We start from the raw sequence: 72,089 nt of genomic DNA on the forward strand, positions 1-72,089 counted from the left end.
GAAACTGAAAATGCCAGATACTTATTTTATCAACCTCCTTGGCAGCTAGGGAACAAGAGGATGTCTAATTCCCACACTCATACATACCAGCCCTACACTTTGAATAGAAATCAGTGATGCAAACCAGCAAAGAATACGTAGACTCGGTCCAGGTCTAGGACAGACAGGGGTGTCCTCTCTGTGTAAGTTCCAGGTGCAGTAACTGCAGAATTTCTGGTGGCGGGATCTAGTGTCCTGTGCTGAGATTTTGTTGGGGCAAGCAGCAGTGCCAATGCTCAGCAGAATTTTCATCATGTCATCACTGCAAGCTTGGTATAATTGTTAGCATTCTTCATGGCTAGACTTACCAAGTTACATGCATACATCACAGAAGTTATCTTAACTCTAGGTCAAGAATGCCAAAATATTCTAACATATTAAAATAATTGCATCTAAAAGTCTATACAAAGAAAACAAAATTTCTCTCTTTCTTCTTTCTCTCCCCCTCTTTGCTCTCAGTACACATTTCAAGTGTATTTTTGTTAAGGTTTAGAGGATAAATGTGAAATGGTCTATTATGCCTTCATTAATATCTCATTAAAGAAAGGGTTAAGAATCTAGTGTGAGTTATATCCACTGAATCTTAGAGTCAGAAAAAAACCTCAAAGTAAATTTAATTCTGTCTTAAATCTGACACTTGAGTCTCCTGTAATGCATCCGAGTCACAGTGGTCTGCCCTCTGCACAAACACATCAGTTGTTTTAATAACTATAATTCAAATTAAAATTTTAGATCAGAAAGTAACTCAAGAAGCTCTTCCAACACCATACTTTTATGGAAGAAGAAAACTAGAGCCAAGAGAGGATAAATGACCAGGATGTGGCTGCACATTCATTAGTGGCTGATCTCTGTCTCTGGGTTCAGTGGTTTCTTCTCTGTATCTCTGTGCTCACTCTTGGAGCATCCGTAGCTGACCCTGACTATTAGAACATTTTTCCTTATAATGAGCCCAAATCTATCTCTCTGAAACCTTCTTGGTCCATTGATCCCTAAAAATGTAAAGACATAAAGAATGAGGTTAATCTCTCTTTGGGAAGATCACTGTTATTAACTTTGCTCAGAGTTTCTGACAAGTTTTCTGCAGGATGAGAATTTTCCTAATTCCTACGACTTGGCCCTCATTTTTGTCACCCTCTGAGTCACCCTCATAGTTGTTGGCGGTCTCCTGGGCACACTCTAGTTGATTTTACTAAGGAGTAGCTAGACGTGTACATGACGCTCCGTTGTACTCTCACCAGCTTAGAATTTGTCACATTAATTTTCATAATAATGAAAACATCTGTGTCTGAGGTGACCATAGAGTCTTGGAAAGAATCTCAGTATGTTGGACGTAGTTTGGTAAATATAGCGTTTGGAGATCTGTCTCTGAAGGAAGATAGTGCGCGCAGTACTTATAAAGTACCAGCTGCCCGAGGCACCAGAAATCCTTTTCCAGCAACTCGCAGACTCTAGGGAAGTCATTTAAACCCTTTGGGCCCGTGTTTGAACATGTGTAAAATAAGCCATATGACTTAAGTGATCACTATGGAGTTAGCAAACTTGCTCTAGTGGAAAGAATGAGAGGGCTTTGATTCTGAGGATTCGATCCACCCACATGTTAGCTCTGTTACTCAGCAGCTGGGTGAATTTAGGCCAGTAACTCATAGAGCTAGCCTCAGTTTCTTCCTCTTTAAAATGGATATATGAATAGGGGAAGCTGATGAGAAGAAAGTTACTGGACTTCTATGGCGCTTTAGATTATAATAAACAGAAAACATCTCTTTTCAATAATGTTATTCCACAATCCACATCCCCTACTCTATGGCATTTTGAAAGTCAGAGCCTCCACCTCGTGTAGAATAACTGAGGTCCTGGTTTTATGAAAAGACATCCTATTTTTTTCCCCCTCACAGGTATTCTGCTCTTCCCTGGTTTAATTAGTCCTTGATCAGAACTGATGGAATTGTATATCATGAAGCATTTCAGCAAGCTGGGAAAGAGACTCCCTTGAGCTGCTGTCATAAGAAACCAGTGACCAAGACTTCTCAACAGGATCTCTTCCAGTAATGAGCTGTTTCTAATTTTATCCACATCGCAGGCACTCATCCCATTAGCTGATTTTGAAGAGCAGGTTGGGACACCAAAAACCACCACGTGTGATTATTGATTTTTCTAAAAGCTTCATCTGGGGATTATCAGCCCAGTAAGTAGCAAGCAGACAAAATGTGGGATGCCTTTCTTCAGTGCAACATCCAGCTTGTGGCAGATTCAGTCAGCTCAAAGATGGTGTTTCTGTATTTTTTTTTTTAACAACCCAAAGCAACCTCCTCCCAACCAAATTAGCTGCAGCCCAGGAGAATGGTCCATGAATTATTTACCAAAAAGTTCATGCTCCTCACCCATCTTTTTCTTCAGCTGTGACTTGTCATGCTCCTTCTAGAAGTCAGAGGATGAGCAAGTTTTAACAATTTTGTGTAATAATGTCCTCCAGGAATGTCTTTTTTTTTTCTTTTTTTTTCCCTGAGGAAATTGACCAGACAGCTAAAGCTTGGCCAAAATGTTGTCTTACTGACATGTAGTTGCAAGAAGATCTTTAATAAGGCAATAGTTTGATGGCTAGTGCAATGATGTATTTTGTGGGTGGTTTTTCTTTGAGATAAAAATAAAAATTAAAAAAGAAATTTATGATGAAGATTAAGGTCTGGTGCACATTACAAAGCAACGATTCTTCAGAAACCACAATCAACTGAAAATGTGAACTATGATTCATTCAGTGGGGACTATGTGCTGGCACCATGCTAGGTGCTAGGTGTGGTACGTGTTACTTACCCTATCTTCCCAACCGTGACCTCACAGCCAAGCACTTTCTATCTCTATTTTAAAGACCATGGAATTATATCAGGGAGCTTATCCAATATCTCAACAGGGCCTGGTAGTTTACAAGATACTTTAAAACAAATGATCAACCTCGATTCTTTTGCATAGTCTGTAATAAAGGCTTAAATGGCCTCATTTTATAAATGAGCAAAGAAACTGAAGGACGTTTGGCCTTGGATAGCAAGACTCTTTGTCTAGGCATCTCTGATGCAACAGTTTTAATGCCCATTTGATGAGAAACTGTCATTTATAACAAATTGCTCAAAGTCACTTACTCTGTTGATCTTTCAAGCAATCATGAAATGATGATATTATTTCCATTTTATACACAAGGAAACTGCGTCTTAGGGAGGTTAAATATTTTGCTCAAAGGTATCTCACTAACTTGTGGTGGAACCAGAATTCCAATTCAGGTTAGCAGGACTCAATGCCTATAACCCTTCTCTAAAAATCCTTTGTACCACAGTCTGGGTAATGATGCACTCCTTGGCTTCACCTGTGACTTATAATCCTCTTAAAGTTAATGACGCTCTCATTTTAGTGGTGTGCGACTTTCTCATTCTCTTTAAGTATAGAAGGGCGACAATATTAACGTCCACTGTTTAGGGCTATGGTGAGGGTTAAATGAATTCATATGCCTGAAACACATAACAGAGGCTGGCAGACACAGCTACAGAATGAAGGCTAGCTACCCTTTTAGCCATAACTATTCTTATTGTGTTTACTTCTTTCTAAGGCAACATGAGCTGTGATAAAAAGTCTCATGATCTAAAACTCTTTCTTGACTCTGGCGAGAACTGCTTTTGGTATGTGTGTATCATCTGTGGTGTCCAAGCCCATGACATCCCGTGGACAAAGGCTGGGATTGTGAACCACATCCTTCCGTGGGATTCCCCGGCAGCACAAAGCATAATACTTCTACAGGTGGCATCGCCTGCTGCTCTTCTTTTCCCCAGCTCTTCAAGAGTGTCCAGCTGTCATGGTGACACTGACAAACATTGGCAGGCTTGTGGGCTCGCCTGGGAGTCTCTGTAGCCGCACGAGCTCCACCGTTAATAATCATGGGGTGAGTGCTCGGTGCTGGCTCTCGTCTGCCAGTTACAAATCAGACAGGACCATGCCTCACCACCAGCCGTTCCCTGGAGTCTGCAAACTGACACACCAGCACAGAATACCTCTCTCTTGCACAGGATGATCAAGCCAAAGGCCCTAACTATCACATTTGGAATCTTCAGGCCTTCAGCGGCTGAACTTGTTTTTCCCTGCTCACTCCAGGGCCTTAACCCGCCTGTCACATGCATCTGCCTCTGATGTTTTCACTTCAGTGTCAGGAAGATGCTTCAGGGAGAGCTGAGTCAAGCTGCGGGGAAGGAGGATGAGGCTTCAGGATGGTAAGAGTCAAGATGGATTCTCATTTTCCCCTGGATGGAGCAGGTTTTGCTCTTAAAACCATGGAGAATCCTGTCTAAACGAGTTATTGTCGATTCATCTGGAACTTGATGCATGACGACCTAAGTAAGCATGAAGTGTCAAATCATGTAGGTCCAAATCGAAAGTCTAGTATCTCCACTAAAGATAGTTGGAAAAACTTCCCGTGACATTTTAATCCATGCTGTGCACTTACTCTTTCTACCTGCACACCACGTGGGAAGTGAGTGAGGTTGAGCGTAGACCAACCCGAATTTGAATCTCATTTCTACCACTCACAACACTGCAACCCTGGGTCATATATATTAATCCTTTAAGCCTCTTTCTGATTTCACTCTTCATGCAGTTCATAGAGACAATCACTGTCTGAAATTATCTTGTTTTACTAATGGGGTTGTTTAAGCTTGCTTATGCTTTTCCCCACTTGGGCATCTCTTTATGTTCCAGGTGTTCAGAGCAGCACATGGTACTGATGAGCAATAAATTAAAAAAAAACTGTGAATGGGCTATAGAGCTGCAGGTGTCTCTTACGGCTGTTGTAACAAATCTCCACAAAGCTGAGAGCTTAACGACAACCCAGATTCATTCTGTTCGAGTTCTGCAGGCCACGCTACCAAAGTCAGTATCACTGAGCCAAAATCAAGCTAGAGGCAGGGTCATGCTTAATCTGAGCCTTTAGGGGAAATTTATTCATTGTCTTTTTCAGCGTTTTGTGGCCCCTGGCTTTCCTTGGCTTGTCGCCACCTCATTCCCATCTCAACCTCCATGGTCACATTGCCTTCTCCTCGGCTGTCTGCACCAGATCTCCTTCCTATAAAGACACATGTGATTGCATGTAGGGCTCGCCTGGAGACTCCAACATAATCCCCTTGTCTCAAGATCTTTAACGTAGTCATTTCTGCAAAGCAATTATTAGCCAGGTGAGGCAGTGTTCACAGGTTCCAGGAATCGGGATGTAAATACCTTTGGGGGAGGGGCATGTTCAGTTTACTACAATGACTGTGTGTTTTTCATTCATTTTTAGCAACCCGTCCTTCTATCCTTTCAACCCTCCTCTTCTTCTGACTTTCGTGCTGTTTATCAGTATTTATCACCTCTCTTCTTTCCTATCCTCCTTTTTTCTTCCCTTTGTCCTTCCTTTCCTCTTCTTTTCTTTCTTCCTTCTTTCTTTCTTTTTTTCCCTACAGGAACCACTGAAATTTAAGTAATCGACTTAAGGCCATCTTTGTTCTCAGGACTTTCCCACATGCTGTGTAAAATGAAACCATGTGCAATATGTCCAAGACAGAGCCCTCACCAAATTTGGGGGCTGTTATGTGAACCTCCTTTTATTTCTTTTGACTTTAGGGCTATAATTACCATTTGATTTTGGCCTTTAACAGACCTCCTCCTAATAATGCTCAGTGAATCCATAAGAAATTATCAAGGACTATCTGTGTTTTGGTGAAGAGGGCCAAAATAATTATAACACTAATCTAGGATGCCAATTGCTAGGTAATTATTCAGCTACCACCTGATAATTAACCTGTATTACCTGTATGATCAACTGGCTAATGTTTTCAATTAGAACCTGATGTAGGATACTTAATGTCCTTGAAAGCTAAAACAAAATACCAAAAAACCCAGTTACTCCAAAGCATCTTTATTAATATATAATTGATGAATCATATTGGATTTCACTCATAGGACGCCTGGTCATTTGGATGACAGGTGTCATTTGGATTCAGTGAATTTGGTACTATTTTAATCTTGGGTAAACACACCACAGAAGCAGAATATAATCAGGTCAGCACTCTATGGTAAAGTCTGAACTATCTTTTACATTCAGAATGCTGAAGCATTTTCCTCTTACAGAATGGTGGCAAGGAACTCCTACAGAGAAATCTGGTCCCAATATGGGTGTTGACAACAAGTCTGCGGGTCCTCCGGCCAGAATTTCTGGGAAGGTGACATCATTTGATGGCATTTAATTAAGCCTGGAAAAGTCTCTGAAAGGCAGCTTAATGTCACTCAGCAAGATGACGCTGAGTTGGATTTGGCTGCCTAAACATGGGGCTTAAAATGAAAGTGCTAATCAAGCATCTTTCAGGTAAGTGCCTTCTTCTCCAGTTTGTTTTTGTCTGTGGGGAGATAGAACTGTAAAAAGGAATAAAAAACAAAACCAAAAAAAAAAAAAAACACTGAAGAACTCTTGTTCCTTGATGAGATATCAGGGGCCCTGAAGCTACTCTCTTAATTATCCAGTGGACTTATTTCCATTATAAGGGACTTACTTGGGAACAGTAAGCAGTGAGAACAAGCAGCATGAAAAATAAACTGTAGCCCAAGGCAGTTACACTGAACACAGAAGACATGGAAGCTTTGGGTTTGCTGGTATGGAACTCTGAGAAGGATGGGGCAGCCATCTTTTAGCTGTTCCCTGACTGAGCCTTTGATCAGAGGGACAAGAGGGAATGCATCATTAAGGTCACTGATGCTTCTAAGGAAAATGTGAGACTAAGGTCATTATCCAGGCACTTAAGGCCAATTTTCCTCTTGGATAATGTAAATTAAAGCTATTTAATTTTATTTTTATCTCTGACCATACATTTTAAATAATATCTAGCACGGCAAGTGAAAAATAATAGTATCTAGCATGGTGTGTGGAAAAACAAAACAAATGACATTAATGGCATAATTTATAAGGCTACCATTTAAACATGTCTGAATTCCAGACACAGAACTCTAGACCAAGAAATGTGATTCTGTGCATTTCGCACAACCTCTATGAGCCCCGGTTTCCCAGACATGGATTCTAGAGCTGGACCAGAAGTTCAAATCCCCAGCTCTGCCTCATACCGACTGTGTGATGAATTGTCCAACTGTGTAGTTTCCTGCCTTATATAATGTAGATGACAGTGGTTCCAATCTCACCAGTTACTGTAGGAAGTAAATCAGTTAACATGTAAGACGCTAATACGTGCGATCCAGTTAGAAAAAGTCTCCATAATTAAGTGCTTAATAAAGGTCAGCAGTTGCTGTCATTCTTGTTGTTATTATTATTATTATTTCCTCATCTGTCAAAGAGAGAAAAATTCCTGCCTCCCGGAAATGTGACATAGTGGAAACATTGATCTGAATATCACAGAGTAAGGGTTTGATTCAAGAGATAGACTGTACTTACCGACAAATGGGTACCTTGTCCCTCTCCTAGTATGCATAGTTCTCCTGACCCTGCTGTCAAAGTCAATATCCCGAGAAAGTATAACTCATTCTATGGCCAGTAGTATAGGTACTGCTTTTCTAGCTCTCTTTTCCTTTCCCAAAAGAGTTTTTGCATATAAGCTTTTCAGAAAAGTCAATTGAAACAGTGATTTAGAGTCACCTCAAAATGCCTAAAGCCCTAAGACTATTATTATGATTTGTATATCTACATTTTAAGTTGCAGTTGAGGAGAGAGAAGATTTGGACAAAGACTTCCAGTCCTCCTCCCAGGAGCTGTAACTCAAAGTCTACACCACAACTCCCATTCGCCCTTCAGAGTAGTCACTCAAGAACTGGAAAAGCAGATTGGAGAGCAGAGCTGCACAGAGATGATCTATCTCTCTTTGTTTGCAATAGTCCAAAAAACATGATGACTTCTCCAGTCCTCAGGACTGGTTCCAAAAGAGGCACCAAATAGCTGCAGAGATCCAGAACAGATTCCAACTAAGCTCAACCTGGATGAATCAGAGAAGACACGATGTTTGATCTAGTCTTGACTACATTCAAGTTCAGAAACGAGGGAGGAAGTCAACATTGAGTATGAGAACAACCTATTTAAAGTGCAAAGAGTACAACGATGCTTGTCTTTATTCTGCTTTGTTCTTGGAGAACTCACTGTCATTATATTTTTAAATGAAGTGGGAAGGAAAGACACAGGCAGATGTTCCAGGAAGGAAGTCCTGCTAGATTGTACAGATGTCATTGAATTATATGGATGCCTTGGGAAATGATTTTACACAGCCCCACTCTCAAGGCACTTACCGTCTAACACTGAATATAGACAAAGAAGTAACGACAATTATGAGTGCTGGGTGTTAAAAGAAAGAAAAAATACAGCATAACAAGAGAGCCAAACTGAGCCTATAAATCAGGCAAAGCTTTTCTGAAATAATCCATTTAAATGGAGCCTTGACTAGAGAGAAAAGTTAAAGAAAACCTTGGCTCCTATTTATCAGCGAGGATGACATTTCGATAAACTTAGTCACAACTTAGGCATTATGTATGTGCTATGAACGTCATGTAGGTGTACATACACCCACTTTTTTTAAATTTGAAAAGTGAATCCCACTTGATAAATCTAATTTTGGTGAGGAAAGCTCTAAAAATGAGAGCTTTTAGCATCCATGGAGAGCTAAAAATTTAAAGTGAACCTTACTGATGTGCTGATTATAAATTTCTGGAATAAGCCTCTAAAATTTCTTCCAACACTAAAAATTTACTCCTTATTTAGTCCACAAAAAGCAATAACCATTTATGTGCATTTATATATCATTTTATAGTCGATGCCTCTATTTCTTTTGCTCGATTACTTCTTAAAATGCTCTCACTGTTAGTATACATACAAATCCCTGTTCAGTTTTAAGAAATGGCCCACGATTGTACATTTCAACAAATGGAGACAACATAGCAGAATAATTCAGCTATAAATCACTCTAGAGTCAGACTGCGTAGGTTTGAATCCAGGCTCAGACACATTGTCACAAAGTCTTTTAAGCCCTAGTTTCCTCATCTATATAAGGGACCAAACATATAGTGAACAGCGGAAGAATCCATGTAGAGCTCTTCATTTATTGCCTGGCAGATAGTTAGCAGTTATTATTCAATCCCCATACCAACTCTGAGCTTCATATATCTCTTTCCTCTACAGAGGAGGAAATTGAAAGCCATAACTTGTTCAAGTTCAGAAAACTTTCCAAGGTCACAGAGTACAGGAAGAAAGATGCAAAATTAGGTCTTCTGAGTTCATGTATCAGTCCTTTCTTAGAAGAACAGCCCTGCCTCTCATAGCATTCTGATGGTGTCTGATAAGACCAGGCAACAGGAATGTCCCTAGCGTGGTTCTAGCTGCATGTTCCTCATTCCTCAGAGCTTTATCAAATGGGATGGCAAGATGAAGAATCTGTTTTTGTATCCTGAAATATAAAAACCTCAATGTTTTTAGCCACAACATGATACAGTAGTATTCCTGGATGTACTATAAGGTGTGTCCAAATAATGTGTTACTGACCATAGAGTAGGAAAGTTTGTGAATATCACACAGTTTTTGAAGGAAGCAGATTCAGGGTCATCCACATAACCTCTCTTTCCCTCATTTGCATTCAGGTATACTTTCTTGAGTGGTTGCAAATGGGGTGGTGTTTGAGCTAACTTGGGAATTGCAAATGAGTGCCACAGGTACAGATGTCAGCTGTCAGGTGTGTCTGATAAAGAAAAAAAAAATTAAACACAGCTTCTTTCAAAGGTGGTTAAGAGTGGCGCCAACCTCTTAGCAGCTCAGCCTACCTCCCAGGAAGTACTTTTCAGCACTTTTATTCGCTCTTTGGGACTAGTGCCCCCTTTTCATCTTGGCTGGGTTAATGGGAACCCTCAGAGAAGCCACAGCCCGGGGCTGCTTACTCTGATCAAGCTGCTACTTCAGTCTCCAAGAACGATGTCCTTGTCAAAGCTCGGCTAGCTGGGCCCTCCCGGAGGACTCATAAGCCTGGCACCCCTCGGCTCCTTGCAAGCCTGACCCGCAATGGCAGAAGCCTCTGGAAAAACAGCAGGGCTGGAAGGGGAGGGAAACAGAGTGTCATACAATATGCATCAACTCAACTCCTTGAAATCCTGCTCACAGGTTTCTAGAACGAGATTGAAGTGACAACGAGGAGGCTGCGTTGACATGTATCCAGGAGGTGCCTTGATGGTGACTGACAACTTGTTTTGCGGAGACTTAATTGAACCCGATGGCCTCATAAATGAAAGGCAAATGCTCCAAGCCAAAGCGAAAGGAAGTGGCTGTTGGGCTTACCGTCTTCATTTCTCCAACAGTGGCCGACAAATTGCCGTTTTACAGGGGCACCTCCTGCCAACCAGTTTCCTGGGTTTTGCAGTTCCTATAATTAATCCCTGATCCTCGAACCTCTGGCATTTACTCTCCAAGGTTCTCTGCAAGAGGTAGATGATGTTAAATAAGGCAATAAGGCCAGGAGTGTGGACTGCAGCTGCTTAGAGAGCCTATGTGCACCGAATGACCCAGATCCTTAAGGCATTCTACCTTCCTGAACTAGAGCCTTCCTGCAGAGGAACTCTTGTAAATGAGAAGCCTGCAGGAAAATCTGGGAGTAATCCTTTTCTCTCCAAGAATAGCTACCCAATGTTTATTAAATAATTTCTGGAATTGTGTCATAAGTGCTTTAAATAAATGATCTTTACTCTCCATCACAAAACTGGAACATGATCATTCTTGTTCCCATTTTACAGATGAGGATACTCAGACATAGTTTAGATACCCAAGGATATTTACCCAAGGAGAGTGAACAATGGAATGGGGACTTGAATCCATATCTGTCTGAGTTCTAAAACTGTGAAATTTTTTCTATAGTAAACTGACAACATTAATGAAGTATTTGTTCTGGGCTGAGGATTCTGAGAACGAGTGTGAAAAGGGACTCAGAGATCCAGAGGTGATGTCAACATTATAATAGCTGTAAGGATGATGGTGAGGATGAGGATGAGGATAAGGACCATGACAGCAGCATGCTATTTTGAGACAGCAACCCACCTTTGTTTGTTTGACTCTTCCTGAGTTTCTCTTTCCTTTTCCAGTGCTACAGCAGAGAGTAACTCCTTGCTTTGTCTTCAGTCAAAGAAGGCTGCAGTGCTAAACCTAAAAGCAGGTTTGACTTTTAAAAACCAAGGACCAGAAAGGTGAAAGGATTTAAGATAAGAGATAAAATGTCTTTAGATAGAAATGGGGAAGGAGCAATGACACCCACTGACATAAGGAAGGGAGAGAAGAGAGAAAGCGGCCACTGCTTCAGGATGGCATGATAGTGAGGGTGGTGGGGTGGTGGAGGTGCAGCAGGGAGACCCCAGAAAGAAAATGACCACTTGGGAAACTTAGGTGGTTGGAAAATAGGCAGCCTTGAAAAGAGTTCCATATACTGGAGAGTGACATGAACATTGTAGAGAGTAAAGAGTCATACAAATGGAAGAGAGCATGTCTCAGTGACAAACGAGTCATCCGTGACCTGGCACTGGATGAGAGACCTCCCTGACCTGCCCAACTCCTTGACAGCCATTGAGGTTTGAAGCCACGGCACAACCCTGAAGGAAGGTCATGGACAGTCAGCCTCAGCTCTGCGGGTGAGGTCTAGAAAATAAAAGGCTATTGTATTATGCCTTTGGGTTGAAAAAAAAAAAAAAGAAAAGAAAAGAAAAATGGAATTTTGTGCATCTTGTGCATCTGAGTGTGTAGACGAAGACTCATACTTGCTTAAAAAATAGTAATAATCGTAAAATAACATTGTTGATCTTTTATAAATGCAGAACTGCCTCTGCACCCTGTATTAAGTACTCTAAGGGCATTCCTTCATTTAATTCCCACGAGTCTATAGAATAGATGCTTTTATTAACCCTGTCTTATGAAGGGGGAATCTAAGCCTTAATAACTTACCTGAAGTTATACTGATGCTGCAAGCTTTAATGGTGACATTTACCACTCGCCCTGGCCTAGTGATTTTCTTTCTTGGCTAAGTCCTTAAATACAGGACAGTAGCATCTTAACTATACCATCAGGTTTGTCCTGATTTTGCCCGCTAAATAAATGAGAAGCGGTTTATCATGTGAACTGGAGGAATATTCAGTAAGGTAGAGGTAAGTGTCCTAAAAAATTCAAAGTGGCATGCTAGAGGGAGCAGAGGCATGATTAAACTTCTAGAGAAGTCCAGCAATAGATTTAATGATGATAAAAGAAAGATTCGAACTCATTTCTTACTTAATTTTCAGCCTAATCATTGAACGAAAGGAATAAATATTCCATAAATATGATGACATGGCTAGGGTAAATCTAACAATCTTTAGTCAGTAAGCAATTTCTCTCTCTCTCATCCTCTCTCCCTGTTTCCCATCTTTATGACAGGAGTACACTTCCCTGTCCCATTGATCCATTGACTGTGGCTTGCCCATGGGACTTGATTTGGCCAGTGGACTATGAGCAGGCATGCCATGAGCTCACGACGTTATGTATATTATGTCAGGGCACCAGTGATCCTTTATGAGAAGAAATTCACCTCCTCTCCCCCATAGGGTAGCCACTACTCCTTTAGCCTGGGCTCAGAAGGAACAAAAGCAGGGCAAGCCAGTCTTTAGCCCTAATCCAAGCCTGGAATAAACCCTTGGCCTAAAAACAGTGCCACCCAACATGACCCATAGACATATAAACAAAAAATGAAGACTTATTCTTCTATATTATTGAAATTTTGTGCTTCTTTGTTACCAAAGAAAAGCTAGTTGATAACAATCAAGATAAATTTCTCAGTTTACCATCTCTTCACTTTTTTTAAATTGAAGTATAGCCAATTTACAATGTTGTGTTAGTTTCTGGCATACAGCATAGAGATTCAGTTATACATATATATATATATATATTCTTTTTATTGTAAATTATTATAAGCTATTGGATATAGTTCCCTGTGCTATACAGTGGAACCTTGTTGATTATCTATTTTATATATAGCAGTTTGTATCTGCTAATTCCAAACTCCTAATTTATTCTTCCCCTATCCCCTACTTTTCCCTTTGGTAACCATAAATTTGTTTTCTACGTCAGTGAGCCTGTTTCTGTCTTGTAAATAAGTTCACTTATGTCACTTTTTTTTAGATTCCACATGTTAAGTGATATCATATGATATTTGTCTTTCTGTGTCTGACTTACTTTACTTAGTATGATAATCTCTAGATCCATCCATGTTGCTGCAAATAGCATTATTTCATTCTTTTTTATGGCTGAGTAGTATTCCATTGTATATAAATACCACATCTTTGTCCAGTCATCTGTCAATGGACATTTAGGTTGCTTTTATGTCTTAGCTACTATAAATAGTGCTGCTATGAACATTGAGGTGCATGTATCTTTTCAAATTAAAATTTTTATCTTTCCCAGATATATGCCCAGGAGTGGGATTGCTGGATCATAAGGTAACTCTATTTTTAGTTTTTTAAGGAACCTCCATACTGTTTTCCATAGTGGCTGCACCAAATTTACATTCCCACCAACAGTGTAGGAGGGTTCCCTTTTTCCCACACCCTCTCTGGCATTTATTCTTTGTGGACTTTTAATGTTGGCCATTTTGACCGGTATGAGGTGACACCTCATTGTAGTTTTGATTTGCATTTCTCTGATAATTAGTGATTCTGAGCATTTTTTTCATGTGCCCATTGACCATCGACCATCTCTTCAGTTTTAATTTATCTCTCAGGAGTCAAAGTTTGGTGAAATAATTCCTAAGTAAAGTTCCATAGAAAGAAAGCAAAGATACCTTCATTGTGCAATAATTGCAGGCATTAATTTTATTTAGTAGGTGGATATTCAGAATAGAAAGAATTTGAAAAGAACTGTTAGTGCAAACATTTTGGGGGAAAAGTTTATGGCTTCAATTTCTTCATCCAAAAAGTGCCAATAAGCATGTCTACCTTATGGGAGGGTTCTTTATTCACTCACTTCACAAACATTTATCAGGCGTCAATATTTATTGATTCACTAGTCACTGGAAGATGTGTTGAAGGTACAATGGTGGAAATAAAAAAGGGAGAAAGAGAAATTGCTCAGCATATTGTCTGGTGAACTAGAGAGCATTTGTAAAGTTAAATATTCACAATAATTAAATAAATATATAATTAAAAGCTTCAAAATGGTATAAAATATTAAAAGATTGTCCACATAAAGTGTTTATCCTAGTGCTAAATTATTAATTTTTTTAACATATTAATGCTTAACAAATGGTGATGGTCAGGACAGTGTGATCAACATGATAAGAGTCTCACACAGACCCAAGTTTTCCTGGGGCTTGAGATTTTTTTCATCTCTCTCTCTTTCTCAGTTTATTTCTGGTAAGCATAACAATACTGATAAGATTTTTTAAAGGGTGGAAAATTCATAATAAACTAAATAATAAATAAATGGTCTTAGATATCTGGGTTTGTCTTTCCTAATTGCTTCACCAAGAGCTCCTGTACCAAACGAGGTGATGGTCTTCCTGGAAGATGGCATCTATGTAAAAACATCAATCCTCCTTTTCATTCTGAGCTTAGGAATCAGTAAGAGAGGGAATCACTGTGCAAGCTGTGTGATGTCAACCATGTCTCAGAAATTTTCTCGCCATTTGTGTTTAGTGAAACCTAGTGTGCTCAAGCAGGTGCTCCCAGCGGTCTCATGGAATGTAGATTATGCTGCCATCTCTGGGATCTGATAAACCAATATAATAGGAGGGCACTGAAAACCAGCAGTGGGATGTCAAGATCTCAAAGCCCTGTTTCTGGTCCCACTTTTTATACACAGTCATTATCTTTGGTTAAGTCACTTCATATTCCTGGGTTTTAGTTTCCTTGTCTGTGAAATAATGAGGTTTAAGGCTAGAAGAACAGTTCGGTCCCCACCTACTTGCTTTCTGACCTCGGGCAGGTTATTACATGTTTATAAAGTCCCAGTTCCCTCATTTGGAAAATTAGGATAATAATGCAACCTTCTACGTAGGGTTGCTTTTTGTCTGCAATGTGATAAAGCATGTAAAATGCTCAGTACGATTCCTGGCATATCGTAATTGCTCAACAAAACATAGCTCTTATTTTTACTATTAGCCTCGTATTCATCACTATAAAATAGTATGTGTTTGAATACAATCAGTTTGCAAACTCTCTTAACTTTAGTTACAAAAATTGACTGTCTTTCACATAAACACACACTGCTCACTCGCTGGATTTTGAGCTAACACCATTTTGAGACAGTGAGGATTCACCTGTAAAGAGACTTTATCCCTGGACGGAGACAGCAGAGCAACGAAAGTGTTTGTTGCAGCACTTTTCATGAGTAAAAGAGCACTATTAACATGAATGTCAACTTTTAAGTTTCTCAACTCAGCATCTTTTACCAGCTTTAAGTTCTTTCTGACAAAACACATTTGCACCCATGTGCTCGCAAGTGCACCTGCACACACACACTCAGAACACTGAGGTCAGAAAGAAGATTCTGAATTCCTAAAGTCTACTCAGCTGCACAGAGGGCTGGCCCTGCCTTCGCTTTAAGCATCTGTAGAGCAGTTAATGGACACTGTCAATTTTTGCAGCCACCAAGGAGACTAGATGAAGTTTCCATTTACTATGTCTTATTCTTGGCTAGCTGTGTGTATGTATATGTGTATATATGTGTGTGTGTATATATATATATATATATATATATATATATATATATATATATATATATATATATATATATATGTATAAATGTTAGATGAAGACTCTTCCGGAAAGGAAATAAAGTGCTCCTGTATCTCACATAAAAAGTGATGGTCACATTTTTCTCTGCCCTAATGATGGTTTAAACACTTTCCCATTGCAAATATAATTGGACACATAGAGCAAACTTTAAAAGGTATCTTTACCAAATACCATTTGTGGGGACAAGGAGCCTGTCTGTTTTCCTTCCTTCCTTTCTTCCTTTCTCCCTTCCTTCCTTCTTTCCAGCTTCATTTAGAAAGAACTTAGGCTGGCCCTCCTCATGGTTTCTAAGCCATCCATAATGTCTCTACTTCCTTTCTCAAATGATTGCCCATTTCTCCTCCTCATTAAGTCATCCTTCTTGCCACACTGACCTACTTCTTGTGCCTTCACTTTGTTGCCAATGTCCCCTCTTCATGTATCACTCCTCTCTGAACCCCATTACCACCTGGATAGATCTTATGCATTTTTGGCGGGGGTGGTAATTAGGTTTATTTATTCATTTTTTAAAATGGAGATACTGGGGATTGGACCCAGGACCTCATGTATGCTGAGCACGTGCTCTGTCACTGAGCTATACCCTCCCCCAGATCCTATGCATTTTTTAAGTGAGTTAGAACTGCACAGCAATCACTAAGCAATTACAAATCTGGATTTATAGGAATAAGATACATGAGATATTTTCTCTTTTCCAGAATATATACTTAAAGGACTGTGTCTTTTTTACTAAAAACTCCATACTTGTTAGTATAAAGTACTTAATAAGTGTTGGAGGATTTAAAATAACTGCCCAAAGAATTCAACAGTTATCTTCAGATGATGGGGGCCTCTGATCTGTGCCTAAACTTTAGGGCTCCCCATCTGGGCACTTTCCTGAAGGGGTAAAGGAGCAGGCAATTGAGCCAAGGAGGAATATGCACCAAAGTCACACTGCAGACTGCCCTAAACCCACCACCGCAACAACCTCTTTCCTAATTCTGTCCCCCTCAGGGTGGACTTCACTGCCAATGTGCCTGGGCACAAGGGGTAGCCACACAGCCGCTGTTTGCTGGAGGCATGGATGGATCTTGGATGCACAGGCAGTGGTATCCACATCACGTGATGCTCATCGTGCTACAAGTTGGACCCAGGAATAAGAAGAGAAGGCACAGGAAGCTCTAGGAGTCAATTATCCTAAATTAAATTCTCACCTTCCTTCCACATTGTGACAAGTGAGATACAACTGTTTGTCAAAGTGGATACAACACAGGTTATTTAAATGTGTTCCTTTGATTTAGACACATGTGCTCTCCTTTGTATTCTTGCCCCAGGTCTGCAAATGGTAGGTCTGGGCAGGGATCAAATGCCCTCTTCTCCCAGGGGCCCTTCTTGATCCTCTTAGCCACCCTGAACTCCCATCTGACCAGCTCTCGGTCTTGGCTGCTCCGTGTGTCACTTTTATTTGTGAATTGGGGATATTTACAAACAGATATCTTCATGACCAGAAGATAATGTTTTTGAAAGCAGGTTCCATATGCCAGATTCATCTTTGTGTCTTCACTGTGCCTCTTACAGTAAATCTGAAAACTTGTAAAGAATTCATAAATACTTATTGAAGTAATAGAAAATTTCTCAAGAAAGTGTAGATTTTGCCCTCTTCTAGAATGTATCAGGCACATGATAATTGGTCTGTGTCAAGGACCTTTAGTTACAACAAACACATTCAAATTAACACAATAATGAATTCAAGGAGACACCCAAGATCCCATGGGAATGAAACAGGACTGGGGCTTGGGCACTAAAACTGAGGGTCTAAGTGTTGCCCTTGGAAATGTCATGGCATCGGTGCATGATGGCTACTTCTGATCTGCAAGGCTAGTTTTATGTAATGAGGGCATCATGAGCAAAGGGTTACATTCCAACGCTGGAGATTCCTGCCTTCTTCACCTTTCTTTACATACCTCCAGGACACTTGTCACCCCAAAATATGTGGTTTCTTATCAGCCCGGAGGTGCTTGCTTTTTTTTTTTTTTTTTTTTTTTTTTTGTCTTTCCAAGGACTCCTATTGTTTACAAGATGTATGGTGTCCTGCCATTTGGCCCGTGCCCCTCTCTCTGCTAATGTCTAGCTGTCTTGCCTGCTCTATCATAAAAATGTGACTGTCTTGTTTTTTCAAGGGTGACATGACTGCTCATTGCTGCATCTTTAAGGAGACTATTTTCTTCTGTTCACCATTTCTTCCACTGACTATAACTCAGTCCCTGGTTCTTTGGTTTACTGGGACACCACCTGTATAGGTCAGCATTCAACCAGCGGGACAGAACCAATGGGAGATACATACCAAGAGAAATGTTGTGAGGAATTGGCTTACATGTTCGTGGGATAAGTCAGCAATCTGCAGAGCAGGCCATCAGAAAGGACAGGCTGAAATCCTTGGGGCCAGGTTAAAGCTGCAATCCACTGGCAGAATTTCTTCTTTCTCAGGGAAGCCTCAGTTTTGCTCCTGAGGCCTTCCAACTGATAGAATCGGGCCGTCTCCAATTACGTGGGAGGGTGTTCCCTATGTAAAGTCAACTGATTTTGCAAATCCTGAACTTTGGGACCTGCAGATACTATTATGTATAAGATAAACAACAAGGTCCTACTGTATAGCACAGGGAACTATATTCAATACCTTGTAACAGCCTATAATGAAAAAGAAGATGACAAGGAATATAAATATATATATTTATGTGTAACTGAATCACTATGGTGTACACTAGAAATAAACACAACATTGTAAACTGACTATACATCATTTTAAAAAAAGTCAACTGATTTGGGACTTTAATCACATGGGTTAAATATCTTTACAGCAATAACTAGGTTAGGGTTTGACTTAGTAAATGGGGTGGTAACCCTGCCAAAGGTGGGACAGAAAGAAGGCCATCACCTTGCCTTATCCAGGTAGACCCTTTGCTTAGCTTCCTCCATTTAGAGAGCCCCTTTCTTTTAGTTAAAAGAATGAAAAGATTATATTCATTTCTGGCAAACAATGGTGTCATCCCTAGTGAGATAAAATAGGCCAAGGTAACAGAGCATGTAGATCTGTTCCTGCCAGAGGCTGTCAGGGGAAGATGCTCTAGAAGAAGCTATGGTATGGCTGGCTAGCAAAGAAGCCCATCTTGTAGAATGCCTGCCTTTCCTTGGCTCTCTTCCTTAATCCCATGCAAGTCAGGGGGCTGAGTCTGAGAGACAAGGCATACTCACAGTTCCTTACGTTTTCAGCGAAAATTCTTATCTGGAAGGAAGTTTTACAAAGATGAAATAAGTTTGACCCTTACACCAAGAAAACACTCAGCATTTTGCTCATTAACATATATAGAGGCAAACTAATACAATTTAGGGGGATCATAAAACTTCCAATTTGTTTCAGTTGTGGCAACAACGACAACATTAATAATAGTAAAATAACCTGAGTGGATCTTTGACTATTTTTCCCCATGTGTCACAAACATAGCTTGATTCTGTCAGTTTTTTTTAAAATTCGGAATCATATTCATTTGTAAGGTAAATACCAACTTGGCTCCATAATTTTGCAAGTACAAAATTTTGATGGAGATTATAAAAGTTTGCTCGCTTACCAGTGGCATTTCTTTCCTTCAGTATATATCCAATTAAGTTTTTATCCTTAGAGCAAAGTCTTAGAGATCACAGTGGAAACAAACAGTTGTCATGTGTTGTGGCTGAAATGAATGCTAATCATAGCTGGCTTCCTTCTGCCCCATGAAATGTGTGTTTTACAGTGACATTCAGAATAGTACAAATGAGCTATAAATTGCACTTTCATTCTCTAGGCTTCGTTTTACAAATTCTGCAAATGAGTCATGCATCTGTTTGGTTTGCCTTTGATGCCACAGACTGCTGTGCCCGGTGGTTTTATATATCCAAACTCTCTTGCTGATAAGCGTTTTTGTCCTAAATGAAAGAGAGAAAGGACAGAGGTGCAGAAGAATGCATTTCTAAAAGCATTCAAAGGGGATCCGTAAAAGAGAAAGTTAATGATGTGGGTTCAGTGTCATTCATTTATGGGCTAATTTGTAAAGAAACTCTCTTTTATAAAAGACACTGTGATAAGCACTCTGCGGGATACAGCCCATATATAAGATACAGCTCAAGTTCCAGAAGTTCACTATCTAGTCTTAGGGGAAGACAAATACAGAGGGAATTACAACATTATTTAAAGCAAGACCAGTCAGAGAAAAGGCATGCAATGTTTTATGGATGTCCAATGGGGGACCAAATTGCATCCAGTGGAGGAGAAACATGACTTCATGGAGGAGTTTTGAAGGATGCTCAAGACGGACTTACCTAAATACTACAGAACTAGGAAAGAGCATAGGCAAAGGCAAGACATGGAAAAGCAGAAGGTGTGTTTGTGCACAGGAAGTCATCCCGTGTGGATGCAGAGGAGGGCGCTGTCAAAACAATATGACTGGACCAGATCATGAAAGACCTTGGATGCTAGGATAGTGTGCCTGCTTATATCCCAGGAAGGCAGCAGATAATCCTGTGAACAAGTGTGGTAAAGACTTTAAGGCTGAAACGTATCCATGCTGGGACTTGCCTTTTCACATATCACTTAGCATTCCCACAGTATGGTCCATATGATCCATATACCTCCGCTGGTGCTTATCTGAGTTCACCAGGAGATGAGTGCAGAAAGAGAAATGGAACATATAGGAATTTTTAAAAACAACTTGCCATTGCCACAGAAGTACAAGATTTTGTGTTGTCCAATCCATAATGGACTGAAAAAGAATTGGTTCTTGCACAGATAATCAGAGAGCACCCCAGTGCCTCCCCCATGGGGTACGTAGCCTATAGATGTGTTGATTTTGCAACTGAAGTCAGACCTTCTGTTTGTATTTGTCTTGTTCCCAATTCCCCTCATCTCACTGGACATTTTCCTTAACTGCATTTTGATCTCAATATTTTGATGTTGCATCTTAATCTTGACCTGTTAAAAGACCTGTTATCAGATCACAGAAATTAACCCCATGAAGTCTAGGGCACCAGTGGGCAAACGTAGCCCACCAGCAAACCTGGCTCTCTGCCCATTTCGTAAATAAAATTTTTGTTTCAGCACAGCCATGCTCCTTTGTCTCTATTCCATCCATGGCTGAGTTTTCACTACCACAGCAGAGTTGACTAGATGCCACAAAAACTGTATGGCTTTAAATCTTAAAATATTTACTAACTGGCCCTTTATAGTAAAATTTTGTATGGCAAGTGATTAAGTCTCAAAATGGAAATTATGTAACCAGGTACCCACAATTCTTATTTTCCTGAAAGGCTAGCCAGGAAGAAATCTGGGGCTATGCTGGGATTCAGGATGACATTGAGAAGAAAGAAGGCTCCCAAATTACTATTTTTACACATACTTTGGACAGGTATGAAAGAAAGTTTAGAACACATACTGCATTAAATAATCTCTTACATAGTTTTTTTGTTATGTTTTGTTTTGTTTTTAGTTTAATGCAGGTAAGTTTGCAAGCTAATGAAATTTGATGGAAAAAAATGTCATCCTTGTTAATGATTTTAAAGGACACCAGGTTTATATCTTAGAGATGGTGACACCTACATAAATACACAGGAGAAGTTAAAGTTATTGCAGTTGACAATTTCTTTAAAATTATTTTTTATTTTCTGCTTGGGATTCTAAAAGCATCAGGACAATCAAAAGAGGATTTTGGCCTGAAAAGTAGTAGGTTCTTGGATTGGTATATCTGGAATTACAGAAAAAGGGAAAGATGTTAAGTAAAACTTTGTTTCCTCTTCTCTCTCTGTTTCTTGCTACATTTTTGTGTAGCAAGTGGGTGTCAGTGTGGAGCTCGTCTACTGGCACATACCCTGCTGCACACTACACGTTTCCACACTCAGCTATATTCTCAGAAGCAAAATAACACAGAAGCTAAAGATAAAAGAAAAAAAAGGAGAACTAACTTGTGGCTTAAGTCCTTTGTAAAAGAAGGAAGGGCATATTATTAATCTATAAAATAAACTTCTGTGGTAGGTAAGATTACCTCCACTTTACAAATGAAGAAACTGAAATTGAGAGAAATTATATAACTTGCCAAAGTCACATAGCTAGTAAATGAAGGGAAATGAATTTCTATCTAAGTGTGTTCTTCCTACTCTCCTAGCTAAAGTTTGATAAAAAATAAATACTACTTCAGAATATAAATTCAGATGGAAGAAAAGGAAAATGAGCAAAATTGGGATTCATGGAGGTTAAAAAAATCCTCAGCCCAATATAGACAAGATCAGGTGGGGAAAGAATGCAAGAAGCTGATTATATAGATGTGAAGAAAAAAAAGCCAGCAGTTATCAGAGTGATGCTGGGGAGAGACAAGGGTTAGAGGCATATTGAATATATTTTGAATAATAAAACAGGGTCACATTTTCAAGTCTCTGCATACATATATATTTATGAATACATATTATCAACAATGAAACAAAACATCTGCAGCCCACACCTAGAAGAATGTAAGGGACCGTAAACAGTCCTCTGGCTCACCAGGATCTGCTGGTAATTCAGAAACAAATTCGTGTATCAATGCTTTGTTGCTCATAAATCCAGCTGCAGGTGAATAATGTGTGCAAATCATAATATGTTGGAAATGTGTACTTATTACACCAGAACCTGAGCTTTTCAAAGTCATTGCAAGGGTACATTTTATTCAACTATCTTAAGAAAAGGAATCTTTTTTTCCCTATTCAGCTGTCTTTTAGGAAAAAGATTCTCTGTACATGTGTGTGTGTATCTGACCTCCCTCCCCTCTCTTTTTACACAAATCTTAATCAAACCTAGATACCTATTTATGGATGTGAGTAAGAGACCACAATTTCTATAATGATCCTACAGGTCACCATTTTTGAGAGAAGCTTTTGACTCAGAATCAAATAATTTGGAAAGATGGATTTTGTTTGCTTATTTATTTCTATGTTATATTGACAACTGCTTCTTATTTGTGATCCAAAGGCCAGTTTCAAGATTCAAAGAAGCAGACTGCTGAACCTACAGGTGAGTCATCCAGAAACTCATCTGCCCTTGCCCACCTTCCTGGGCACTTTAGAATTCAGACACTGGCAAAGGCTCCCACAGGAACATGTCACTGTAAGAATCCTGGAGCCATGGAGACCTGCAAGCCCACTAGTCCACTCAGCTATTCCTCAGACCCTACAACACAACACAAACATGTTTAAAACCAACTTTTTTCTGGATGAAATCCTCTACTGCTCGTGTTTCTCTGTTCCAGAGAAAGAATCTCCCATCTACCCAATGTTCCTAGCTAGAGAGCTGGGTTTCATCCTTGCCTCCCTGTCATCTTCAGCACTGACACCTGGTTGTCTGTCTATATGTTTTAACCAATTCTTCTTGATCCTATCTTTCTTAATCCATTGACTTCTGTCCATTTCCAGTGTCATGGCTTTTTGCTGGTGACATTTCCCAGGGATTGCTGACAATTGCCTCAAACTGCTCTCCACCCTCCCATTTTTGTCTCTCTCCAATTTATTCTTCATGCAGCAACCAGAGCACTTTTTCCCCCTAAAATTAGTCCATGTCATTCCTTCATTTAAGAGTTACCATTGACTCTTAGAATCAAATCCAGACGCGGTAACTTGGTCTACAGCACTCAGTCCTCCTGCTTTATCTCTCATTGTTTGCATTCCTCTGAGCAACTTAATAGAATTCACCAGAAGTACAATCTCGTTCACTTCCAAGCCTTTACTGCTATTCCTATTCTTTCTAGAACATGATTCTACTCTTCTTCAAATGATTAGCACATATGTATCCTTCAGGATCCAGTTTAGAATTTAATCTGGAAAATTTTTCTTGATTGATTCCCTAACCCCCACCCCCTGCACCTTGCCATGCACTCACACGCGCACACACACACACACCACTTGTCCCTCTGCCTTGCTTAGGTGCACCTCTGTATTTCCTTTACAAAACACTTGGCATTTGTATTAATTCCCTATTGCTATACAAGTATAGGCTTAAAACAACAAGAATTTATTATCCTGGAGTTCTGGAGGTCATGGATCTCACTGGGTGATCGGATTCTCATCATGAGGTCAGCTGATTAGCAATCTTCACTCCATTCACATCTAAATTTCCTTTTGCCGTGTAAGGTAACACATTCACAGGTTCTAGGGATTAGGAAGTAGACTTCTGATGGTGGGAGGGCAGGTTATTTTTCCTATCACAAGCGTTGTGTGTTTACTTGTCTATAAACACTCTCTTCTGCACCCTTGCCCCAGCATCACACAGACCATGTAAGTGTAGGTTTTGTGAAGAAAAGGATGATGTTTTTCCTCTTATCAGCGGTTTGGTGTCGAGCAAAATGCCTAGTATGTAGTAGGTCGACACATATCTTGAGAGAATTAACTAATGACTGATTCAGAGCATATATGGACTACTTCAGTTCTGTACCAATCGTTTTGATGAAAGACATCACTTACCTTGTTCTAGAAAAGAAGGAAATATGTCTGAACCCCTATAACTTTCTCTAGCAATGCTGTACCCCTGATTATTGTAGTATTAAAGTGTTCTGCCCTAGGGGAAGCAGGGCAAAGATCTCAGCAGTAAGATAACTGTAACATCTCCACAGTATCTTCTCCAATGTGATGAAAAGGAATAACTATATTTTGCCTTGAAATATATGATGTTGATGATTATGATGCGGCATTAGGCTACGGACTTGAGAGGGACACAGTCCGACCAGGCCCTCTTGTCAGTGTCAGATCTGCATCTTACTTAAAATTTCTTTCTTATACCTATTAGTGAAAGCTTGAGATTCTTATGCAATGTCATGAAATCAAATAAAACAGTGACAGCGACCTATATTTCCTTTACAGCTGATTTCATCTGCTGTCCTATATTGCACTGACTCTGTACATTGTCACAATTAATATTTTGGACTAGATAATTTTCTGTGAGAAGGGACCTGCCCTGTGCACTGGAGGATATTTTTTTCCATTTTTATTGAGAATTGGGGGATGTTCAGCAGCATCTTTGGTCTTTACCTACTAGATGCCACTGAGATCTTTCTCAGTTGTGACAACTAAGAATTTCTCCAGATATTTATTATTAAATAATACTGGGGGTGGGGAGGGCACGGTGAGCGGTCAAATCACTACCAGTTGAGAGGTACTGATATAATGGGTTAGATAAAATTTAAGACAGTTACACTGTTTATCCTTTAAGGATTCTTGGATATTATATTCGGGACAAGAAGCTCTAATAATGCGTGTGAGTGTGTGTTTGTGTGAGGGGTCACATGATGTAAGGATGACATAATCCCTGAGCCCCACGCACAAGGACACATTGACGGACCATAACTAGCATCCAAACTGGGAAGATTCTGCCTCTTGTCCCTCTTTCTAAACTCTTCTCAAGGATAAGAATTCTTCTGTCTCCCACTTTCTTTGTTCAGTCATAAATACCAGTATCTCCCCATGCATGAAGCTATTAGGAAGGTTACACAGACGGCGGTCTCCTCTTCTTTTCCCTCTTTCTCCCTTTCAATGTGCCCATGAGGGCATCACGATAACCTTTCAAATGAACACACTTATGTGTGTCATGTAAAATAACGGCTGCTTTCAAAAGCTAACCCAGACAAACCAGTCCTGTCCAGACTGTTTCCTTCTTCCCCACGTGCCAAGCTCCCTGTGCTTTCAGGAGATACAGGTGATTGATTCTGAACCACGTTATTTGTTTACACTGACCATCTAATGAGCAACAGAACTGCCCCGTAATTGGTTTTATTGGCTTTCCCTGAAAGCTGCATGGAGTGTAACCATCAAAAAGTGTCTCTCTGCCTCCAGTGCAAATTGCTTTCAATTTTTTGGTTGCCTGATAAGCTGGGTAGAGAGAAATGTTTTAAGCACATAATCCTAGAGCCCATCATTAGGAGTGATTTTATTTTCTTATCTCCTGGCATGTGTTTCCAAGCAGTTTGTGCCTTTAATCAATAATTTATGATTCCATACAGAAAAAAATCCGGGCTATTTTTTTATTTGTTGATTTGGAATGATTTCCCTTTTTTTTCAAGATAAGCTTGCTGGCTGGGTCTGTGATGTACATGATTTTGAGGGACTGTAAAGGAAATTTGACCTAATCTTACCCCTAATGTTTTTCTAATGTTCAACTTAGAGATATATTTCTTTGGCAAAGATTTGGAAAATTAATCAGATTTGGATGAAATGTGCTATCTTTACATAATAATATTTTTGAAGAGTGATCTGTAATAGATAGGAATGAGAAAAGAACATAGATTGACTATTAGTAGGAATAGAGTAGAGAGAAACCAAGAAGAGAGTTCTGGAAAGTACCAAAGCTCACCATCGCCAACTTAGCAGTTTATCTCCAGTGAGTTCCAAGTACTACAGTACATTTCATTTGGCTAAATTAAGTGTGTGTGTTTAAGTTCTCGTTAAACAGTCTCTCCTAGGGCAGGTTTTTTGTTTTGTTTTTTTTTTTAAGAAAAACAGACTGTTCGGGATAATCTCAAATGATTACATTTCCCCTTCCTTTTATGAAACACAAGATTTTTCTCCAGTATTCATGGTGAGAACCCAGTCAAGCTCCTGGATGTAAAACTCATGAAGTGTAGTCATCTTCCTATGACTGAGCCCCTCTCGAGTTTTTAATTCCCAGACTTTTCCTCACCCAGCCTCGGGCAATTCATCAGTTACAGTTGAGATTGCCCTTCCCTGGCGCTGGTTCCCACGGAGGTTCTGCTCTTGGGTTTCTGCTTTGGGAAGTTGTAATTATCTGGGTTTTTCTCTCTGTCTCTCCAGTTTTGGAAACTGCAGTATGCCTTGTGATCTCATTTCTCTGAAGGATCTAAGAACAATGTATGAAAAGAATTATACATCATGACCAAGTACTTTTTACCCCAAGTAAGCAAAGCTGTTTCAACAGTTGAAAATCAATGAATGTAATTCATCACATCAATAGGCTACCTATTGATAGAAAAATCACACGATCCTATCAATAGACACTGAAAAAGCATTTGACAAAATCTAAAACCTATTCACAAGGAATAAAGGGGACTTTCCTCAACTTGATAAAGAATATCTACAAAAAATCCTATAGCTAACATCATGCTTAATGGTGAGAAACTTGAAGCTTTCCCTCTAATACCAGGAACAAAGCAAACTTGCAGGATACAAGGTTAATATACAAAAGTCAGCTGATCTCTTATAATATTAGCAATGAACAAGTAGAATTTGAAATTAAAAACAATGCCATTTATATTAACACCCAAATATGAAATACTTAGATACAAATTTATCAAACATGAACAAGATGTATATGAGAAAAACTATAAAACTCTAATAAAAAAAAAAAACCAAGAGCTAAATAAATGGAGAGATATTCCACCCACACAGGTAGGGACACTCAATATTGTCAAGATGCCCGTTTTTCTCAACTTGATCTATAAATTCAACACTATCCTAACCAAAATTCCAGCAAATTATTTTAAAGATATTATTAAAATGATTCTAAAGTTTCTATGGAAAACAAAAGACCCAGAATAGCCAACATAATATTGAGGGAGAACAAAGGTGACTGACACTATCTGACTTTAAGACTTTTTACAAAGCTACAATAATGGAAACAGTGTAGTATTGGTGAAAGAAGAGGCAAATAGATCAATGTGACAGAATGGAGAGCCCGAAATAGACCCACATAAATATAGTCAGCTGATCATTGCAAAAGAGGACTGGCAATAAAATGGAACATGATAATCTTTTCAACAAATGCTGCTGGAATAACCGTACATTCACATGCAAAAAAATAAAACTTGACACAGACATTACATTCTTCACAGAAATTAGCTTAAGTTGAATTATATACCTAAATGTAAAATGCAAAACTGTAAAATTCCTAGAAGATAATGTAGAAAACTTGAAAGATCTTGGATGTCATTATAACTCTTTAAGTATAAACACCAAATAAATAAATGATCCACAAAAGACGTAACTGATATATTAAAATGAAAAACTTCTGTTTTGTAAAAAACAGGAAAATTAAAAGATAAGCCACAGACTGAGAGAAAATATTTGCAAAAGTCACATTTAATAATGGACTGTTATCCAAAATATATAAATAACTTTTAAAACTCAATATGAAGAAAACCAACAGTCCAGTTAAAATTGGGCAAAAGACCTGAATGTATATCTCACCAAAGAAGATATACAGATGGAAAATAAGCATATTAATAGATGCTCAACCATCATATACATACCATTAGGGAACTACAAATCAAAACAAGAGACCACTACCTACCTAACAATATTGCCAAAATCTAAAACGCTGATGACAAATGCCAACAAGGATATGGAGCAACAGGAACTCTCATTCGTTGCTGGTGGGAATGCAAAATAGTAAAGCTATTTTGGAAGGACATAGATACCGAAACACTTAATAAAATTCTACCTAATAAAAACTGTAGTTTATGAAAACACATGTGATCAAATCATATTTAACCTAGGATTTTTTTTTCCACTTATCAGAAAATTAATCCATGTAATTTCCCTGGTTTATTAACCAAAGAAGAAAAAAATAAATCATGTTTTCTTTTTTCAATAAAGTAAAAGCATCTGAGAAAAATTGATATTATGTTTATTTCCAGTATAAAAAAAAAAAAACAAACAAACCCAAAAAACTCTTTGTACTTTAGGAACTTCCTCAACCTGATTAAAAGTCATTTCCAAAATCCTGCAGCAAATGCAACTCCTAATGGAAAACATCAGGCACTGTCTTTGCGATTGTAGATGAGTCAATGTTGCTTAGGGACAGTATCTACAAAAGCACAGTCTGTTGCCCTGCACAACTCCAAGGACACTATTTGTGGGGACTGTGAGCAGGGCAGAATCAACGAGACTGTGAAGTGACACTATCACCACTACTCTTTCATACACTACTGGTAGACCTGCCAATGATATGGACCAGGAAGGAAGAGATAAGATTTTCATTATTCTCAGAAGATAGAAGTGTATTAGAAAAAATCAAGGAATAAGACAGTTTAGACAGTTTTCTAGTCTAAGATCAACTTACAAAAATAAACTGGAAAACATAGTAAAAAATGCTATACTATGCAAAAACCAACACACAGTATCTAGGAATTAACAAAGAATTCATGATAGTATAGAGAAAAAATTAAAGCTCTGTTAAAAGAAAGATAAACTCAAAATAAGTGGTGAGACATTCTATGTCGCAGGTAAAATTAGTCACTATTATAAAGATGTCAGTTCTCCCGCAGATTAATTTTTAAAATAAGTATAAATTCAATCAAAATCCAATTTTTGTGAGCCTGAAAATTTTATTTTTAAATTTACATGAAAAAAATAAGAGTTCACAAGTGGCTAAGCCAGTTTTTGAAAGATTAAGAAAAGGGAAGAAAAAAGAGGTCATGCTACGAGGTCATGGTATAAAGAACTGAGTATGTTTCTAGTGCAAAAACTAACAAAGATGTATGAAGTAGGATAGAGAACCCAGAAACAGCGCCACGTACATGTGGAAACACACTGTAAGATAAATATGGCTCTATAAATCAGTGAGGAAAAGATAGATTATTTAATAGATAGTGTCTTGAAATGTGTTTCAAACTATGGGGGGAAAATCAAATTTGCTCTTCTTTCTAATACTATATACAAATGTATACTCCAGATAAATTATAAACCAGAGTGTGAAATGTAAAATTACCAAAGATAATTTAGAAAATGAGAAGCACGTGTTTATGATCTGTATGTTGGAAAAGGCTTTTTGTAATAATTGTACAAAAGAATAGACCATGTAGCAAACATTTTAGTTATTTGATTTTGATACCAAAATTAGGGATTTTTGTTATGTTAAAGGAAATACGAACAAAGTTGAAAGACAACAAATTGGGAAAAAATTGAATAAAACTTAATCATTTATATCTAGAACATACTAAGAACTCACAAATCAAAAGAAAAATGCTGAAAACCCAAAGACAAAATAATAACAAAAATAGTAGTAGTGGCAGTAGTAGTAATAGTAGTAAATGTTTAAGGAGATCATTAGTATATGATAAATCATTCAGTAAGTGTTTACTGAGAATCCACATCCTGCCAAAAAATAGACCCAGGGATACCTCATTAAACGTAACAGTCAAAAATCCCTGTCTTTGTGGAAGGCATATGATTTCATATTTAATACAACCAAAATATAAATTTAAACAATTAAGTATCACTTTGCATGCATCAGATTAGGAGACATTAAAAAGCTGAGTGAGGCCAAGTATGAAGTTACAGGGATCTTGAGCATTACTTCCTTGAGTCAAGATTGGTGCAATCATTCTTTAAAGAAATCTTCCAAGCAATTCTTAGTCAAATGCTCTCTGAGTATGTGCTATGGCTAGATAGTGTCCTAGAGAATGGATCCATAAGGTGTGTGTATAAGGATGCTCAAGAGTGTTGTTTGGAAAAGGATAAAGTTGTAGACAGTCTCCATGTTATCACTGGGGTAGGATGATTAATATGCCACAGATACACACTCTGTAAATGATGCATCAATTAAAATTAAATAAAAAGGTAGATGTATACATAGCACCATGAATCAATCTTAAACACACAGCAGTAAAGGAAAACATGTCCAGAACGTGGTCTATTGTACAACACTGTTTATTTATATAAAATAAAAATACATTTATAATGTGAGACTGCATGTTACTTATAAAATTAGTGGATGTGTGCAAAAAAAACAATAATTACAAGGGGGAAAGATGAGGGTGGGAAGGAAAAATTTTTAAAGGAAACTAAAAAGTGAATTAAAAACATACCAACCATTTGCTGTAACTGAGAGGTCAGGAGAAACACCTCACTCAGAGGGTGATGTTAGGATCAAACAAGTGGCTGTGAATGCTTTTGTCAATTGTCAAGTGCACTTCTGACATTGGCATTCGTGCACATGTGAAGATGGAGCAGTGTTGGCTCATCTTTACTGCGATAGGATGACTGAACTATTTCTAGGAGAATTCCGTAAAAGATGAGAATTTGTCTTGGTCCCCGGGTCTGGACAGGCCAGAGTGCAGGCTCTCGCATGAAGACTTTGATTTACATCCTCTTCGTGGTCTCTAGGACTGCTGTGTTCCAGGGCTCCACCCCACATCAACTCCAGCCTTCTGATTTATGCCACGTAGCATCTGGGAAAGAACAGTGTATGCATGATTCTGTGCAAAGAACATCTGCCACTGGAAATGCAACTCACAGTCAGGGCTGCAGTGGCAGGTCGGTACTGGGCAAGGGAGACTGGAGACTAGAGAGTGCATTGCGAGTTACATGTCCCTTCAGGCACTGTCACTAAGCTACTTATAGAGTCAATTAAAATGTCACTTTTTAGGGATGGCAGTCAACAAAGGTCTTTAACTTCAAGTCTAAAAGTTAATTGAGAGAAAGTGAACTTACATGAGATATTTGAAAACATTAATTATGCTCTGTGCCAACAGGTGCACGCTAAGATACTATGTATTGATACCAACTAACGTACTTATAGAGAATACAAAAGAATTTTAATTTACATATTTGGCAGAAAGAGTATCAGACAGACAGTGGTTGAACTCTGACTTTGGATGGGCCAAGTGTTTACCCTAACTGTGCCTCAGTTTTCTCACAAGTAAAGTAAGTGCAGTAAAACCTACCATCACTTGATTTTGTTTATTTGTTCTGGTGAGGATTGGAGAGCATAATCTGAAATACCCAGCACAGTATCTGCCATTTGTGAAGAGCTCAGTAATGAGCATCTACTACTATTACATTAACGGGGTTTGATATGTTGACTCTTTTATCCAGAGAGTCTGTCAAATTATCCCTGCATGTTTTAAAGCCTCTACCTGTGATAGTGAGATGTTCTGATTTATCTGATGTTGAATCATTTAACAGAAGGTACGTCCTAGACTCATAAATTTTGGAGTTGTAAATGTTCCAAGGAGAAAAAAAAAAAGCTGTAGTTATTTCCACTTTGTACAGCAAGCAGCTGAGAGGCAGAGGGGTCTTCAGAATTTGAAGTCAGTAAATTACAGAGGGAAGTCTCCCACTCTGATACATTTGCCCCCTAGTGTTGTGCCCTTCTGTCATATTATTGTTATCATTTAGGGTTTTGTGTAGTTTGTCTATATGTTCAATAGAAGGCACTGCAGGTGCATCAGAGTTAGGACAAAGGAGTTAGCATCCTAATAATCTCGATGAGTTAAAAAGAAGGTGAGCGTAGAGTATACAAATAATTCTAAAATAATGAAGACTTTGGTAAATGCCATAGGAGAGAGGTACCAGTAGAGGTGCACACAGATTCAAGTGTTTGTTGAAGACTTAGTGGAAGAGGAGCTATATCTAACAGCTTTAGAATGGGGGCCACTTAACTGTACTCATAGAAAATGCAAGGGAGAGAGAATTCTGGGTAGAGAAGTTATGAGCAAGGGCACAAAGGTTGAGAAGAATGAAATATTAGAGCACAATAAATAGTCCAGTGGAGCTTAAGAAGCATGTTCTAGGCACTAATGAGTTCTTTATTAAGGAAATAAAAGAGGGAAGGAAGGAGGGAGCTAGGAAGGAAGGAGGAGAGAGTGGTGAGAATAAACGAGGGAAACTGAACAAATGAAAGGCAATGCCGTGAGGGGACTGAAATAATCAGGCTGAGGGTTTTGCAATGAATTCCACAGTGAAATGAATTTAACTGATGCTATATTCTCTCAAGAATTTATGCTGGCTTCTTTCTAGAAAATTCAGTTCAGATTTGGTGGTCGTAGGTATACAGAGCTGTGGACTCATTCACATGAACGTCTGATTCTTGATGCTCCTTCCTTGGGATTATAATCTGAAAGCAAAAGCAGAAGCAGTGTGTACAGAGGGTCAGATAAATCATAGGTCCAGTCAGAACCCAAGCAAAACAAACAGTGTTTCTGAAGCACAAGTCGTGACCAAAAAGAATGGATGAATTATTGCTCTGGCATTTCCTTTGTTATTTATGTCCAGAAATCAATCAACAACTGAAAGAATGGAGTAATTTATAAGTCAGGTGCTGTCAAATACTTGTGGGTCTCAACCGGCATAACCTGTCCATGAATTCCTATGAAAATTGATGACAGTAGAAAATAACCTTATTACCAGCCTGACATTCATAATCTGGTGCATATGATCCTAACATGATATAAAAACATGAATTAACAATACAATAGCTACTGAAAATGAAAGTGTCCATTGAGTGTATAAAACCTTTTCTCTTTCCTCACCACACCTTATTTAATAAAAATAGATGTTGGTGATGGAGCATTTATTATGGAAACAAGTTAACCAAAAAGACCTGTCAATTTGATGGAGGAGGTTATTTGTTCAACAAAATATCCAAGCACACGAGGCAATCTGGAAATCCAATAGGGAAAGCAGAGACACCTCTGCTTCCCCATCTGCCTTCTTGACCAGAAATAAATGTCTGAAGAGCACTGATTAAAAGTATAGACACAGTTTTATGAACATATTTTGCTTCATCAGATTCAGAAAGACTAATGGGAGATTGGTCATCTCATGAGAGCAGAACTTAAACAAGGGTCTTGTTAGAAATAGCCAAGCAATTTATCTCCTTTCCCCTTTCCCCCCCTCTCTCTCTTCTGCTCTCTCTTCATCTTCATTTCAGATGTGGTTTCCCAAACCCATTTTAGCCAATGGACCCTCATTCCTGCAGATCGTATTTCAGGGCCAGAGTTACATTAACCAAACTAATAGAACTCTGATGAATAATTTATGCTAAGGAATCAATTTAATAATGAAGAAATGTAACAGACAGGCAGGGCAGCTGTTTCATATTAGTATACCTTCTTCCTGGAAGCTACATATTAAGAAACATCCTCACTGGAAGGTTTTTTGGTAAAGAATAATTGGATACAGATGAGTTAATTAGGCAATATCAATGGCTCATGGCACCAAGACGATTACTGATGAAATTATTTTCATTTCTTAGCTGAACCTGAAATGGCCATAATCAGAAGATCCTCTGTCCTAAATAATGTCAAAATAATGTCAGATCAGACTTTTGGACTTTTTTTTCAGGATGAGAAGCTCATGTGTTTCAAGCCATCCAAATCTCAGTAGCTTAAAACAACACAGATTTATTTCTTATCCATGGCCCAAGTACATGTGGAGTTGGATTTCTTTATTCTCTTCAGGGATCCAGGCTGACAAGAGCCTCCACCTTCAGGAACCTCACCAGCCACTGTGCCAGGGAAGAGAAAATAAAGTGAATTGTGCACTAGCTTTTAACTGCTTGACTCTGGGAAGTGAAACACAAAGTTTTCTCTCATAGACCATTGGCTAAAGAAAGACAGATGGCCATGCCTGACTTCAAAGCACAGAACATTCTGAACATATTCTACACCTTAAAAAATTGGAATATTGTACATAACTCTAATGTCTCCCAAAATATATGAAAAACTTCTTACTCTTTGAGTTCAGCTTTTCTAGATATATTTCCCATCTGCATGTGAAGTTTTACCTGTTGCCTGTAACATGGTTTTATTTATACTTGCTGACGATACACATTCAAATTCTCTTATGTTTTGTCATTTTAACTAAAATGTGTTTGTTCTCTAAACCCAAAAATGTGCTCATTGCTTAGTGGAGTTTACTTCTTCAGAAAACTGAGCTCAATCGTTATTTGTTGAGGTTTTTTTTTTTTTCAAATTCCCATTATTTAAGGGTCATCAGTCTGCGTGCTGCTATTGCTCCCATGTACAAACACCTAGAATTATCACCTAAATACCCGGGATCAGTAACCAGGTGGTCTGGGTGTCATTGTTCTGCAAATCAATATCCACTGAGATTGTGGGATAACTGTTTATTTATCAGTTGTGCCAAGTTCAGGTTAATTTCTCAGAAGGAAAAAAAAATTATTACCTAGCCATAGATAATACCTCCAATTTAAGAGACATTACGACGTGGTCAGTAAGGGCAGGGACTTCAGTGCCAGACAGCTCAGGATGGGAGTACAAGCTCTTTTCCTATCAGCTGGGCTGCTTACTATGTCAGTTCATTTCCTTCATCTACAAAATGGGACAATAATACCCATTTTGAAGTTTAGTCATTACGTACATTACATTTGAAGTGTGCCCAGCACCTCGGCTTAGTACTGTACTCGGCACAGTGCTTGGCACATGGTAAACACTAAACCAACGTTTGTAGGGAGAACAGAGATGTTATTCTAAACAGGAAGCCTGCGTTTACCCACTTTGCCACTAGATGGTGAGTGGAGGCAAAGCAAAGTATTTGCTCAGATTTGATTTTATTTTTTTCCAGTGTTCAAAACCCGGAGGAAATTATCCACAAAGCAAAGCACAGGTGTTTATGGCTGTTTGTTGGTTTTTATAATAGGTGAGCAAATTAGGCAAATGAGCAATATCAATAAGAAGGTTTCTACAGTATCTCACCTAAAAACGTGAGCCCTGATAGCTGGAGCAGAAGAGCCGTGTTATTTAATGTAATTGATCACAAATTACAAGGTTTGAGTCACAGCTGGTGCTAATTGACAATCTCCGTTCTCCGTTTTTTTTTTTTTTTTAATTTTGCTTTATTTTGTGTAAATGAAACAAAAACAAATCAGAAACTCTTAAAATTGCTTTTCCTCTTTATCACCCCACAGTCACTCCTACCACAAATATTTGCTTCTTGGAGGGGGAGTAGGTTTACACGTCTGAATTTTCTCAGGAATTGGGGTTTTACCTGTATTTTTTTGCTTTGCTAAAACTTTTTATTTCATCCTCTTGGATAATAAATTATAAAAGGAGACAATCTTTGAATTGCTTTTTATTTTTTTTTAATTTAAGGTCTACATTCTTTCTCTCCTTCCTTCCTCCCTCCCTCCCTGCATCCCTCCCTCCGTCAGTCCTTTGTTTCCTCCCTCCCTTTCTTCCTCTTTTATTCCTTGATCAAATCTTTCCTGAATGTCTTCTATGCATCAGAAACTGTTCTAAGCACTGGGAATGCAGCACAAATATTCTACCCTCAAAGGAGTGGGAAGATAGATCATAAATTAAATACAGAAAATAAGAGCTGGGAAGAAAAACCAAGCAGGTGGCAACTAGAATGTCTCTATTTTACATCTGTTGGTCCAAGAAATTGATGTCTTAAAAAGAGAGTTAAGTCATATAAGTGAAGCCATAGAGCAAGCCCTGGGAGAGTCTGAGAAAGAGTATTCTAGGCATAGGCAAAAATAAGCATCATTACTCTGAGCAGGAACTTGTTTGATAGGCAGGAGTCCAGTTTGACTGATTTTAGTGAGAGAAGGAATGGAGGTAAGACATGACATCAGAGGAGTAACCAAGGCCCGGGAGGCAAGTTGGGTAGGATTTCGTGGACCATGGCAAAAGTTTGGATTTTATTATGAATGTGAAGTAAAGTTGTCAGTGGGTTTTGAGTAGATGAGTGGCATGATCTGGCTTACTCATCAGCTGCTGTATAGAAAAGAGACATTACAGAGAGCAAAAAGGAAAGCAGCGAGACCAATCAGGATATGACTTGTCTTATCCAGGCAGGGAAGGTTGATGGCATGGGGTGGAGTGATGTCTGTGGAGGGAGTAAGGATGCACTGGGTCATGGGATCCACTTTGCTAGTCAAAGAAAGATAAGCTATAGGACCTGAGACAGGGGGAGTCATTCTGTCACATGACCTTCCTTGGCAGAATGAACTGTGTAAGAACTCTGCTGAGCAAATCATCAGTTCAAAAGGAATCCTTTGACCTTTCTTCTGCACTTCTGTCTGCCTAAGAGAATATATGTTGAGTGATTTGGATTTTTGTAGAAGTTCCAAAGAGTTAAATCCAGGCTTTCCCAGTCATCACAGGAGATGGTATTCTCCAGCATAGAAGGTAGCTTCATCTCCAGAGGAGAAAGGATAGTAACCTCCCACACATTTCACTCTCAGTAAACAACTAATGGTAAGCACCCACCATTAGGATGTCCGTTACTGCAGATCCAGGGGCTGGGGATATACAGCATTGTCTAAAGGCTTTAAAATGATCAACTAGTGGTATCTGCTGCCCTGGTTAATGTGAGTCCTTCCATTGCTGATTCTCCAGAGATAAAACTCCACACTCTTGAGGGAGGTAGAAATTAAATCTTGATATAAATTATGCGTGATCTGAGACTGCATTCTGCTGTGATCCCACCCAGGCTGCCGATAAATAAACACAGTTATAAAGCGTAGACTCTGTTGGAGACTCAGAGTTCTAATGCCTGCATCTACTCTCTGTTCTCTCCTTTCCGTTTTATTTCTCTCTTGAGTTCTTTAAAAGACAAAAATCCCTATTGAGTTATTTTTGTCTCCATTCTTTTCTTTTTAGAAGTTAACAATTCATGCAAAATAGGCTTTATTTTTTTTTTCCTAAGTATTTAGAAGGACAATGAACCTTGATTTTTAAAAACTGCCTAGAGTGTTTGCTTCTTTCCTATTAGTCTGGACAGATTTCATCAGTAACTATAAAATAAAAATGCCAACTTTTCCTGGCTCTAGACAAGTGTGCATCTGGAAAGCATTCCCCAGGCCTTGGAATTATCTCTGAAGCACTAGGAACGCATGGTCATTAGATATGTATGCAACAGGATTAAATCCCAGGTATTTCTCTAGGGACCCTCTCTAGGATTCCCTTTATTCCTCTTTACCGTCTGCTGATTCCCCTCTCGTTCCTGCTCATTCTCACTCTCATCTAAGCCAAGGATAGCAGCTTCAGCCTTGCTCACGGCTCTGACTCTTGCCATCAGTCAAGTGTGTGTTGGAACGCTTCCAGCACCCTAACATCTTATGTCATTCAACTTTCAATGCCCCATGTTGATAAAACAATGCTACCTGTGAAACACCATTGAGTATGAAAAGAATCCATCTGCTGGAATTCCTAAAATGTAGAAATACATTAGGTGGATATTGTTTTCACTTTACAAAAAGAAAAACGGAAGATTCTGATCATCTTGGCTAAGTCATAAAAGCTAATCTACACTTCCAGTGAGAATGAGAATGATGGTTTAGATTAGTTCAAGGTTGCTTTGACTTCAGTTTACCATGGAAGTAAGAAAGAGTACAAAGGACATAAAGGAGTTCAGTGAAGGTTGTTCTCCAGTGGAGGAACCTTCCTGGCTCCTCACAAAGGGGCACTTGGAGTTCAGTTGTCAAGGCAGACTGACAGAGGGTGTGACTGCTTCTTCAGGAGGCCAGAGAATTGGATTCAGTTTTCTAAACCACTTGGCTGTCTTAGGGGCTACAACAATGCTCAAGGGTCCACACTGATACCCTAAAATGCATTCTCCCTGGTACATAGTTGCATATGTCTGCATAGACCTGGCCTTCTACATCATTTCATAAACTTTCAAACTGTAATAAAGACATTAGGCAACAACCTATGATAAATTATTTTAAAATGCTCATAAACTATCAGTATTATAAAGCATCATGAAGTTGCCCCATCAGACCCTGCTTTCAGCTGTTCCATGGAAGCCATCATGTTTAGCAGTCAGTGCCTCGTTAATAGGCAGTGCTTACTAATAGTTTTACTAAAACATGAGAAAATTCAGCCAAAATAAAACTTTATCTTCATTTCTGAAAAAATTGCTATCTTGACCTGATGGTCATAAAGACTTATTATTTCATAAAGACTTATTATTTCACAAAGACATTTAGAATTTTCCAGATATCCATGGGGTGAGGGAAGATACCTGTAATAGTTGGACTTGCAATCCAACATTTTCCAAAGGATATTTATAAAACATACTCCAGAAAATGAACAAGTAGATACACAGAAATTTTTATTGCTTTAACACTTGGTTCAATTTTCAGTTTTTAAAAGTTTTTTTAAATTGTTTTGCTTATCCATTTTTTTTCTCCTTCCCACTCTAGATTATAAGCCCTGTGAAGCTAAGAGTAGTGTCAGTTTTGTTCATTGTTCATTGCAAGTTCCTAAAACGCCACATAGCTTACAGAAGGTTGTTAAAAAATAGTTGTTTAAATAGGTGAGTAAATTTTGATTTAGACAAAGAGAGAAGGAAATTGTTGAGTAATTTAATATGATAATGTGCCTTCAAAATCTAGAATAGGTATAATAGGTAATATTTGTCTGAGTGTCCATTGTCTGATATGATTGCTTATAAACAGAGATGATGTAAAGATTTGTATTTTTGTAATATTCAGAGGCTCCAGTAAATTAAATGCATGATCAAACTGTGAAAGAGAATGAAAATTGAAAAGAGCTGATGAAGTGGTACCAAGGGAAAAAACCATGCAAACAGCTATTTTGGGTAAGTGGCTCCAGTAATGACACAGTCCTCTCAAAAAGGTAGCAACAGAATGGATTTATTCATTCAGCTACTACTAATCAAATCCCTGTTATTGACCAGACATCTTTCTAGGAACTGGAACCACCTAGATAAAAATCTAGACTTCCTACTCTCAAGAAACATATGTTTTTGAAGTAGGAAAACAAAGAGAGAAACTTCTGGGTTAAGTGAGAAAAATTTTTTAATAAAGGTTTGGATAAGAATGCATGCAATTGAAACGGGAAAAAAATACTAAAATACTACAAAAAAAACCCCCAACCCTCTAAAATCTCATTAACATATGTGTTAAGAAGTAAGGTCAAGAGAAAGATGATTATAAACAAAAATCTATATGAAAAGTTTTGAGAACAGATAATTCTTTTAAAGGAAATACAGAGTGAAATGATACATGTAAGAACAAGTTACACTCTTGGTCTAATTACGTCATCTTGGACAAGTTAGTTCATCTTCTTCATCTGCAAAACTAGACATTAGACTAGATCATTTTCTAAGATTTCTCAGAATTCTTGCAGTCATTATTATAACCAGTACTTTCACAAACTCGTATGGAAAATTCAAGTAATGAACTAAGGTTAATTTATGTTTGATTTACTCTTTGTCTTTCAGAGATTTTTCCATAATCAACAAGAAAGTTTTCATCTTTAAGTTCATCAATTTGTGTATTTGGGTAGTTTGACAATTTAATTGTTACTTATCCTTTATTATATATCAGATTGGCAAATAGGAATACAAGCATAATCGCCAGCCATGTCTGACACCTCCTTTTTTAACACCTCCCATGGTTGTAGGTAGAAATGTCCCTGACTTCACATATGAGAAAGAGAACAAAGGGACAGAATGTCAGTGCCTACTATCAGTTGTATCCTATGAAAATCCCATAAAATGTGTCAATTTTACAAGAGAAAAATATAAAGCAGGTTGAAAAATTACATGCATCTCCCCATAAAAGAATGATGGCCACCATAATTGAATATGGACAAGACAGATGGGCGCAGCAACCAACTTTCTGATGAAATATTTAATGGGAAGATTCCTTAATAGAAAGAATTGCTGATCTGAATTTTTAAACTCCACTGAGGAAGGGAGTGAAGCTAAAGCTAAAAGGACTTAGAATGATTAAGAGGGAAAATGTAATAATTTAGGAGAACAAAATTGTGACTGTTCTCTTCCCTTTTTGTCTCTAAGATTATTTTTCTGTCCTCTTTTCCTGTCTTATGTTCAAGAGAAATGTTTAAATCATGACAAACAAAGTGGAAATTCTTCGTGTGTCTAGTTTTCAGGGTAATTTTAAACATGCTTTCCACTCTTTTATAAATGCTAAATCATATTGAATACTGATTCTGGAAGAAACTAAAGTGAATTTCACTTCATTTGCTTTCAATATCATTCTTTTCCTTTTGAATTTTCTTTCTTAAAAAAAAAATTTCTGGACTTTTCTTTCCCATGTACAGAATAATTTTGTTGCTTCACATCCTAAGTCATCCTCACCCTTACCCTCCTATCAAAATTTGTCCATTCTCTCTAGGACCTAGACCTCTCACTGTTCAAAGTCATGTCAGCTTTCCTCCTCTGCACTAATTACTGAGCCTGGAACTTTCAGTCATCATCACCTACAGACCTCTAGAATAAGATGCTTTAAGATTGATGGTCTTCAGAATGAGTAGGCCCTTGTGGATAATTAGTCAGCAGGCTGCCTTAGAGTTGGAGTACATACCTTGATAGTTGTGCCATAAATTTATTATGCTGTCATACCTGTCTTCCATTTATTTGGATCTCTTGACTTCAGTGTGTTATGGTAAAAAGTGTAAGAATCCTTACAGCAACATAGCTATAATATGGAAATTTGTGTGGCTGCAAGATTCAGCGTCAGAATAGAAAAAGCAATTAGGTAAAATGTATTTGGGTGGAATTTACTAAGAATTAGGCAAATGTATCCATGCTTTCTTTCTTAAGAATCAGGGGGTTGGAGTTATAGGCTCTTCAAATTAAGCAATACTAGTGTTTTCTATTTTACATTTTCTTTATAATTACCCTGTGTGTGTGTTGAGAACACTTTAGATGTACTCAGCACATTTCTCTTGGTGGGAATGGAAATTGTTAGAGCCATTATGAAAACAGTATGGTGGTTCCTCAAAAAATTAAAAACAGAACTACCATAAGATCCAGCAATCCCACTTCTGGGTATATATCCAAAGGAAATGAAATCAGTATCTTGAAGAACTATCTGAACTCTCATGTTCATTGCAGCATTATTTACAAATAGCATTTACAACAGAAACAACTTAAATGTTCATTGACAAATGAATGGACAAAGAAAAAGTGATAAACACACATGGAAATTTTACATTTTCTTTAGTAATAAAGAGATCTATCTAGTGGTAGCTGTATGTAAGACATGACTCTTCTATTTGCATGTGACAGAAACTTATTTCACACTAGTATACAAAAAAATAATAATTTTAAGAAATTTCTAAAGTCATGGCTGGGTCAAGAGATGTTAGCTTGATTCTGATTTTCTCTGTAATTCTTACACACTTTCTTCCAAAATGTTAGCCAAGGCAGCTGCAAAGTTCTTATTATTGACAGTATTATTATTACGTAAGTTCTTTTTATTGCCCAGCTTGGGTCCCATGCCAGAGAGTGCAATTCACATAGACAACAATGTGACTGACACAGCTTGGATCTATCTCATGTACTGGTCTGTTCCCTAACCTCTTTCAGGTCCATAGTTAAATACCAAGAGTTCAGCAAAGCCTTCCTGAGTACTTTATAAACTTATATAACAGTGCCGTTGCCAACACTCTCCACCCATGTCCCTTTCTCTGTACTGTTCCCTACAGAACTCACCACTATGTGGCACACTGCATATTTTATATGTCTTAGTTTGTACATGTTCTGCTGCCTTGAAATGTAAACTCCGTGAGAAAATTCCTGCCCCCCCCCCCCATTTTGTTTATTGCTGTATCCCAAGCACCTGAGATGGTGCCTGATATTTTGTCACCAATAAATATGTGCCAAATGAATGAACTGATGAGTGGATTCTGAAGAAACAGTTTGGTACTATTACCAAAAGAAGGAGGACTGGTTCCTGTATATTTTGTATCCTGCAACTTTACCAAATTCATTGATGAGTTTCTATACAATAACAATAAGCTATCAGAAAGAGAAATGAAGAAGACAATTCCATCTAAAACCACACCCCCCCTCCAAAAAAAACAAACAAATAAAACCCTAAAAATAAATCTAAGGAGGCAAAAGAATTGTACTTGGAAAACTATAAGACACTGATAAAAGAAATTGAAGACAACACAAACAAATGGAAAGACATACCATGTTCATGGATTAAATGAATTGATATTGTTAAAATGACCATGTTATCCAAGGCAATCTACAGATTCAATGCAATCCCTAACCAAAATACCAATGGCATTTTTCGTAGAACAAATAATTCTAAAATTTGTATCAAAATACAAAAGACCTTGAATAACCAAAACAATCTTAGAAAGAAGAACAAAGCTGGAGGTATCACCACTTTGAATTCAAACTATACTACAAAGCTACAGTAACCAAAACAGTATGGTACTGACACAAAAACAGACACATAGATCAATGGAACAGAATAGAGAGCCCAGCAATAAACCCATGCTTATATAGTCAATTAATCTACCACAAAGGAGGCAAGAGTAAAGAACAGGGAAAATATAGCCTCTTCAATAAATGATGTACCAATCCAGCCCACTTAGCACTAGTCTAAAGAATAGCTCCTCAGAGACAGGTTCAGTTGGTTCTCACAATGGTATTTTACATGGCAAGAATTTTATTCCAGCACCTAAGGGCTTAACTTAAGGAGAGATACACATTGGCATCTTCTTTTTCAGTAAAAATCAGAATTAATTTATAATTATTTTTAAGCTCTCCCCCAAAGGTCCAAAGTATATTAATCAGTGAATAAATCACTTAGCCCAGTTCACACATGTGTATGAGTCATTCCATTACCTTCTGCTCATCTTTGGAGATGAGGCTGTTCTTTTCTTTCCACTTCAACCACATTCTCTCTTTTCACCAATGTCTTAAAAAAAAAAGAACTATGTAAAAATAACAAGGGGGAACCATTAGTGAGAATTTGCTATACCTCTGGTATTTTTTAAATGCTTTAAATAAGTGAACTCCTTTCATCCTCATGAAGACCCTTTGAAGGAAATATGATTATTAGCTGCATTTCATAGATAGAATACATGGAACAAAAATGAAGGTGTTAAATGGCCTGCCATCTACACAATTAGCAAGAGTGGGGAATTACTTAATAAATATTTCCTTCAACTCTGTCTGGGAGAGCCAAATCTAATCTTCAAAGCCATGTTCCTATTTATAGTCATTTATTTAATCTTCTAGCATTTATTTAGATACTATTAGATATTATACACTCTACTGGGCATTTGGAATCCAACATGAATAAAATATCCATATCCCAGCCAAGAGTGACATTTACTTACGGACATTATCATCTAATCTGAAATATTTTAGATGTTCAAAATGTCCATTTTGTTTCTTCTTCTTTAGTTTAATTCTGAAAAGCAATTACCATTTTATGATCTTCCTAAGTGCCTATAGAAGATAACCCTTGCAGGTACTAATTAAAAAGTCCCCATTGCCCCAAACTCCTTTTTTTAATTTGCAAGGTGAAAATATTTGTATGTGGTTAGAAATCCATTGAGTATAAAAAATACATATAATGTAATCTATGTATATTTCTCTCTCATATTTTTCTCACAATCTCCCTCTGGCCAAAGATGTCTGCTATTCCTTAGTTCTACCAGATGGTTGTATGTGTGTATACATATATATGTTTGTACATGTAAATTATGTTTTAGTTGTTCTGATGACTTGTATTACGTTTTGCTCTTTTCCAAGTACACTTAATTGTAGCCTTTTTCAACGAAGTAAGTCAACCCAGATAAGCTAGATGGAATAGGGATGTCAATTTATTTCAGAGAAGATGTGCCAGTCACTCTGAAAAAGAAGAAAAGGGCAAGGGAGTGAGTGTGTGACAGTCAGTAGTACAATGGAGCATGGTATTGAAGCTATGCATAAGAGGAAGTGAGGACTTACTGGAGAGACAGTTAACATTTAGGATGAGCAATGGAGTACAGATTCCAATAAGTGTGAAGACACTGATGCTATGGTAGGAGAAAAAATGTATTAGAAAGATGCAAGTGATACTCAGAGTGGAAGACTTAAAATGGAAATGATGGAGATGGGTCAGTGATTGGCAACAACAAGGAAATGAGTATCTCAGATAAGGGAAGTATAAGAATGTTGGAGAGGTTGAAGAGGAGATCAAGGCATGAGAGCATAGGACTCTGAAAGAAGCATGCATTTGAATATTGAGAACTCCAGGAATAATGATAGCAATACTAGTGAAGAGAGAGATACTGAAATATATTTATTGTGGTCTTACTGTATTCTGTGTTTTGGGGAGAAAGAATGGAAGTCATAACAAAATAAACAAGAACAAAATAAACAAAGATAAAACATCTCTCCTTATGGTCCTCCCCCTCTTGTCCTCTGCTGACTCTTACTGGGGAGACACACAAAGGTGGGCCTCAGCTGTGATGGGAGAAAACTTTTTTCAAAACGGATTCCTATGAATGGCTCTTCATATGATCTAAGCAACTATTGGGCATCTTTATTAACTCTCAGTTCTCTGCAATTATTCATTTCTTCTGATTAATTAAAAAGTATAAGCATACTTCATTTTCATTCATATAAATATTTGATTCCTGGATATTAAATCCCAAAGTATACTCTACTCAGAGTTTTATTAGCTCTTCTGTCAAAAACGAATTCTGGTTGGAGGAATGGTCTACCATGAACTGAAATATTTGTTTCCTCCCAGAATTCACAGGTTGAAATCCTAATCCCCAATGTGATGGACGGTATTAGGAAATGGGGCCTTTGGAAGGTAATTAGGTCATGGAAGTGGCTCTTATGAATGGGACTAGTGCCCTTAGAAAAGGGACCTCCCAGAGGGCTCACTGTCCATTTTTTTTTGATGTGAGAATATGTTGAGATATCCCTTGTATGTGGAATCTAAAAATTAAATGAATCTATATACAAAACAGAAACAGACTCACAGGTACAGAAAACAAACTATGGTTTCCAAACAGGAGATGGATGGGAAGAGGGTCAAGTTAGGAGTATGGGATCAAAAGATACAAACTACTGTACATAAAATTCATAAGCAACAAGGATTTACTGTATAGCACTGGCAATTATACCCAATATCTTTTAATAACCTATTAATGGAATACAACCTGCAAAAACAAACAAACAAAAAAGAATCTCTGTGCTGTACATCCAAAACTAACATAATATTGTAAATCAATTAAACTTCAATAGAAAAGAAGTCAGCAGTCTGCAACCTGAAGGGGGACTCCCACCAGAACCTAACCATGCTGGCACCCTGATCTCAGACTTTCAGCCCCCAAAACTGTAAGGAATAAATGTCTGTTGTTTCTAAGCCATGGTGTTTTGTTATAGCCACCCAAAGAACTAAGCCGTGGTCCTGGTGTCAAAAGTCCTACATGAATTAGGTCTGTAGTCTTTAACCTTTTGCGAGTCACAGAGTAAGCGATTAATGCAGATAATCCATGGACTTGGGGTATTTTAAAAATGTAGACTTTCCCTAAGTCCCTCATTTAGCTAAAACGGCTCTGTAAGAAAGAACAAGCTACACAGAAGACCCTCCCTGAGTGGAGTGCGCCTAGGGCATAGCTCTCAGTGATGTGAAGAAAGCTGAATCATGTATTGGAAGCACTCAACTGTCATCTAGAAAAAAACACTTAAAGAAATCAACAAAAAACAACTATCAAAAAAAAAAAAAAAAAAAAAAAACCCGAAATGCCCAAGGCACGTAGGTTCTATCCAATTGAGAGAAACAACAAATAAATGAGCAAACAAACAAACTAAACAGCTAAGCTCAAATAGGTATTTGCCTGAACAATTTCACCTAAGTCTGTGCAAGACATCCTCCACGTCTCCCCATACACATACACATACACATACACATACACATACACATACACACACAAACACACACACACACACACACACACACACACACACTCTCTCTCTCTCTCTCTCTCTTTCTCCATGCAGTCCATCTTGTAGCAGACAGAGCCCACGGGAGAAACCAGCAATGAGGTTTTATGATTTGACCTCCCTTCAGCCCCTTGAATCCAGATAATAAAGAAATGTGGGCATATCCTGGTATTAGGCACTCTTGAAAAATGGAGGCTTCCAGCTGATCAGATGATATGGAGTCACTCCTGTCTTCTGTTAGCAGAGATACCATCCTGATAGTAATTTCTAACATGACTCAAAGGAGTGGGTGTTTCTTACCAAGAGTGACACTGAACTAAATCATATGTACTTGTTTAATTGGAAAACCAAAAGTTACTTTTCCCTGGGGAACGAACGTCATGGTCTTTTGCTCCGAAGCACAAAAGTTAAGTGAAGTGAAGAAGACAATAGAGAGATATTAAAATAAGCAACCTTCTCAATAGTAAGATTAAATGTCAGAAAAAACAAATTACCTGCAGTTCAACAAAACGAATGTGCTATCCAACGGAGCTATCTCAGGATCCCATCGTACAGAAGTTCATACTCAGGATTTGGTGGGGGTAAGGAGTGGGAACCAGGGGAGGGAGGAGGAGAAAGACAGTGAGAAAGCACAGTCACAAAGAAGGACTTAAGAAAATCACTACTCAGTGAAGAAATGGAAAACCAGCATTTATTATTGCCAATCTTGCTTTACTTAAGCCATGTAGCCATGCTTGTGTGCGTGTCTAATATATGTATGTTATGTGTATGCATATGTACCTAATATACAATATATATCCTACAGATATAAATTTATATATTCTGTGTAATTATTTGTACATTCACATGCACACACATGTATAATTCACATATGCACATGTGTATGTATTTCTTCTGGTCTTGTGACTGTTTTTGTGATGCTTATTTTTTTTTTTTTTGTAGCTGATGTAAATAGAATCTGATCTGAACCCTCCTGATGAAGCCTACCTTTTGCCGAAGTTGGACTTCTGCCTCTGAGGCGTCGATTGATCGGTTTACAGGGATTGATGTGGTAAAGGCAGTGCTACAGACACACAATAACTAAGAGTAGACTTAGAATTGTGCCCCTAGAAGCTTTTGCAGAATTTCACAAGTTGATAAATGCAGCTGAACAGTTAAGGTTAAGGCCAATTCCAAAATAAAAGTAACTAAACTCACACGATAACAATGGCTAACATTTTTCTGAACTTACCATATGCCATGTACTTTGCTCAATAACTTGATTAATTATTACCTCCATTTAACAGATGAGGAAACTCAGAGAGCCTAAATAGTTCCTCATGATGACACACCTGCACACCTGGATAGAGAGCCGCAGAGGTGTATGTAGATGTGTAATCTTATTCCAGAGCAATTATTGACCACTTCACTATACTCAAGATGACATTGAGCCAAGCAGTCACTGAGGTTAACTTCCATTAAAAACCACAGGTACATTCTCTAACTATTCAGATCAGGATAAATCATCCATAAACATATGCTGCAGACAAGAGGAAAAAGAAAGAGAAATATATATGTGCATGCAGCATTCACGGCAACGCAATGACATTGCCCAGGGAAAAAATATGGAAAAGCCTCATCAGCATTCACAAATTTCTTAAATATAATATAAAAATGCATTCCTTGTCACACTTAATGACTATCTGCTGCCACTTGGAGTGATTGGAGATTCATTTGAAGATTTTTTTGTTTAAAGATTTTCCCTAACTCTCTCTCTCTGTCTTTCATCAAACCCAATCGAATCCACAAACAGCACTAGTTCTAAAGCCCCAGTGTGGGGCCAAAGCATACAGAATAGCAGTAGCAAGGAGAATAAGAGGCAACAATTCCACCATGACCGAATCAGCAGATGCACACACACTGGAAAGCAGGCATGTTTCCAAAAGACGTAGATCGTGGAAAACCGCGTCACTGGCCTAGTAATTAAAGCACTTTTTGAAAGCATAGGTATGAATGTCAATGTCCTCCAAGGCACCGTTTATGAATACATTATAAAATGTGGGCAAATCTTGACTGCAAGGACTTTTTCTAACACTGCATCAGAAAGCCTCATTCTGTAATCTGCATCATAAGACTGTGTCTCACCTCCTTCCCTGACTCCAGTGAGCATTACTCAGGCCTCGTCTGCAGTGGGCATTATTTGCTTCATAGCTATGCACTTTTTCAAAGATCACAAAGTGTTCTTAGCACAAGGACTAAATCACTGAACTCTTTCTTCTGCAGCGTGTATGTGTATATCGGCACAGTATATGTCTGTGTATGTATATATGTGCCTATATATCTTTATCTTATCTATCCATCCATCTATCTATGGATATCATTGCTTTAGAATAATGGAGAGGCATGCACTCTTTGCCATTGTCCCTTTACACATTTATATTGCTCGCCTGACATCCCCATAGTCACATTTGAATTTGTAACTGTAACTTTATAGATTTCTCAAGTCATTTCAGTTGTACATTTTCTGTATCCTTAACTAGATGAGTTCAGGAAAAGGCATCCTCTCTTGTATTTTCTTCGGAGCACAGGTACATCAGCTCTTGAATTTGAGAGCAAAATTTTGTGTGCTTGTGTATTTTTAGGGAATTTGTCAGACCCTCAAAGGAGTCTATTACCCAAAGAAATTTTAAAGGTCTCATAAAGATCTCTGCATTCACATCCATTATTTTATGACCTCCATTATTTTACAGCTAGAGAAAGAAAGTATTTTGGCCAAGGTCTATGGTATAGCATATACTACACTAATTAATGCCAAACTAGGACTAGTATGAGGTCATGTGACTAGCAGGGAAGTTCCACTTTCAAGAATTCAATCTATGTTTAGATTTTTAATCAGTATTTGCTTCAATTTTGTACACCCTATATAGGTTTGGGCAAAGGTACATAAAAGAACAGTTGAATAACATAGTCCCAATTTCAAAAAGAGAAAAATTTGAGTAATTTCTTTTGAATTCCATTAGAATACGTACATTGACTGACTTCCCTCTGGATATGTTGATCTTGGGGTCATAGAATAAATTTTCAGTGACAGTGATAACAAACATCACCAAGGAAATGATTCCAGGTTTTAGGAAGAATGATGCTAAGAATGTACTTACTCTAGTGTCTTGCTTAAGAATGCTTTTCTTCCCCCAAGTTACTGTAATCAGCCACATCCTAAATTTTCCATAAATAAAAATACATTTCTGGAAAACGAGAGTGGTAGAGAAAAGAATGAGGACCACTGTCCATTTTAGAGACCATCTGGTGCAAACCCAGAGGCCATCAAAGCAAAGAACTTTTGCTTCAAGTGTAATTTTTTCCCCGTAAATCTTTCCCTAAGTTCCACTTCATTCACCTCAGATTGCATGTGCACTGGATTGTTCTGTGCGCCATGGCAGTATATTCAGGAAGTCGTTCTTTTTCAGCACGTTTAAATCCCAAGATGAAATAGACTTCAGTAAACTGCAATCTTTGAGGCACTGGAGAGTTTCATGAGTGCAGAACCCTCTTTTCTGAACTCATCCCCCGCTTAAGAAAGTAGTTTCGGTTTCACAAGTCCCACCCATCTATTGCACTTCCTTGAAAAGCACAAAGGATAAAGAGAAGTAGGTGATCTCTTGAGAAAGCTGTGTTTGTAATCTATTTCCTGCGGAAAATTACTTCAAAAGTAAATTTGAGTCGATTTTGAAAGGCAAAGAAAAATTCCTCTGTTCCCTCCCAGTCAATATTCCTTGTGACTTACCACATGTTATCTTAGGCTTTTCATATTTTCCTTTCTACAACCACACTCTGCCCCCATGGGGATCAAAGTCCGATCAGTCAATAGCTATCAGGAAGAGAGATCTGACAATTCCAAAAGGAAAAAAATATATATGTAAAGAATAAGAATATTTAATGGCTGGAAATAACCAGAGGAAGCACAATCTGAAAGCATATTAGCAAAGGTAATAAAAGTCTCAAGTGGATTTTATTCTAAAGCCCTGAAGAGTTTTATTGAGTATCTACTCTGAGCACTGCTCTATGAATATATACAGAGGAAAATGCAAGGAAATAACAAGACAAAGTCCAAGCCTTATGTCACCATTTATAGGTAAGGAAATAGAACACAGACTTATGAAAAGCAAATTAACAACAAAATGGTAAGTGACTGGTATCAACGAGGAGAATTAAAGGCGATTGCAGAAACATCCTTGATTAAAGAGCATGCAGTATTTTTAGTATTTGCAATCAATTTTTTCATTTATGTAAACTTTAAAATTACAGGACTTTGGCGAATGCATTATCTCTTATTATCCCTAGATTAACATCTTGAAGGAGCTAAGTCTCTAAGTAGCTAAGTCCATTTTACAGATGGATAAACTGGGGGTCAGGTATTTCATTTATGTCCCCAGTGGTATAAGCTTAGAGGATATTAGAGTCAAGACTTGAACTCCTGTCTTGTGAGTCATGGTCCTAAACTGATACAGGATGATCAAAGTAAATGAAATGCTGAAACTTAAAAGAAGCCTTATATGTTCATTCCTTTATTCACCAAGTATGTGTAGAATGATCCAAATACTTCAGCCACTTTGCTAGGCATCAGGCATATATGTGTGAATAAAACATAGCCCCTGCTTTCTCAGAGAAGGATAAGTAAAGACAAATAAGCAATGTCTACTAAATATGAGAGATGAAATGACTGAAGGACTAGTGATGATCAACTAGCATTTGCTGAAACTCTACCAAATATTGGATTATTAGACTGCAGTGCCCTTAATACAGGCCCATGTGTAATCCAAACATAAAAAGTGGTTCAGGACATCGAGGATCTGAGAACCCAGGAAGAAACAAGTATCTTGCCCCTAAAAGGGTCACCATCTGAGAAGAGAGAGGCTTACTGTTTGAGAGCAAAGGAGACAATTCCACAGGCTGGTTAGGAGCCCAGTCTTCAAGAGGGAAAATCTGTTTTTAAATCCCAGTGCTTCAAAGTTCTAGCTATGGGAATTTGAAAAAGTTTCTGTATACTAACAATGAAGTACCGAAAAGAGGAATTAAGAAAATAATCCCATTTACAATTACATAGAGAAGAATAAAATAATTGGAAATACATTTAACCAAGGAAATGATAGATCTGTACACTGAAAAAAAATATTGAAGAAAACAAAGCAAATGGAAAGATATTTGATGTTCATAGACTAGAAAAAATAATATCGTTAAAATGTCCATCCTACTCAAAACAATCTGCAGATTCAATATAATCTCCACTAAAAATTCTGATGGTATTTATCACAGAAATAGAAAAAACAATCCTAAAATTCATATGAATAGCCAAAACAATCTTGAAAAAGAAAAATAAACCTGAAGGCATCACACTTTCTGATTTCAGACTATGTTACAAGGCTCAGAAATGAACTCAAGCATATATGGTCAATTGGTTTTCTACAAAGATTCCAAGAATAAATGACACAGAAAAAATAGTTTCTTCAATAAAAGGTGTTGAGAACTGGACATCCACATGCAAGAGAATGAAATCCTTATCTTACACAATACAAAAATATCAACTTAAAATAGATTATGAATTTGAATGTAAGACCTGAAACCACAAAACTCCTAGAAGAAAACATAAGGAAGTAAGCTCCTCGACATTGGTCTTGGCAACTATGTTTCAGATTTGGCACGGAAAGCAAAGGCCATAAAAGCAAAAATGAACAAGTGTCAAACTGAAAAGCTTCTGCACAGCAAAGGAAGCCATCAACAAAAAGAAAAGGCAATGTATGGAATGGGAGGAAATATTTGCAAATCACATGTCTGATATTTAGAATATACAAGGAACTCACACAACTCAATACCAAAAAAAAAAAAAAAAAAGAGAGAGAGATCTGATTAAAAAATGAGGAAAGGACCCGAATAGAAATTTTTCCAAAGAAGACCTACAAATGACTAATAGGTACATGAAAAGGTGCTCAGCATCATTGATCATTAGTGAAATACAAATCAAAACCACAATGAGTAGACCTCACACCTGCTGGGACGTCTGCTATCAAAAAGACAAGCCATAGCATATGCTGGCAAGGATGTGAAGAAAAAAGAATATGTGTGCACTGTTGATGGGAATATAAACTGTTCAGTCATTGTGGAAAACAGTATGGAGGTTTCTTAATGAAATTAAGAAGAGAACTACCATATGTCTAGCACCCTAGTTCTGGGTAAATATTACAAAGGAAATGAAATCATTATCTGAAAGAGATATCTGTCTTCCTATGTTCATCACAGCCTTAGTCACAATAGCCAAAGTATGGATCTAACCTAAGTGTCTATCAATGCACGAGTGAACAAGGAAAGTGTAATATATAGATAGATAGAATTATAGATTAATATAATATAATGAACAAATTAATTAATATAATATATGCACAATGGAATATTATTCAGCCTTATAAAAGATGGAAATCCTGCCATTTGCAACAACATGAATGAATCTGGAGGGCACTATGCTAAGTGAAATAAGCCAGACAAAGATAAATACTACATGTACTCACTTATATGTGGAATCTAAAAAAAAAAAAAAAAGCGGTTGAACTCATAGAAACAGAGAGTAGAAAAGTGGTTGCTAGGAGTTAGGATAAGGGTGAAGGAAATAGGGAGAAGTTGATAAAAGGGTGCAAACCTTCAGTTATAAAAGAGGAATAAGGTCTGACAATCCAATGTATACCTTGGTGACTATAGTTGATAATATTGTATCATATGATTAAAATTTGCTAGGAGAGTAGGACTTTACTGTTCTCACAAAAATATAAATAAAAACAATAAAAAGTAAAATTTAGATCACAGTTTATAAGGAAAAAAATAATGCAGTGCAGAGAGTTCTGGTAGCATTGGGAAATTCAGTGGTGGCTCTACTCTCCAAGTTAGATATAATAGCAGAAGATGCTGTGTGTAACAGAATAGGGTTCTTTGATACCAGTGGAGATAACAGAACCCTAAAATGACAGAAATCAGCGATCCTTTGCCTTGCTTTATGATCTGAGCTACTTTTCAGTTCTAGACCCTGATTTTTGAAGATAAGACTGTCTCATCAGGAAGAAAGGATTTACAACACCATATGTATTCAATAATGACTCCCTCTCCTTGTCCAGTAATGAAGATCATATTAGGAGAAGAGTGTGACCAGACAATGTAAGGACTGTCCGACAGGATCTGAGTTTTCGCCGATACTCAGATGCTATTCATTGATGCTATTAGAGTGGAATAATATTAGAGTCAGGTAATAATGGAATCTTTATCTATATCCAGCTTGCAGAGACCCACTAGGTCTATGGAGCTACTCAGTGGTTATTTCCCAGTCTCCAAAGGTCTAATTGGAATAAACATACTTGATAATTTACTCAACAATTACATTAGTTTCTTTGTCTATGGATTAAGAGCTATTATAATAAGAAAAGTGAAATCTTCTGAAATTGCCTCTCTCCAACCCTCATCCAAGATAGCAAATCAAAAGCATTATCATATCCCCCCCTACCCTGAAAAATAGCGGAGGTTAATGGTATTCTTCAAGACTTAAAGGATGAATGGTGTGGTCCATATTTAATTTCCTACATCTGCCCTGTAGAAATCAGATCAGTCCTAGAGTACGAAAGTAGATTTCCTCAAACTCAACCAGGTAGCACTTCTTGTTGTAACTGCTATGTCAAATATGGAATGTTGACCAGAAGAGATGAACTTGGTCTCAGATACATGTAGTCATTGACTGGCAGTTCCTTTCTCTTCCATCTCTACCAAGAAGGGGGCAAAAAGCAGTTTATTATCACAAAACACAGACAGCAATATTCATTTACATTTTTGCCCAGAGTTATGCTTACACCCTCACCCTCTGTAATGTTATAGTACAAAGGGATTTTGACTATCTAATTAGTCCACATAACCTTACCTTGGCCCAGTATACCAATAACATGATAATCAAATCATGTGAGCAGAAGTCAAGTAGATTGTGGGCCTTTGTAAGACTATTGGATCCAGAAAGTAGAAGATAAAGCCTATGAAGATTTGGAAATTATGTCAGGAAATCTCGTCCAAAATAAAGGCTACATTATTATTTCTCTTACCTCCACCATTATGAAGAAAAGATAATGTCTTGTAACATCTTCAGCTTCTAGAAGCAGCATGTTCCACACCTAGAGATACAGCTATGTTCCAAAAGAAGTATTTAATGCAAACATACTTGTTGCTTGGAACATTTAAGTGAACAAAACCCCTGGTGCAAAAGCTATCTGTGCAGGAAAAGACACTATAAATTTACAGCAAGCTCCCCAGTGAAAAATCATGATGTAAGCTGGAAAAAATTTGTGTCATCTCTAACAAGGAATTATGCACCTTAAGAAAAAACAAACAAACAAACAGCTCCACATGGGTACCTTACTTTCCCAATACCATTTGCAGAAGAGACTATCATTTCTACATTGTATATTCTTGACAACCTTGTTGAAGATGAATTGATTGTTTATGTGTGGTTTTATTCCAAGACTTTCTATTCTGTTCCATCCATCTCTCTATCTGTGTTTATGCCAATATCATACTGTTATAATTACTGTTGCTTTGTATTATATTTTGAAGTCAGGAAGTATAGTGCTTCCAGCTTTACTCTTCTTTCTCAAGATTAGTTAGGCTATTCAGGGTCCTTTGTGGTTCCATATGAAGTTTTGGGTTGTTTTCCTATTTCTATAAAAAAAAAATGCCATGGGGATTTTGATAGGTCTTGACTGATTTTGTAGATCAGTTTGGATAGTATGGTCATTTTAACAATATTAAATCTTCCATTCATGAAAATGTATGGCTTTCTAATTCTTTGTGCTTTAAAAAGTTTCTTTCATAAATGTTTTATAGTTTTTAGTTTTACCAGCTAAGAGAGACGAGCAATAATACATGATAAGATGAAAGTGGCAGAATCAAGCCGGAGCACGTTCAGAAACAGGAAGGGCGCACAAAGAGCTGACCCGGAACCTTGCAACATCTCCGCCGTTACACAGTTGCCGCTCCCTCAGCTCAAGCCCATTGGTCCCATGAGATTCTCTTCATGAGAGCAGGAAGAAAAATCTGGAGCTTCACATATGAGTAGGCATGGTATACTGTATGAGCCAAAAATGGATGGTGGCTGTGTTACAGTCCCACTTAGAGTGGTCCTTAAGGACAGCAAAGATGGCAGATCCTCCGAGTGGGCAGAGCTTCCTGCAGTGTTCCCTTCTCATCTTCTTTATATGGAAAAAGATGTGGTCAAAAGTAAGAATAACTATCGATTCATGGGCAGTGGCAAATCCTTTGGCTGATTAATCAGTTACTTGAAAGGAGTAAGTTTGGAAATTTAAGGGCAAGAAAGTCTTGGAAAAAGAGGAATGAATAGAAGTGAGTATCAATCAAGTGTGAAGGTGTTTGAATTGTGCACTGACACCCACCAGTGAGCATCCATCATAGATGAAGCTTTAAATAACTAAGAAGTTGAAAAGCCAGAATCATTTAACAAATTGATTGCAGCTAATCTCCATCATTGTCTATCCCAGTGCTGGCACGATGTGCACATAAATGGAATAAGAATAAGGCCAGGGGTCAAAACTTCCATGGACCCAACACCATGCACTCCCATTGATCAAAGCTAATGAAGCCACTTCTGCCACTGAATGTCACACCTGCCAAAAACATAGATCAACGCTGAGGCCCTGATATGGGATCATAATTCCACAGTTTAAGGGGCAGCGATTTATCTTTATCGGAATAGATACACACCTGGATATGGGCTTACCTTTTCTACCAGTGGAACCTCAACCAGCACCACTACCCAGGTGCTTACAGCCATGAGCTAGGGATTAGGCAGTCAAGCCTTGATGGCTGTGCATTGCTGGCAAAGAGAACACATGCCGTCCTAGATCAATCCTAATAGTCTAGAAATATCGGGGGCATATGCTGGAGTACATTCTTTATTAATATGTAAATTTCCATTCCACCCAGTACATTTTGGATAAATGAATCGATATTCTGTTTAAATTACTTTTGTTTGGGGGAAACCATAGAAGGCAAAAAAATTAAAGTACCCCCATAGATGGAGGACAGGGACTATCAAATATTATATTGTCCCTCTACTCTTAACAGGCAGGTCCAATTTAGAAGAAAAGAGATAATCCATTGAATAAAAACCCTGTTGGGAGCATTAAGAAGTAGTCACAATGATCACTTTCTAGGTCATGCCCTGGAGCACGGCACTTGTGTCCTATATGGTTTGGATTTTAAAGGTGACCATGGGTCTCATGAATGTGTGGGTTTGTTGGTAATAAATAATAAAAATAGCTAAAACGCATGTAGCATCTGCTATGTATGTGGCACTGTTCTGTTTTCTTTGTATATGTGAACTAAGTTCAGCTTTTCCTACAGTAGTCGAACTATCACTAAATCAACTTTAGAGAGTAGAAAACAGGCATGAGGAGGTTAAGCAGTTTATTCAGCTAGAAAGACAGGCGTCTGGGACACATTACAGTAGTCCAAACCCTTCAGCGCTCCTGCACTGACCATGGAGAGAAATCATTGCATCCTTCGGGACTTGGGTGGGAAAAGAGAACCCTGTCTCTTGAGAGTCTAGCTTACATCCGTTTGGATGAGGTTCCACACCTCACGTAAGTACTGCCAGTCACAATTCGAAATCTGAAATATCGGAATATTGTTTGTGTTCTGTCTCAAGCCAAGCCTTCTGAAACGAAATGTACAGCTGCTTGTCCTAACTCCGTTCCTTCCTTTTTCCAGCTTATTCTTTGCATTTTTTGCCGTATTATTCTTCTTAAACTCTATTCTTCCTGTTCAAAAGCTCTCCACGGCTCTGGGATGTCTGCATGATAAAGTTGACAAACCTCAGTCAGACATCCAAAATGCTGATGTCTTTATCAGGTATCAAAGGTGAAATCCATTTACCATATTCCCTACCCCCATCTCCACTTTTTTTTGTCCTCTATGCTTTTACTTAAGCAAACTCAATATGCAAATATTTTGGTTTTTTGTTTTTTGGGTATTTTCTCTCTACAAGCTTACACAAACTATACCCACCTTTTAAGGTACAAGGTAAAATAATATTTCTTCCATAAAGTCTTTCCTCATCAGTAAATCATGAGGTAACCTCCACCTCTTCAGAAAGACTGGATAATTTACCTGGTAATTTTAATCCTTATCTTAATTGGATATAGATAGATATATAGATATATATGTATAGATATATAGATATGTAGATAGAGATAGACAGATAGATAGACAGATAGATAGATAGAGATATGTACATATATAATTGCATTCAGCAACTATGTGTTGTTTCTTTTGCATTATACTCCTACATTTGACATTTTATATTTCGTTTATATCCTGTATCTCGATAGTATTGTTTATAGTATTATATTTGATATTTAAATAATGCATGGACTTCGTTATTCCTTTTACATTTCTCCATTACAAAAGTCTACCAACATATTTGGTGACTTGATTTAAAATGGAATACATGAATAATGTTTATTAGTTCAATTCAACATACCGCCCTTCTCAAAGTGAGACAGTGACTCTTGCTTGGTAAATTCAGACCTTGCTTTGTATACCCTGAGAAAAACTGAGTCAGATCCTTAGATTTCTACACAGAAGAAACTAAGCAATAATTTTATTGAACTACTTTGGCTGAGTAAATAGCTCTGTTTTCTGCATGGCTCATCCAGGGGAATTTCCAATTCTTGTCATGCAGTGTGACATATATTCCCCTTGGTAAAACAACAGAAAAAGTGTATTTGGAATTTTAAGCAGTTTTCAATGTAGATGTTTGCAACATGCTGAATTTCCCAAGACTCCTATTGGGTAAACTCATCTACCTTCTTCATTGTTTGAGAGTGATGAATTATGTAAAATAATTCATTTACTTCCTTTTCTCTCTTTTTTAAATTCTACTCTGCCATTTCACACTATTGTCAACTTCAGAACTATCCTGTTTCAAATTAAGCTAAAATATTGAAGTCTCTTCTGAGCTACTGTCTCCCATTTATAACTGCTCGGGAGACACCTGACACAGGACACCTGTCAACACTATAACAGAACGCTTAACTCTTCCTCCATATCAATGTGTTACCTTTCCTTCCCATCACCTTTCTATTCATCTTTTGCTTCCTTCGTGCATTCCTCATTGACTCTTTCGCTGCCATCCCTCTGGTACAGCAAGTTATTCTCTCTTACCTGGACTAGTGGAATAGTCTTCTAAGCACCTCCACTTCTTCGGTTTTCTTTTCACTCTATGAAATCTCTGAACTCTTTTGCCAAATTGTTATTTATCATAGAACATCCCTCCTCACTTTATCACCAAAATGAAAACTTTGTGAGCTTTCCTATTGAATCCCTTTGTCACCATTTTCTAGAAGAGTGGCTGCCACATGGCAAACACATAATAGGTATCTGCTCAAGGAATGAACAAATCCCAAGCTCAAATAACTTCAATGGCTCCACATTACTTAAAAGAATTTAAGTTGTTTTTTAAATTCTTTATAACATTTATAATCACGTGCTGGCAATAGATGGAAACTATGACTATAGTGACAATGAGGATTAGATAACACTTTAAATAAGTTATTGACAAAAATATGATAAAATAATCCATCTGTAACTGAGATTCTCAGCCAACATTTATATTTGTGTCTTTTCATAGTTTAATTCCACACTGTTATACAGAGTGCTTTGAATTTTGTTAGTAACAAAATTAAATAAACTAGGTACTAGGTAATGTGTGAAGCTCTTTACAAGTTTACAATCCCATGACTTAAGTTTTACTAAGCATGTTTCACAAATAAGAAAGCAGATTTAGATGAAGTTACTTGCCATGATCACCCGGCTAGTAAGAGAGAGCCAGGGTTTTAAATTCATCATTATTTACTATAAAATTTCTCATTTTCTTTCTATAGAAGAAAGTCAACATGTTCAGTTTTAAAGAATTAACATTTCATAGAATTCTCTTGATAAGAGCAGTCTACTCACAAATGGACAGCTTTCTCTCTTTGGAGATGAAGTTTTCCATCTATCTACCTTAGAAGACCTGAGGGAGCCTGAGAGACTCAGAAAAATATCTCATCAGCAGGTGAGAACTTAAGCCCAGTGTAAGGGGCTTTGACTATAAATCCCAGAACAAACAATACAGTCCTCTGTCCCTCAGAGTCATAGAAATTGTGAAGTATCTGCTAGAGCTCAGAAATAGCCAGGAATGCTTCCATTTTCACATAATTGCTGCACCTACCCAGGGACCCTTTCTTAAACCAATTTGGAACTCCCATGTTAGCAGGGAATGCCCACATTTCCCGGCATTTCGTCTCCTTAATACCTGTCACCTTTTCCTGCTTCTGTAATAGACAGATCAAGAACACGGCTGGAGCTTGAGGGGCCCCGAGAAGCCACTTTCTCCTTGACCTGCACACTGCTTGATCTCTTGGAAATTGTCAACCCTGGAGAGAAGCATTTTTGACTTCCCTTCCGGCCTGGACAAAACACAAAGGGAACTTAAGGTGAGAAATATTTTAATGTTTTTTTCTACTTTCGTTCAGTCTCCATGATAGCCATCTAATGCACAGACTGAGGGCTAATGCACATGGAAGGGGAGAGAAATCATCTCAGCATGGGTGCTCCACTGACATTTTGATAAGAGCGCAGAGATGGGAAAACAGCACATCTCCTAAACTCCCTTTCTTAAGGCATACCTTTGCAGTGCTTCTCAGAAAGCTCAGTGGCTCCCCTTTTAGTCTACCGAGAAGGTTGACAAAGGATTTTAAGAATAATCAGACCCACAGAAACACACTTGTCAGCTGTGACTACAAATGTCTCTATAATTGAGCATATTCTTACATTTTACTTTCAAATAATTCTGTCCACTTCCTTATAAAGAGAACGCCGTTTTTGCTTTAAATTCTTGTTCGGATTTTATTAGAGGATGTTTATCTTGGTTTATTGGCTTATTTATAGAATTAGAATTATTGATAGAATATGAATTGAAAAGGACTAAGATGTTTAGTATTATTACTTTGTCCTTAATATTGACATTATTAACATTTTTAGCAGAAACTTTTCTTCAAATAAACCTTATTCAAACCTCAACATGTAAAAATTATCAACGGACATGGTTGGAAGGTCTGGCTTCTTCCCCATCTCCTCAGTTCTTTGGAAACCTGAGAAGATACTCTATAAAGCTCACTTTGAATTCTGATGAATTTCTCCAAACTGCTCTGGAGCAAGACACAGGGGAGTGAAGTGGTTCATCAGATCATGTCCCTGGTTGGTGGCAGAGCTGACTCTAAAGTGTAGACTCTTGATTCTCATTCCTGTCTTTGAAGTTGGGTCTATCTTTGGGGTCCAGGGGAACGAAAAACGTTACCTAATATGGAAAATGTTGAAAAGGAAACAAAAAGAATCATTTTCCCAATGGCTGGGCTAGAAACAATTATCTTGTGGCAGAAAAGGCTTCTCACTCATAAATAGGAATGTATTAAACCATAGTGGAAACGGCACGCCAACGACAGGCATTTGTCTTGCTTCAGAAAATTTGTTTCTGACTTCTAAGTTCTTCCTGACCCTGTGAATGCACCTTTCATCTGTCCTGAGAGTCTCCTGAAATGTCTGAGATGGTCAAGGTGGTGACCACTTAAACTGCAGCTGCCCCAACTGGCGCTTCTCCCACTGGTCATTCCTGGGGACCAACCAAAGAACCCCAGGCACATGCACACAGGGGAAGGTTGGCATGTGCACAGGAAGACAAAGCAGTCCTCCACGAGACAAACGAGACCTACTTGCTATAATCCAGATGTGCTCTCCGGTACTGAGCTGGGCACCCTGACCAGACACAAGGAAGCACTCTTGTGCATTATAGAGGAGATGCAAGACAGTAACTTCCATTTGTCTAGGAAAATGAATGTTTTTTTACAACATCCTCTTTGTCTTCCTTCCATCAGTGTCTCTAAATCTATGTTTCTTCTGCTCAAAACCACTGCTCTTTTTCCTTTTTAAAAATCTAAGTTCCTCTTGTCTTTCTTACTCGCCCCCAGTCTCCTCCTCCTTATTCTCTTGTTCTTTCATTCTTTTTTTCGCTTAACTTCCTTCCTTCCTTTCCATTTTTTTTCTATCTTCCCCTCTAGCTTTCTTTTCCTCTCTCTTCTTTCTTTTTCTCTTTTTCTTTGTTTTCTCCTTTCCTTCAATTTTTCTCTTCCCTCTTTCCTTCCCTCCCTTGTTTTTTTTTAAATTTCTCCCTTCAGCTCTTTTTCTGTTTCTTTATGTATACTCTTTCTGTTTTTCATTCTTCTTCTTCTGTCTCACATTGTACTTCTTCATAGTTCCTTCCTTCCTTCCTGTCACTCAGAGTCATCCACTGAGGGGTTAGGAAATTGGTTTTCTTTCTTCACAACTATGAATTACTCAGTGAGAGTCCCTCTTGGGGATTGAACTCTCTTGACCTTCCAAACTGCCCAGTTTAGAGGACAAACACTCCTATGTCCAAAAATGCCCTCAGACAGAGAGACATGGAGAAGCCATCAGCCTGGACATGAACTGTCTGCATGGACCATTGATAGGAATGAGTACTTTCAGGGTTGGAGATGCCCTTTCCTTCCATCATTCTTTTTTTTTTTTTCTTTTCTTCCCTTCTTCATTAAACAACTAGGAGTATTCACAATATGCCAAGTCCTAAGCTAAGCACTGGGAACAGGCAAGGAAGCATGACCCCGGCTTTCTCACAGATTACACTCTAGTTTATTCCAATTGAGGAAAGTAACTATTGATCAAATAGTCACAAAACATCAATACTGCTTAAGCCTTTCCACTTATATTGCCCTTAAAAGTTGGAGAGAGGGAGGAGGTATCCTTGGTTATCTGAACATCAATAGTTGGAAATTCTTTTGACGTTCCTTCTTATGTTTTATTTTTAAATCATAAAAACTTAATGCACTATACATTTAAATAGACTGAATTAATTTATACCCACCTTTCTAATGATTTGAATATGAGATGACACTTGGTTTTGAAATGTTGATACACATAAAGTCTCAAGCAACACAACTGGTGGCTGTTTGATTAGTATGAATACTGGTTAAAAGCTCAAGCCTTAAAGAAAGTTGAGAAGTCAGGATCAAGTACAAGATTTTATCTCAGTTGAATGGCCTTGTGCAGCTTTATTAAACTTTCTGTGACCTGGTATCCTCATCAACATTACTTAACTCACAGAGATGTTGTTAGAATTTAACTGAAGAGTGCAGCATTTCACATAGATCCACAAAGTAAACATCCCATACATGAAACTGACTATTATAATTATGATATTGTTTTTATTATTATTGGATGAGCCATTATTGTTGTGATTTTTATTATTGTATTTAATTTGAGCTATAACCATGCCAGGGAGCATCAACTTACAAATGTTGGAGTCTGAGTAAGAGCGTGCTAGCAGATCAATGTGGGAATGAGGGCTCGACTCTCCTAGAGCTCAAGTTCATATACAAGTAGATATCCTAACATTGTTTCCATCCCAGTGTCTAATGGGCCTGGACATACATTGCCTTAGGGTCCAACAGTGCTCAAACCCAGCAAAGCTGGTGCTGAGCAGACAGCGGGACAAATTGCCTCAGGCACAGCATGCTTTAATAGAGAGCACTGGTGGGTCAAGAGAAGGAGGGAGCAGAGCGAGGGTGTATTAATGACAAACCTCCAGAAAGAAGGGGAGAGATTAGCCAAACTGCTGATTGTGCATGAGGAGGCCAGCTGTGAGAGGTTAATGGAACATTAGGAGACAAGAGAAATCCAAGGACAGCTGGCTGCTACCTGGGATGGTGGCTTTGAGTCATCAGATTCCAAGCCATCACATAACAGACAGCCACAGCTGGAGGTGGAGTTACGACCTCAGCCTTGCAGGGTCTGCTGAGAGAGCAGTTAACACAGGCATGAGGGGATGGAATGAGGCTCCAAGAGACAATGTGCTAATTCATCAGGCACTGTGATGCTTTGCCTTTTTCCTTTTCCTGAGTGACAGGCATCCTGGATGGAAAACGGTCCAGAGGACTTCCAAAAAAGAAAAGGTTTTCAGCTGTTTTGCCCAATCTAGTCATATTCTCCATGCCAAGACTTAAAGTCTTCAATGCTGATCCAGAAGGAAAATGCGGAAATTGATAGGCTGAAATTGATAGTCTTTTCAATAATTTAAAGAAGCAATTGTCAAACTTTTGCTTGCCTCTTTGCAACTGACTGGTCAGATACCTCTACCCGAGGCATGACAACCTTCATCAGACAGAGTAAGTGGACCTTTGCTGCCTATTGGCTGACAGCATCCATGTCTTCCTTTATGAGACCATAACACCTTTTGAAGAAATAGCTATTTTCTATTGGGTCTAGTTCATGGAGACCATATTCAATTGCCTGGCCCTCACCTGGGTGAGGAACACTCAGTGATCAAAGGCAGGCTATGTCAGGTGATTACTCCCTGGAAATTAAAACTGATGTAGACAGGCAAAAATACTCAGAACGTTTGAGATTCCATTATGTCCTTGTGGAGACCACGCTTCACCTACTAACAGACCACAGTTGGATTTTTTTGCTTCATATTCTTTTTAGTTGCCTCTGTTTCTACAAATTTTAAGGTCTGATTCTCCAGTCTCTCAAGAAATTGTGAGCTGTCAGTACCCTTCCAAGGATATTTTGGCTTTTAGCCAAAAACAAAACAAAACAAAAAACTCCTAGGATAATGAATAATTCTCAAGACACAAGATAAAATTCCACATTGCTTTCTCACCTCTAAGAAAGTATATCAAAATTCAAGTGAGTGAGAAACATTTTTCAGGAATAACTTTGAATCCATTGTTACTCACTTTTAAAAATAAGACTTTCCTAAGCTTCTTACTTGATTATCAGGACAAAAGTAGATTTTAAAAAACAGCTCACAATTGATTATAATAAATCTGAGGTAGACTGTTTTCAAAGAGGGTTTCAATAATTCTTCCCAGCCTTGTATGCATATACCTTTGTAACTTGGCTTTGACACATTTCCCATCAAGAGAAGAAATATATCTCTCCAACCTTTGCATCTGTGCTGAATTTGGCCAATGAAATTTTAGCAAATGCTATAGAAGCAGAGGTTATACAGGTCTTTGCACACTGGGGCTTAGCCTCTTTTGTTGGTAGTTGGAACACTAACACCAAGATGGCAATGATCCTGACTTGTTCACCTGGAAATGACGAGCACAGAGATGCCCTAGGTAACAGTTTGATAAAGACCAGGCACATGTGTGTGGCAATTGTAGATCATGTGATCACACTCGTGTCAGCACAGTACAGCCTCGTAAATTATCCCAGGTAAAACCAGCCAAAAAGCCACCTGGCCCAACTGCTAACCCAGAGAATCATAAGCAAACATAATAGTTATTGTTTACCTTTTGCTTCTGGGGTGGTTTTTCATGTAGCAATAAGTAATTGATATAGAAATTAGTAGCAGAACTTGCATGGTAGATAACCAAAACTTAAAATATGTTCCATTGGCTTTAAGACTAATTGGAAAGAAGAGGCTGGAAGGAGACTGTTAGCAAAGGCTGGAAATATTTCAAACTGCTATTGAAGGCTGCAAAACTGGCGATCCAGGCTTTGTGTCTGTGAACCAATTTGTTAAACTGTTGCCTATGGGCATCGTGGGTCTGGCTGTGCTAGATTGTTTGCAAACATGGCCTCCATTCATTCCACTCATCTCTTACACCTATGGTCAACTTTGCATCAAAAATTGGAGTCTTAACTCCCTTCCCCTTGAATTTTTTAGCTCTTTATGTCAAACTCTAGGAAGAGAGAAATAAGATAAAGAAAATACCATTTGGTACACAAGCAGAACTTGGAGAAAAAGTGAGGAGCCAGCACTTGTTGAGTTGGAAAGTTATTCACAAATCCATTCTCCCCAGCTAGAAAAAGATTCCAAGAGTAAGACATCATCTAAAGATGAAAGACCAAATCAGTGCTGTGGCTGTGAAACCTTTTCACTGTAATACGTACACTTGATTCAGGTAAGTATTATCATTCCCAATATGGAGCTAATGAAACTCAAATTCTAACAGACAAAATCAGTGGTTTTCAACCTTTGTTCCACAGAGCTTTGTTTTCCTAGGCCAGGTGGGATACAGAGTGAAGAGTGAGGCATGTTAAAGTGGGAAAACCAAGTGGGCTGAAATCTGGGTCTTTCATTCTGCTCCCAAAAGAAGAGTTCTGTCTTTATCTGTTATATATATTTGGTTTCCATATAAAGTTTTGATTAAACAGTGCTTTCCAAAGGCAACAAGAATCATGGAAGACCCCTTGGAAAACCTCTCATAAAGAACATAATGAGGATTTGAACATAGGACCCTTAGATTCCAGAAGTCATACTCTTTGTTTTGTGTCATGTTGCTTAAAGCCACTAGGGATGAGTGGTGGGTCTTGAAGTTACAGAGTTTTCTGTATCAGTTTTATGAACTTTGTCCACCATGTTGATATTTCTCAAGCCAGAAACTGAGCTATATTTTCTGACATTTGCTGTTATAGTAAATGTCAGAAGATTAAAAATCTGGACTGTTTTGGAAGATTTTAGTTGTCATATCTGATCCTTAGAAATAATAACAAAAGATCATATGGTCTGAGTGCGACTGTTCAGAAGAGACTTCAGGACTTTTGGAATCAATTGATTGACTGATTGATTGATTTGTTAAAATTAAGGTCTTGTGCTAATAACTGGAGAAAGGGGGTAAAGCAAACAGCCAAACAGCCAAACCTAGTCTTTGGCTCCCAGGAGCTCACAGTTTAGAAGGAAAGCAGATTAAGTTCATTCCCATGCAAAACGACATCTAAAAGGAACAGTCTGAACAGAAAACTTAGTCTTCTAAAAGGGCAGAGCTCATGTTTCTCTGAACCAAGTTATCTCTCAACCAGCTGGGATTCCTAATTGCAGGGACTATAAGATAAATAATGCTGTATATATTCCATTTTTCATTTTATCATGAAAAAGTGATGTCTCTTCCTTCAGCTCTTGAGAAAGAAAAGAAAATGACCTATTTGTGAGCTTTCAAGACCCCAAGTGATTTTCATTGCTATTATCTTTCCAGGTGTGAGGGAGACGATGGACATTTCTCCTACCCCAGGTATCCCAACTCATGATTCAGTCATTGGTTTAACTTGGTAAAGTATCTAGAAGTTGAACTAAATTAAAGGTGTTAAAGCCATGTTATATGACACTGAAGCCCTAGAGTGGATCCCAGAACATAGATGTTGAAAGCACATCTTAGCTTTCCTTCCTTCCATCCAACCTTCCATATTACTTCCAGCCTTACAAGTAAGGGCAAATACTGAGTTTTTCAAAATGAGTATCTTTATTGTTAGCGAAGTTTGGGTGTTTTCCAGAAAGACAGCCACAAAAGGCCACTCTGTCTATTGCTGTTTGTGAATGCATCCAGGGCACATGTTTTTGGCTGAGAACAAGTAGACTTGGTTTTAAAATCAAGCATATGGGATACCAGACAGGTTCACCGAATGTTACCCACAAAACAGCTCAACCACATTCATATTCACAATTATAAGGGTGAGTACTGTTTCATAAAAAGGGGTAGCTGATGAGTTTCATCATTCTTAAAATAATGTGGCTGTCATGAACATGGTGTGGATTCTCTGGAGTCGGGAATGGAAGGAGCAGACATCTTTACAGATGTGTATGTCTTTATAGACAAGGAGATGATAAATATGTTCTTGCTCTCCATTTTGTTTCTTAGAACTGACTTCTTCATAGTCATATCCAGGAAATTGATTGCATTTATATGATTGCTCATAGGAAGCAATTTAAGAGGACGCATTTCATCAGAAATCAATTGCTAATGATGACAACAGAGAGGCAAACATTGATGGGTAGTTATTCTATGCAAGTATTGTTCTATGAACTTTGTAAATACTCTTTAAATGTTCCAAACATTATATAAACTAGTACTACTATGATCCCTATTTTATGATTGGAAAACCAAATTTTAAAAAGATTAAACACTCCGGTTAAGATCACACAGTGAGAGAGAACTTGAAACCCAGACTCCCTGGCAATACAGTTTATTGATGTGGTCATCATGTAAGTCATCTTTTAAAAAAAGTTTTACCATCCTCAAGGGAAAACAAAGGAAAAACAAATGGTTCATTCCCTCATTAAGGTTGATAACATCCATGGCAAAAATTCCCATGTATCTTGAAATCTTCATTTCAAAAAAAGGAAGCACTTTTAGTGTGTGACACTATAGTATGACTTAAGAAATTCATGTAAAAGGAACCACAAAAGGTGGATTTGTGCTACAATCTGCTCATCTGTTAAATAAATATATAAAATGGGGCTTAAAATATGAGCCTAAAGTCAAATACCTTATGTTGCAAACAAACACGTCGCGTCAGTGAAAACGCCCAGCTGTTCTCCATTTTTTCACATCTGATGCCCCGACCCGTCTGTTCCTTACAGCCTGGCCCTTTCATCTTGCTGTCTTAGGGAGTGTTTCTTCACGACCTGCAGGACCAAGAAACCAAAGTCTGGCCAATGATGGAAGAAAGAGCTCTTTTGATCTTTAGAAGATGTTTTTGTTTTTTGTCTCCATTCTCTTACCCTTCATCTTCCACCTCCTACTCAATATTCAACTGTTTCCTTTTACCCCAATTGGGTGGACAAACTACATTTAATAATAGTGAAAACTCTATTTAGGATTTGCTTCTGTTTTAAGTACTGTCTCTGCTTTAATGAATTGAATTCTTACAAAACCTTAGGAAGTACATAATATTATCATATCCTCATGATTCTTTTATAGATGATAACATTGACATGAAGAGAAGTTAAGTTTATGAGCAACAGGGATTGGAAGGTGGGTAGTCAGACTCCAGCTTCCGTATTCTGACCCACTCTGCAATACTGCAGTACTGCTTCAAGGACCAGCAAATCTCTGAGTAGGAAGAATTACCTATGGAGTCACTTTTTTTCTTTAATTTGTTTTTTCTTTTTCTTTTTTTAATTGAAATAGAGTCAGTTTACAATATGTCAATTTCTGGTGTACAGCATAATGTTTCAGCCATACATGTACATACATATATTCCTTTTCATACTCTTTTTCATTATAGGTTACTATAAGATACTGAATATAGTTCCCTGTGCTATACAGAAGAAGCTTGTTGTTTATCTATTTTATATATAGTAGTTAGTATCTGCGAATCTTGAACTCCCAATTTATCCCTTCCCACCTCACTGCACCCTCCACCCCCAATAACCAAAAATTTGTTTTCTATGTCTGTGAGTCTGTTTGAGTCACTTTTAAAGCCTGTAAAAGATGAACATTGTTTTAACGACATGGAAATGGCATTGGGGCCATGGATTCTCAGGAATTTTGTTTACATACAGAAAAAGCGATTTGGGAAGGTATCTTGTGCTTATTTGGTGCAAGGAAAGAGTTTTATTTGAATCTAAATTTTATTGTCTCCATAGCATTTCCTCTCTTGTGTAATGCAATTCTCAGTGAAGGCTGGCTATGGTAAGTTAGTTAGCAGCCTGTGCTACATATAGTCCCTCCAATGCCCAGATTCAGCTGCAGATCTTGACTTCAGATATTCTGCCCAGTTATACCTAAAGGGCACTTATGCAGTTCAGACCAGTGTTTGACATAAAACAGGTTCACTACATATATATTTCTCATATATTTGATGCTTCATTACAATGGTCTTCAATTTTTCTTTTAGAAGTAAAAATTATTTTAGCCAAAACTTACACGTGTGACATGCTTTTTTCATTTGTAATAAATTACTTTACTTCAGGCAAAAATTAAAATTATGATTATAACATCATCAGGAAATGTATTCTACCCAGTTAGGCTTGGGCAGCAAGCCTGTGTCACATTCTGAAGTTGTGTTAGATACTCAGTAATGTTTGCTCATTAATTGACTAATTATATTATGATAAGATAGCATCTGATTTACTGTGCAAAACAGTAAACTTACATCCATTGCCTATCTCAAAAAGAGACAAAACATATGTGAGATAAAACATATTTCTGTCTTATCACTCAGCGATAGAGCTTGAGTAATTGAGGGTGTTCAGGAACACTGATTATATACACGACAGTAATTACGATGTGGGCTCTAATTATATAGGTAACATGTGGCATTGGATTCATGGGAGTTACTGAGTTGCCTCCCCATCAAAACCCAGATGCTTGGGGAGGATTAAAAAAAAAAAAAAGCCAAGAATGAAGAACATAAGTGAGAAAGAAATATTTTAGGAAAAAATTACCCACCGTCTCACTTTGACTATGGAATGTTTGTTTTTTTATGTTTTCTATTTCCCTCCCTTCCTCTTTCCTTCTGTTTTGAAAAATGGAAAATGAAGGAAAAGCAGGAAGGGAAGAACAACTTAAAAGGGTCTTCATTTCCTTGTTTAATTTTTTAGCTGTTTTTGCTTGTTTTGTTTGTTTGCATGTTTGATTGTTTACTTGGACTCATTATTCCAGGACTGTTCTTGTTGTCACGCCCTTTCCTCAGACTTTACAAACATTAAGTGGTTATATCATATATAAAAGGAAATACACTTTTTTTCATTACCAGGAATTAATGTATCAGTTTAGTTTTTCTGTTCCTTTGTAAGATGGAAAACAGGAACTTGACAAGGTGGAAAAAAGAACAGGCTAATTTAGAACGGAGGTGGGGACTGAAAGAATATATTTGAAGCATCAAAGAAAGGAGAGGGATGGCCCAGTCCCTTTCCTTCCGAAAAGACTCTTGACATTTTTCCAAAAGTGAAAAAAATGTATATATCATATATTACATTTAAAATAATGATATAATGTAATTACTCAGAATTTAAAAATTAAATAACAAATTGGAAATTATTGTCTGTTTTGGAAATAGTTTTGTGTTTACTCTTGCATTAAATTACAGCATGTAAACAATATCTTTCCCTCTTAAAAACTGAATGTTTTTTAGTTCCTAGAATTTTTTTTGTCCTGAACTTTTTGTATTCTGATGTTTCGATCATTTCACCTTAAATGTTAAAATAAAAAAGGGCTTCACTGAAACCACAATAAACATTTTTTTAATCAATTTTGTAATTTTCCTATTTATTCTTTGGGTCTACTTGCAAACTAGACTGTCTACATACTGCCCATAACTTTGATAGTTTTCATTTGCAAAAAGAATTTTGGGGGCACAGTCTGAATTATGTGATTTGGTATTTCTGAGTTATAATATATAACATGGGTCTGCTATTGTTGAAAAAGGCACATGGGAAAAATGAGGAGGTAACAATTACATTTTGCTGTGTCGTGCAATCAATAGGAAACTGGGCTCAGGAGACAGACTGGGTTCCAATCCAGGCTATAATATTTAGTAGTGAAAAAAAAAAACGAGCAAATAGCATCAATTCTCTGTGTCTGCCTTGTCTCACCTCTAAAAAGAGGTTTATTATAATAATAATAATACCTATCCAGTTAGGCTAGGTTGGGAACGTTAAATTAGTTGATATACGTAAATTGATGACAGCAATTCTGGCACAAGAAAACACTCAAGAAAGGTTAGCTATTATTATTATCTTGCCTCTGGGTTATAATTAATAGTGATTAGATTTTGTTAACAGTGATATGAATTATGGCAAAGACCAGAAGCAACTCGTAATCATTGGCTTATTCAGATAGCAGTTTAGTCTTTTTGAATAGTGAAGCCAAAATGATTCTTCTAGAAAGTCTTTCTTGTTAAATAGCCGTGTTTGAAGCTGGCATTTTACAAGGTCACCAGAGGCAGTAATAGGAATTTATACCTGATTGGGACCTGGTGATTATTTTACTGCCCAGATGAGGAAAGTATTTAGCATTAGTAGAGGCTGCTCGGAAATCAGTATCTTCTAATTTCCTGATTAAGAATCTTTTTCAGTGTTTTGCAAAAACTAAGCGAGCCTGATACATCTTTGAATAGTGAGAATTCTCCTAGCTTGGAAAAAAAATGTTTAGGCTGAATAAACAGGATCAAGTTGATTAGGTATGGCTTAGAAAGCAGTATTTTTTGATTAAACAAAGAGAAGAAATTCATGCTGTTTTGAAACATATGTTCATACTTTTAGGCTTAGCCAGCCCACCCCCTGATCAGAGCACCCACCATCTTCAAAACAAGTTGCTTTCACTAGCTTTTCTCTGTTGAATTAATAGCCTCCTTGAGCTATATGGGCAGGGGAGGGCCCCAGTGGCCTTAAGAATTGCACAACTAAACTATGGAGCCACCCACCAAATAATCCTCATGATATTCAGTAAGCAAACCAGGTGGTTTCATTTGTATTAATTATACCTAATTCTCATACCAAATTTTGCTATATGCATGTATAAATGGAGAAATTTATGCATCTAAGATTAACTAACTTACCCAAGACTAAGCAGCTAATAATATAAGACATGTGGCCAGGATTTAAAACCAATGTTTCTGATTCCAAAGACAGACCTCTTTGAAATAGACCACGTACAGCCCAATTTCCATTGGTTAGTGACCACTGGAATTGATGATCTTTTGACCTCAGAATTGCAAATAGCAGTTTTCCTAGCTCCAAATGTGACTGAGCAGGACCTTTTGGGAGCCTTCCCAGAATAGAACTACCCCCAGCCATGACCTCTGGTTGCCTCTTACCTGTAGAAAAGCTCTAGCCTCTTAGGTCTTCCCTGAGTTCCAAAGAGAAAATTTAAACAGAGAAGTGAGAAAAAGCAAAACGAAAGGAAAACAGTCAAGCAAGACAA

The sequence above is a fragment of the Camelus dromedarius genome, chromosome 12 (genome assembly GCF_036321535.1).
Source record: "Camelus dromedarius isolate mCamDro1 chromosome 12, mCamDro1.pat, whole genome shotgun sequence".
NCBI classification, from domain to species: domain Eukaryota; kingdom Metazoa; phylum Chordata; class Mammalia; order Artiodactyla; family Camelidae; genus Camelus; species Camelus dromedarius.